This window comes from Leptidea sinapis, chromosome 2 (genome assembly GCF_905404315.1).
Source record: "Leptidea sinapis chromosome 2, ilLepSina1.1, whole genome shotgun sequence".
In the NCBI taxonomy this organism is placed as follows: Eukaryota; Metazoa; Arthropoda; class Insecta; order Lepidoptera; family Pieridae; genus Leptidea; species Leptidea sinapis.
The window spans coordinates 23,766,216-23,828,514 of NC_066266.1; the positions used below are offsets into that span (position 1 = coordinate 23,766,216).

Genomic DNA, 62,299 nt, shown 5'->3' on the forward strand with positions numbered 1-62,299 from the left:
AAGATTATCACTAAATAATTCAGAAATAGTATAATAGCATTTGTTTATGAGCAACTCATGAGAGAGTTCATGCGAGAATTGTTAAAAAACGTTTGTGTGGTAAAGGTTAATATAACATAAATGACTTTCTTAGTGACACCACAGACTAAGGCTTCTAAATAATAAATTTAATTGTTCGATTTTACATTATAACCATACTTTTATAAAAAAACAGAAGCCCGCAGACATCAGTGGGAGGCTCCTTTGCACAGGACAACATTACTGTGTTTCGTTCTGAAGGGCGCCCTAGCTAGTGAAGTTACTTGGCAAATGAGACTTAACATCTTATGTCTCAAGGTGACGAGCGCTATTGTAGTGCCGCTCAGAATTGTTATGGGCAAGGCGTATCAGTTATCATCTTGCGTCAGCTGAACGTCTTGATCGTCTCGTCCCAAGTTTGTTGCGCCGTTCTTCTCAGGTCTGAGGCATACCTTTTGGAATGGGTGGTAGTTTTTCACTTTCAATAAGTGATAATATATACGATTTTGAATAAAAATATTTATGCAAAAAAAGACTTTTGCGGCATATTTCTTGAAACATAATGCATGTTTAATAGCTTTACCAGTGGGAGGCTCATTTGCACAGGATGCCGGCTAGATTATGGGTATCACAACGGCGCCCATTTCTGCGGTAAAGCAGTAATGTGTGAGCATTACTGTGTTTCGGTCTGAAGGGCGCCGTAGCTAGTGAAATTACTGGGCAAATGAGACTTAACATCTTATGTCTCAAGGTGACGAGCGCAGATGTAGTAGGTACAACTCAGAAATTGTGGGTTTTCCAGAAATCCTGAGCGGCATTGCATTGTAATGGGTAGGGTGTATTAATTACCAACAGCTGAACGTGCTGCTCGTCTCGTCCCTTATTGCCAAAAAAACCTTTTTTCAAGTGTGAGCGGTTTAATGCTTTACGATAACGATACGCGCTAGTGGTATCATTTTAATTAATGTAACATCTTACTCGGACTAACTTTGAGTATTTTTGTTGCACCACTTTACATAATATATTGTTATACAAAAAAAAACGATTAAGCATTTATAAGAAGATGGATTTAAAAGAGACGCATTGAGTTTTGTCTTCTCGTTTTTAAGTACAACTTTTTGTAGTCAGAATAAGAATAATTTATTTAAATCGATCTTTTTACGAATGCATTGTCATTAAATTACATTAAAGTTAAATATTTTAGAAGCTTATACCATTGTGATAGTCATTGGATCGCCACACTAGTCCGAGAGATACAGTCTGGATGGTCGTGGGATCAAATAGAGCTATTGATTAAACAGTAAACCATTATCTTGGTAGTGATCATTGGCATTACTATGACAACTTTGAAGACACTATATACTGTTAAATAATAATTTAATTAAATAACTACAAATTTATCAATACTTAATTTAAAAGAAAGTCAATTAAAAATAAAGTATCAACATGCGTGTGTGTGCGTGTGTGTGTGTTATACATGTAGGTAGGAGAAGTTAAATACAAGGGATCAAAATATTTTCAGTTTTTTCGTAATCTAATTCTCCTAGGTTTACTGATTTTTATTTTCATATTTTTCGTACTTAAGTCTAATATACCATCATGTTTATGCATAAAATTATATAAATACTAGCTGACCCGGCAAACGTTGTTTTGCCATATAAAGTATAATTCACGCGATAGTTTTATAAGTAATAAAATATTGCCTATATTATAGCCTGTACATCATTTTGTTCTACTGTCAATAGTTTTTGCAGCGCACGCAAAAATAGGTTTTCGATTTTACACCTTGTGTTACAAAATAGCAATTTTATTACGGATCCCTAATTTTGAAAAATAAAACATAGCCTAGAGCCTTCCTCGATAAATGGACTACCCAACACTGAAAGAATCATTCAAATCGGACCAGTAGTACCAGAGATTAGCGCGTTCAAACAAACAAACAAACACTGCAGCTTTATAATATTAGTATAGATTTAGATTTATAATGTGTAAGATAATAAGTGTTTTCATAGTCATTAAATAGATTTCAAAGTTTGAGATAATTAATTTTAATATTGCATTTCAGTATCTCCGGAGTAAAAGAGGCAGTTGCACCAGTTAATATGAATAGAACAGAATCTGGGAGGTAACTAATAATAATAATTATATTGACACACTTTTACACAAATTATCTTGCCCCAAACTAGGCAAAGGCATAGCCTGTACTATGGGTACAAGACAACGATATATTCAATACAATATACTTACTTAAACATACATAAATACTTATAAACATCCATGACTCGGAAACAAACATCCACATTCATTATATAAATCTGTGCACCTACCGGGATTCGAACCCGGGACCTCTTGCTTAGTAGTCAGGGTGACTAACCATTCGGCTATATGGGTCGCCATATAAATATTCTATATAAATTTAAAATTATATTTTTATGACGTTGCGATATTTTTAATATTACTGTGTGCATCATTATTAAAATATAATTGAGAACCAGTAACAGTTTAGTATTAATAATAAGTAAGAATTTTGTAAAGTACCCTTTTTTTCATTATTTTTTCTATGGATAATGAGGACAAACGAGCGTACGGGTCACCTAGTGTTATCTTGCAGCACTAGAGGAATCACAGGAGTGTTGCCGCCATTTAAGAAAGGTGTACGCGGTTTGTTTCAAGGCACCCATGTCGTATCGTCCCGGAAATACCGCACAAGGAATCTCATTCCTCAGCTTTGTAGTACGTGGAAGAAAACTCCTCGAAAACCGCACTGTGGAGGAACCGTCACACATCTAGATGGTGGGGATAACGTAATTTGTGGGGTGTCCATCATTTGACAAATGAAATGTTTGACCAAACCTCCTCGTAGACGTGCCTTTGGCTAATTTAGGAGAGGCGTATTTTATGGCCCCTAACGATGTACATTTATGTTTAAAATGTTTTAATATTTCAGCGTTACTGCAGCAAAGGCTTGCGGTCCGAAATCGCCGAACAATAATGCCGCGCGCGATACAGCCGACGAGAAAACGAGAAATTGTGGTGAAAAGCCGGCGGAATCGAACAGTGGTATTGATAAACGGGTAAGCAATAGAACTGGATTTTATGGTCTAAGAGCCCGTGGACCCCAGAACCACTTAATCAGCTTTTATACTATGACGTAAGTAAAATTATAATTTCATGAACATTAACGACACATCTAAGGCAAGGGTTGCCACTATGTCAAGTGTCTGGCAATGAATAACGTGATTATAAATAATATTCTGAAGGTAATACCGAAAAATCGCACTTTATTATTTGATATGTATTTAGATCGGTAGTTTACACACTTTTAGTTACCTGCCAAAGCCACAGTAACCCAAACTCCATAATGGTCCATCATTCTTACCTGTGTTGGGAGCATGCGCTGACAAACTTTCAGCTTTTATAAAATAACGTAGGTCTGGGGTTCACGGGCTCTTGCTTTGTTATGTTGTACGTGAAAAGTTAATGTTAATTCCACGACTATAGTATTGTTACCATAACTAGTAATTATATAATCTATATAATATAAATATTATGTATAATAATAAAATGCGGAAACGAAACTTTAAAATCGCTTGATTTTATTGTTATTAGAACTAGTTTATTTCTAGGCAGTTTTTTTTCCGACGTGTTCACAGCTGTCCTATGTCTGTCTTGAGTTTAGACGTATTATAAATGATCTATGTTCTTGAAAATACAAAGCCACAGACTACAAATGCCAAATTTGCTTGCAAAGCTCAAAATCATTTGACCGCGCGCAACGTAGATTTAATCAAATTGGATATATGGATACAACAATTGGATGGACCTGTATCCAGCTAGAATTGGGAAGGCCCAGGCCCAAGGGTGTCGTAAGAGGCTACTAATTTAAAGTGATTATTATAATAATGAAGTTACCGTTCATGATTTACTATGTCGTGGTCTTCCAACGCATACATTACTATCTGCAGCTGATGTAGGTTTGACAACGAAATAATATTGATTTAAAATATCTACATATACTATTAATAATATAGAAAAAATTAAGCTATTTTACAAGATGGCTTTATTCTAGATAGCTACACTATTAGATAAAGAAGTCAACCCTAATGTCGTCAGAAGAGATAAGAGTCATGCGATAGATAGAGAGGCCACGTCTAGGTGAATAAAAATGTAGGTTCATAGCGCTGTGTGATCTGAATTGCGCCTTATTGTATGACCGTAAGAGTCCCTATTTCTTTAATTGATTGTGCGGAGTGAGCCTTCTGTACTGGTACTATTACATATTCTATGTCAATATATACAGATTCCGAGGAATACCACAACTCGGAGACCCATCATGTCGCCGTCTGTGAACATCCTGAGACGTCCCAAAATCAGGAACGGAGATTGCAGGGACGGTGAAAGTAAACAGAAGGTGCATAAACAGCAGCAGACAACCACGGAGAAACCCGTGGACAGGAAACCAGGTATATTTAAAGCTTTTAATTAATCTTATGTATACACTTTTATAATAAAGTCCCAGCCACTGCCATCACAGCTACCCATCAACTTTTCCTCATGCACTAAGACATCGACTTGTAAATCCGCTCCGCAATCCGTCATACGCGGACCTTCGTGACTCAGGACGGATGTCTCAAGGTGACGAGCGCAAATGTAGTGCCGCTCAGAATTTTTGGCATTTATAAGCATCCATACCACTACCACTATTATAAACTTTTAATAAGCGAAGCGATTCCGATGCAGTTCAGTTTAAGTAACTAAACTGAATCGCTAAAATTGGTACCATGAAGTGCCTTTTACTAAATGATCTTCGGATCGCTTATGAAGATTGAACAAATAAATTTGTCTGAGGTCCGCGGTGTAAGAAAGAGATGACGCTCTACAGTCGTTGCATAAGTTTTTCTCTCTTACTCGAACATATGCGTTGCGTTTCGAAACCTAAAATGATATGATTTTAGCGGTTTTTTTGCGTAGTAAATACTAAAAATACATTTTAAAATTTCGCTTTATAGCGTCAAATTATTATATAAATAAATATATTTCTTTGAATTACATATTTAATGTTTGATTAGGTGTTTTAGTAAAAATAACGAGTTATGAACGCACCTCCATTGATGTTTGATTTGACGGGAGCACAGAGTACATTTTTTTTAATTCGTTCTTGCCACCAGGCTATAGCCCGGGCCCTTACTGCCTGGTCTTTAGTATTTTCATTTTCAGTATATTGTTTTACACAAAAGTCCAAGAGAGTATACTCATCTCATCTTTCATCAATTAACAACACGATTCACTTTCCTCTAAGAAAGTAACAACTTTTTTCGAATCGGTCACTTTGACACATAAGCTATCCAGTTTAGGTTGAAATATTACCTCATGGTACGAATGAATGAACGAACTAAATCAATTTGCGATCAGTTTAATCAGTTGATTTGACGTCAACCTAAATTTGATAGCTCTAATCACGTCGTGGTACGAAATAGCAAAGTAGTTCATGTAAGATTGTCAATTGAATCGCAATAAGAGTTCATAGTAGGCCCGCTGTGCGGCACTGTGTTGTAATGGAAAGGGCGTATAAACTTCCATCAGCTGGACGTCATCATAATAATAATTCATTGCATTTCTACAATAAAACCGTCTCCAGTGCCAGCGGCGGTCCCGGTAACAAATAAGGAGCCTCAAACGCAAACGATGACCAATGGGATACCGCAGAGTGTAACAACGCCATCTGTTGACAAGGCTACTGTACCACAAACTCAAAGTGTGCCGCAAGAAAAGAAACCCATAGAACCAAAGGAGTAAGCATCTTTTTCTTTTATATTAGTTTATGTGAGCGTACATAATGAAATGCATTAAGCACGATTGCGGGCTTACAATAACATCACACCTAGAGTGTTTCAATGCCTAATTATGTACCCCATACCGCGACCTTCTCAAGAGAGGGCTCGAAAGAGGACACAAGAATTGAAAATAATGAATGCTATTTTTTTTAGCCATATGCTTATTTTAAAAGCTGATAATAATAACTATTTGTGCACATTTTCAGTTACTTAGTGTCCCAGCTAACCGTCGGTGAGACGGTGATTATGTGTCCAGAAAGCAAGTGCACAAACCAGCCGGGCTACGTGTGTCTGTGCTTGAACGACAAATTCGAGCAAGCATACAACGAGCTATGCTCCACGTTCTGTGAGATATGTAAACAGGACCCGCAGGTACTTACGTGAGTATATGCTTTGTTACCAAAAGTAATGTCGGAGCTATTTTATTTAGAAGTGAAAACTTTTTTAGCATCGTTGTGATTTGAAAGTCGATGAAACGAAAAAGCGACACTAAAAAGAGACACACATAAATTCATAAGATATAACGTGGGAGTAAATGAGATAGCAAACACTATACAGTGTTTTAGTACCAGGCAATCATAGTTGAAAAAGAGATTGTCTTATGTATGACGCGATGGCCTTAATATATTCTGACGTCATGCGTACAGCGTATTACTACATAGACACCAGGAGGACATTTATATGGTAGCGGTAATAGTAATGTCTTTCATAGCGGTTGAAATCATGTGTCATCCTAGCAACATGTACCAGGACTTCATATTCAGTTTAGAGGTTCATGCAGACCCGGCAAATGTTGCTTTATATGCAATATATACATATATATATATACAAATTTATTACAATGGGAAGACTACCACGACTAAGTCACAGTAGACATATGTAGCAGTACGGAAACTACCTACAAACGTTCGAAATGACACACAAACATGCGCATCGACGAGGCCCCTAAGCGGTTTTTGCGGTCAAAACGAGTCGAGTGAAAAGTAGTATAGTATATAGGAATGATTTATTGTTATATTATAATTATAATTAGTAGGTATTCTAATTATTATAAGTCTGAGATCGATTTTAATAAATTTGTGAACATAATTTACAATGTTAAACTAAGATGGCCGCTGCAATAGTTATTATTAAAATTATAAATACAAAATACAGTTATCACGTGTTCGTCATGGGTGTGGTTTTCATAGTTTTCTACAGTACTGAAATACATAGTACTGTCAAAATGTTAATCCAAGATTGTCAATTTTTGCATCATGGGTGTTGTTTTCATGGTTTTTGAGGGTGCTCAAACAGATAGTGCTGTCAAAATATAAATCCAAGATGGCGACTGCAAGAGAATGACAACATTTTCGTCATTGGTGTTGATTTCATAGTTTTTGAGGATTTTGAAACTGATAGTGTTGTGGATCTCGAAATGGGTGTGTCTTATTTGTAATTGACACTCCTGAGATTCTCGAAAATGATACCCAATTTGATTTTATTGTAAAAGTCACATCCGCCATCTTGGATCTCAAAATAGATGTCATATTCGTTATTGACACTCCCGAAAACCTCGAAAATGATACCTATCGATATTGATTTTATTAAAAAAGTCATATCCACTATTTTGTATTTCGAAATAGATGTTCTCAATTGACACTCACGAAAACAATAACTGCCCTGTCTAGATATTTTTATAAAGAGTTTCTTAAGACTGTGGTAGAAGCGAAACTTCAACGGACAATGTTTAAAAACACATATTTCAAATAAAATATTTCAACGAAAATTAGAAAATATATATTTTTCTAAGAAAAACATCTAATAAAATTTTGTTTAAAAATATTACATAACAGTCATCATATGTAGACTATAATATTACATTATACATACACTATACATAAAAATCTTACGCTTTTTACTTTTTTACACTCCGCAACGCCCCATAAGGAACTTCGTTCCAAAAATACAGTCGAATTGAGAATCTCCCCCTTTTTAATGTCGGTTAGAAAACTAACCTGACAACCCTATTTCTTAAATGGAGTGTACGCACATCTAGGTAAGTATTTTATCAACAAGTTTACATACTAGTACTACATATGTCTACTGTGACCAAGTACTAAGCTACAAAGTATATACAACTTTTCTAATGTGATTTATAGATAACAGTAGTGTGTGGCGTTATAATTATTATAAGTAAAGATTTTTTCACCTCTCCAGCACGAAAAGGGCGCTATTGCTACGTTTAATTTCGATCCCCACGTGACCGTACATACATACGGGAATTACTCTCGAGTTAAAAAAAAGTAAACAATGCGATCCGGTGCGTTCCGAAACTCATTTCAGCCTAGCGTATTATCTCATTGCCACAAAAATTTATTATCTTAATTGTTTCTCTTACCTATAACATTTTTCTCGTTAGTCGCGTTGAAAAGTTGTATGTTTGACACGAGTGCAAATTTATTGTGTTTGAAATAATATTATGAACGGTACTTGCAGTGTATCGCCGGGCGATATGTTCGCGGTACGGTTGGACGATGCGGAGGAGGCGTGGCTCCGCGCCCGTTGCTTGTCTCCGGGCCTGTGCGCGCTCTTCGACGTGGGCCGTATCGCCGAGTTCAATGCGGTGCAGTGCCGCACGGTGCCGCCCACCTACCGCACCTGTCCGGAGTGCACGTGCGTTGTGCGGACTGAGTGCGTCAAGGTATACAGAGTACAGAGAGCACTGACCTCTACTATATACAGGGGCGTGCATATCATATAGGCAATTAGGCAGTGCCTACCGCGTTATAAAACTAAATAAATATAGCACTAGTGTTAGAAAATTTATTGAATTCCTTAGTGTTAATTCCGCCAATATTTGTATTCGACACGTGTTTCGCCTACACGAGGCATCCGTCAGGACGTGTTGTCTCGCCAAAATCTGGCACGAGACTGTTTTAAAAACAAATATTGGCGGAATTAACACTAAAGAAAACTTAAATCATTTGTATACTAGTGTTAGAGTTAATTTACTAACTACGGCAGGCAGTCTACAGATTGCATATATGAAGCAAGTAGTCTTTTATACAACCTATGTCGTACTGTCAGACTAAAGCTCAACTACGACTAGTAAGATCTACAGTGCCTACCTTGTTATAAAACCAATGCACGCCACTGATTATATGCAACTGGATTGGCGGCTGTCTAACAGCTTTTCTGAAGAAACTTATTTCTTCTATCTTTTCTACTTTTGTTTTTATCAACTGACTGATTTGGTGGCGTAGTGATATTAGCGCTATGACTTCTACGTTAAGAATCGTGGATTCGATATCGCACAAATGTTGTAATCTGGTTATCAAAGCATATACAATCCTAGTTATCCCAAACTTCTTTGAACTTACCGGGTGCACTATATTTCCACATGAGGGAGTTGGTTTAAAGAGGAACAAAACACTACCAGAGAGACGCTCCTTTGCACAGGATGCCAGCTAGATTATGGGTACCACAACAGCGCTTATTTCTACCGTGAAGCAGTAATGTGTTAATATTACTGTGTTTCGGTCTGAAGGGCGCCGTAGCTAGCGAAATTAATACGCAAATGAGACTTGACATCTTATGTCTCAAGATGACGACCGCAATTGAAGTGCCGCTCTGAGTTTTTGGGTTTTTCGAAAATCCTGAGCGGCACTGCATTGTTTGCAAGTTTTGAAGTATGTATCTACTTAATTTATTTTTAAGATGGCATAACAATACTATTTTAGAATAAAAGTATTAATGTGGCATATTTACACATTAAACAAAATTTAATTGTTCAATGCTAATTATACATAATACAATAGAGAAATAAAGCTGTCATTAAATTTAAGCATTGCATCAATTATGAGATGTAAAATAACAGATAACAATACCTAAAGGCTGTGAGCCACGACACCACTGGACTGGTTGTCAAAGAGCTTTTGTGTATGGGGATCGGGTGTACTATATCCCCATATAAGGGAGTTGGTTTATAGAGACAAAACACTACCAGTTGGAGGTTCCTTAGCACAGTAAGCCGGCTAGATTATGAAATTCTAATCCAGAAGACATACAAAATGTCTGACAAAGATTTTTTTTTGTATTAACTAACTTGGTATAGGCGAAATCAACACTCAAGTAAGCTCATAACATTACTAAGATCATTTATAGAGACAGCTGTGAAACCGTTTAAAAAAATTGAGGTTGATTGTTAACCTATATTTAGACCAATGCACGCACACTAAAACAAAGTGACATACAAATCGCGAGAGTAAGACGTAGCTTGTCACACACACTAAAGTAGTAAACCTGGCCTGTTTTCTTCAGTTGCCTACCCGCAAGAGGCTCTACCTAAAAGTATAAAAATTATTTGAATTTGTAACGCAGTGATATTAATTTCAATAATATGATATTGGCAGATTGGCGAAAGACTCATAGGCACTATACTGTCTGTGAAAGGCGAAACGGCTCGAGTCAAGTTGGTGAATGTAGATACCGACCAGGAGTTGGGCGAGTGTGACGTCACGCGCTGGTCGCCTCCCATCGAATACCCTGCCACTCCAGCGTCGATCCCAGCAGGTATAGTTTTTTTTTGTAGTGATAACTTACACTTGTTTGTAGGGCATTTAAACCCTACACATAAATGATGGTAGGCTGTCGTGTAAATAGACAGTCCATACCGCGGTGGCGGTATAATAATTATGGCGACAACTTATGTAAGAACCAATCCAATAACCTGTATTGAATCTAGAGTTTCCTAAGGAGGAATTGTCTTGATTCTTGGCTTGTCGTTGTCGCATCAGAGCATCCACGGTATAGTCGGGAACTCGATTGATGTTACAAGCAAGTCTTCAAAACACATGCAGCGGACACGTGGCACACATAACACTTAAAATGTTATAGAATCAATTACGGCAGACAGACGACTCGAAGACAACTGTCTTAAGACTCTTCATAAGATACATAATAGCTTTAAGGGTAAATGTATACACTTCTATAATAAAGTCCCAGCCACTGTTCAGGCATTATCTATAAATAAATTTAAATGTTTTATTAAAAATGCCTCTGTCGTAAATCCTATTACTCCACAGCTGAATATCTTAGTAATCCGATAGCCTGGGACTAGATTGTGATTATTTTATAGCGATAGAAATGACAGTACAATATTGTATATTTTTATTGAAAAGAGAGCAAAAAAAGAATGATGGGAGAGTTTCTTGCGCCGCTTCTTCTCTCTCAGAGCGCCATTTGTTTACGAAGCGGTAATAGTATCTAGTAGTTATTAGAAATGACATCAAAAAGAATTCTAAAGAAATCGATTTTGAGAAATTAAATGCCTTTTATGCCTTACTGGTTTTTTGGCGCGCGAGTCGATTATTCGCACGTATTCAGCGCGCATGCGCGACCTAGCGCAATCTAGACCTTTCATGCGTAACTAAATACAATTTCAAGATAGCAGAAGGCCCCACGCATCAGACGCCGTCATAATTTATCCACATAAATCAAACATTAATATTTTTGTGAACAACAAGCTGCTTCACCACTTGTGACAGTGATGACTTGTGTAATTTATCTCAGAATTGAGGGTTATCACTTTAAAAACATAACATATTGTTTGGATTTGAAAGAGCGACATCTGATCCTAATATGCATATATCGGGGTATTTTTGTCATTACCTCATCAAACATTTGTGAAGGAATTGTTGGGGTGGTGTGTTATAAAAGAAAGAATTAAAATGCACAAATTGAAATTGAAAACAAAATTTATGAACGATGCGGGACTCAAACCCGCGATTTCTCGCGTTCCGTGCGAGCGCTCTTCCTCTGAGCCAACCTTTCGAGTGACATGTCGTTGATAAATCTTATGTGTCTTGTTAAGCTCTATTAATTATAGCAATTAATAATAAATTGTTTATATTTGAAAGAGCGACATCTTGAGTCAATTTCCTAATATGTAAATATCGGGGCTGAGCAGGTTATCAACTTTAAAGTACACTGTAGATGAAGCCACAACCTGAGAGTTGAACAAAGCATGCAAGATTTTATGAACGATACGTCACTTGAACGGTTAGCTCGGTTGGCAGAGACTGGCACGGAACGCCGGAGGTCGTGGGTTCGAGTCCCGCATCGTTCATAAAATTTTGTTTTCAAATTTTATTTGTGTATTAATCCTAAAAAAATCTATCATTTGCGACATTACTGTTAGCTCTGCTTACTGTCCTGCCCTGATTGGTCATTACATGGATACAATATTCATAATTAATTAATTCATAATAGCTATAGAAAAATGAAACAAATTAAAGAATTTAAAAGTAGTAAAATTGTGATGAATATGAAAAACATGTTTACTGACAATATGTATACAAAAAAAAATATAAATTAACAGCGCTTTCTGCCCTACGCATGCATAATTTGTGGCCGGACTATCGAGATGCTATGCGTTGCACGCGGTCAAATGGATCAAGCTGATACTGGGGTGCACCAGACCAGAGATGACAGCAATACTCCATGTGTGGCCGGACCTGCGCTTTGTAGAGCGCTAGTATGTGGGCCGGCTTGAAGTACTGCCGTGCTCTAGTCTTAGTCTTGGAAGACAAACACTCCGATTTTATTTATATGTATAGATAAACAATAATAATAATAACTTTTATTTCTAACCAACAACCAAAATTACAATAAAGCGAAATCTTAAAAATACAGGAGATACATAAGTTTTGGTCGTGGATCGCTGGTGCCTGTGATATGTAATTACTGGTCACCAGGATTCCACTTTTACACAGTGACTAAAAAGCTTGAAATTCCAAAGGATAGAGGTAAATGTGTGTGTGTGTGTGTGTGTGTGTGTGTGTGTGTGAGAGAGAGAGGTTGTATGTGCAAACATGCGTACGATAGGGAGTTCTCGGTGTATAGGTGTGCTAACTATCCAAGACCTCCAGAAGTGTCTCTGTGTGACAGTAGTCTTGCAAAAGGAGCCATTCGTGTGCAGTTGACCGACATTAGTACATGTTTAGACCGTACAAACATAATACCTTGTGTAGCTTATTATAAAGGTACGGTCCCAGAAACAGAAAGAATCTGCGGCTAAATGATGTCCTTACCTTTGTAGATACTGCCACAAGATGATTGCGGCGAGTAGACTCTGGCCTAAACTCTGTTAAAGGGTGCTGTTTGATAACAATCGCCAATATGAAGAGTTGCCTGACTGTCAGAACTTGGCAGTATTCATACAGTTTTGTTGTCGGATACAGGCGAGGCTTAAAACAACATACCTTCAAGGCAGCCCTCTGTGCACGGCCACCAAGAGAAGGTGAGATTTTGCAGCACCACCCCATGTCGTAATGCAATAATTCATAATAGTTTGGCATATCGCTAAATATACCATTTTCATGATGTTAGGATCGGCAGAGTGACGTAATCGCCGGAAGATATAAATAAGCTTACGTACTCCTTACTAACATAAATATTAAATATTAGACTAAAGCCTGACCGTATTCACTTCTCATCATTTCTTTTATTTTATCATTCGATTGTCTTCTCATCCGCGTCAATATTTAAATTTAAAATATAATCTAATTCTTTAGCTTGACGGCCAACCATAGAACAATGAGTTCTTACATATGCGGATAAGAACTCCTTGTTACAGTATGTAACAAAAAACTTTCCTGTTTAGTTCCAGCTAAAATCCCAGCGGTTCCGCGGCCGGTGGTGATGAACAACAGCAAGGTGATCATCATTGAAGCCAGTGAGGTCGACCAGGTGTTCGTGAGGTGCTCAGACCCTGAGACTGTGAAGAAATACAACAGTATACTGGAGGATGTACTAATGCTTGGCCTTGATGGTAATATGTGTTGCATTCAAATTTAATATTTCAAAATAGGATGTGACATCACTTATTGAAAGTCAAAAAAAAAACTACCACCCATTCCAAAATGAATGCCTCAGGCCTGAGAAGAACGGGCGCAAAAACTCAGCAGGCTTTTTTTTCATCAAAAAATATGTTTACAAAGTAACATTGTACAGTTAAACTTATTATTTACTAGCTGACCCGGCAAACGTTGTTTTGCCATATAAAGTATAATTCAGGCGATAGTTTTATAAGTAATAAAATATTGCCTATATTATAGCCTGTACATCATTTTGTTCTATTGTCAATAGTTTTTGCAGCGCACGCAAAAATAGGTTTTCGATTTTACACCTTGTGTTACAAAATAGCAATTTTATTACGGATCCCTAATTTTGAAAAGAAAAACATAGCCTATAGCCTTCCTCGATAAATGGACTACCCAACACTGAAATAATCATTCAAATCGGACCAGTAGTACCAGAGATTAGCGCGTTCAAACAAACAAACAAACACTGCAGCTTTATAATATACAGTTAAACTTATTATTTATTAGCCTGAGGGCGATCGCTTCATTCCCAATCTGTGGTATCATTAAGAAAGTCATTTATGTTATAGTAACCTTTACCACACAAACGTTTAATAACAATTGTTTTAAATAACGCCATACTTTTGTTTTGAACATTTTCTGGGTTCTTGTTGTAAAGGCATTATAAAACAGATTGTGTGTTTGACGTACGGTATTTTCTTATAGGGTCATGACCCTAATGCTGATGAACATAACCCTAGCAGCATGCTGCTAACATTGACATAGTGTTTGCTCTGCAAAAGAGAGCTGTTCGTGCTATATATCAGCTTGGTTATAGACAGTCACTCAAAGAAAAATTTAAAGAAATAAAAATGTTCATTATTAGTATTCCCTGTCTGAATAGTGTTTTTCATTATAACACTAGGAATATGGGATTGCTTGTAACTAATTCTAGTAGGCTTCATAAGATACATAATAGCTTTAAGGGTAAATGTTAACTCTTTTATAATAAAGTCCCAGCCACTGTTCAGGAATTATCTATAAATAAATTTAATCGATTTGTTAAAAAATGGCTCTGTCGTAAATCCTACTACTCCACAGCCGAATATCTAAATTCTAAGTGATCGGACAGCCTGCGACTAGATTATGATTATTTTATAGCAATAATAATCACGGTACAATACTGTATATTTTATTAAAAAGAGCGCAAAAAGAGAATGCAGGGAGAGTGTCTTGCGTCTCTACTTCTCTATCAGAGCGCCATTAGTTTCCGAAGCGGTAGTAGTGTTAGAAATAACATCAAAAATAAGAGAAAAACGACATAGCAAAGTTAATTTTCATGATATTTAATCACCACTTGTGTACGCTATTGTACAACAACAACAGTAAGTAAGGGTTAATAAAACACTGCTTAAAAGATTTGAAAACGAAATTATAAATCAACTTAGCCTTGATTTTAGGTGTTATTTGATTTATTAACACTACTCATTGTTTTGGGATCAAAAAATATAATTATAGATCGTATTTAGTAACAAATCACTGTAATAGTAGTATATTAAAACACTAGCGGCCCGCTCCGGCTTCGCACGGGTATAAGGTTTCAGTAGTTTTGATTTATTCATTACTGTACCCGTGGCCCGCACCGCGTTAAATTTAGAGCCCAGCCGGCCGGAACCGCCGCAAACGCTACGTCCCGCAATTTTAAATCAGTAATATCTTCGAAAATATTCATTTAAATCATATGCTGTAAAGGGCCGTATAGATCTATATTAAATCAACAATATATTTAAGGTAATTAATTAGGTAAGGATTAATGGTGTATTGGTTAAAATCACTTTGAAAATTAGGCATTATTTGTCGTTAAAAGTAAGTGACAAAAACTGCTATTGTGGGATATCCATAAGAGATAGACATATACCATAGCGGAGTTTTCTGTAGACCTTTTCAATGTGTACAATACTTAGTACATTATTTTGACAAATCTCGTAGGGTTCAGCCTGCGTTTGCAATGTAAGCGGAAAAAATGTAATTATTTACGACATCACATTAGAAACCTCAAAAATAAGAGTATTTCTCCACTATTTAATGGATGTTATTATACACATAAACCTTCCTCTTCAATCACTCTATCTATTAAACCGCATCAAAATCCGTTGCGTAGTTTTAAAGATTTAAGTATACATAGGGACAGAGAAAGCGACTTTGTTTTATACTATGTAGTGATATTCATCAATATTAAATTTAATTAGTTAATTGATTTCTTGCTGACGGACAAAGTTGTGGTGACGCTCAGGTTAGGAGCAAACTTACTCAATTTTACAGTTTTACATTTTCGGTTTTGAACTGAATAACTTCTTTAGCGGCGTTGAGATTTTTTTTGGATTGGATATGAAATGTTAAACTTGCGTCAGGACACGTGGCCTGATCGAAAATTATAAGACGCCCATTGCAATTACGAATGAAATTGATGAAAATGATTTTTCTGAGATAAAAATTTAAATTATATATACTTATATTCTAATAAATATATTACTTGACCTTACTATGTATAAAATTAAACACTTCAGAACTATTAGAATTATTTAACATTTTTTTTTATGTATATATATTTATATTATTATAATTTTATATATAGTAAAGTCAAAGTTCTTTATTTGCCAGAAACATTCACAGATATTTTAGTGGTTTCGCTTCACAATATTAGAAGCCTAATAATCAATAATTACGCCTACATTTAATTTGACCAACGTAAAACCATACCTAAATGACCCTATAATACACAATTACTTTTATTAGTATAAATTGTAATTTTTGAGTACCTACGATAGCGCAATAAATGAATATTATATTTAACCACATAACACAAACTTATTAAATACCATTCCAAAATATTAAAAAATGCAGAATATTAATGTTAATGTTTAAACTTCTGCTGGCACTCCCGGAGTGCAACCATTATTCTATATTTTTATGTATTATAAATGCAAACTACTAATTGAATGTATTGTTTCAGCGACACCATTGAAAGAGCCACCAGTGAAAGGTGATACAGTGATTGGCAAGTTCACCGATGGCAACTGCTACAGAGCGCTGGTCAAACGGTGCAATAGCAAGCAGAACAAGTATATGCTGGAGTATATTGAGTTTGGTGAGTGGGAGATCATGTCCTAACTCCGTTTGAGATTTATAACCAACTATTTACCAGTGGAAGACTCCTCGGCTGGATTATAGGTACCACAATGGTGACTATGTCTGCTATGAATCAGTAATGTGTAAGCATTGAAGGGCGCCGTAGCTAGTGAAATTACTGGGCAAATGATACTTAACATCTTATATCTCAAGATGACAAGCGCATTCGTAGAGCCACTCATAATTTTTGGATTTTTCAAGAATCCTGAGTGGTACTGCATTGTAATGGGCAGGGCGTATCAATCACCACCAGCTGAACGTCCTGCTCCTCTTGTTCCTAATTATAAAAATATAAACAAGCATCGTTGCCACAATACGTTGAACCATTGACTTTCGCCACGGAGCCCCCGGTTTGATCTTCACCCGTCATTTACTCAATGTCAATGTGTTCTCTAATTCATATGATCGTTTATTGTACGCTTTATAAGGTCGGCATCGCTCATGTGATTCCTCTGGTGTTACAACAGGGTATGGGCTGCGGTGATCACTCATCATCAGGTGACCTGTACAACTGTCTGTCCTCCTCTTTTACTGAGGACAACTTCAAATAAGGAAGAATCTCAATTAAATGTCACCTCCTTCTCTCAGCCTCCCACTGTATATTTGTATAGAGCGTCATTGATTTTATAATTCAACAGGCAACACTGAAATACAGAATTTGGACTCGTTATACCCGTGCCCGGAGACCATGAAGATAGAGAAGCGGCCGACCGTCGTGTCGAGAGTGAAGCTAGCGGGCGAAACGCTCACGTTCAACCAGCCGGCCAAGGAGTACTTGGAGAAGTTGCGAGACGCTGAGGTCGACCTTCTTCTAGTGAGTTGTTTTTAATGTCTTTGTTGGGATTTTGATACTTCAAATTCAAATATTGAACGTTAAAATAGGATTCAAAATCACTTATTGAACGTCTTTAACTACCACCCATTCAAAGGAGAGTGCCTCAGACCTGAGAAGAATGGGCGCAAGAAACTCAGAGGGCTTTTTTTATAAAAATATGGATAACAATTTGATATCGTACAATAAACATTTATAATTAAAGAGCCTGAGGGTGCTCACTTCATTCCCAGTCCGTGGTGTCATTAAGAAAATCGTTTCTGCTATATTAACCTTTCCCACCCAAACGTTTTTTAACAATTCTTTTAAATTTCGTATTACATTTGTTTTGTACATTTTCTAGGATCATGTTGTAGAAGCATATACATCGCCCAACAAAAGACTTACTACCTCGACCCAACCGAGTCGCAGACATAACAAGTTTGTTTGTTCATCGTGTTAACATTATGAATGTCAGTTTCTAGAAAATTCTTCAAAAGAACAGTCAGAAAGAAATAAACAAAATGTTTATTTCTTAATGATTCTTTACGAGCTAGGTTATAACTCGCGCGAATAGTCCTCTTCTGAAGCACAAAGATGAAACACTAAACATTTAACCTCTGATATGCCAAAATGTCCCGCGCGTCCGCAAAATCCACTTGCTAAGCTGTTTTAGCGCCAAACCCGGCGCAGCCACTCCACTTGTGTTTACAATTATAGTCGAGGTATCATTATGCGGTTAATGTTACGGTTGTAATTGTAAACATAAAAACGTGATTTATGATAGATTCGTGCTGTGATATCGCCGCTGTTTCAGAGTTGTACGAGAAATTGTGACTATTTTGCTAAACACGAACAAAAATCTTCACAAAATAATGTTCCCATTGTATGCTAGACAAAAACTTCTTTACTTCAAAAACGCCTCTGTTGTGAATTAATTGACAAAAAAAATTGTTGTAGAGACTGCCGATAGAAGTAAACTCTTACAACTTTTAGTATTAAAATTTGAAATTTCATAATGTTTTAAAATCAATTCATTTTTAAACTTATTTTTAATATAATAATCAAACAAAATCACTGTTTCAACAATGCACAGTATATACACATTGAACATTTCACTAAATCCATTCAATTTCACTTATAAGATATGCACAGCACTGATGTTGCACAATAAATCCGCTGTATAGCTACAGATACACTGCTATAACCATTCCAAATAAGTGTCTAACTATAAATATATCTTTTATTATTTATTTATCGCGTGCGCCAGTCATGGGCATGTCGGTGACGCTAACCCATAAGGTTTTTCAAATACCAAAAAGAAGCCCCAATGCGGCTAAAGAAGATTTCACTACTAAAATTTTGTTCCAGACTATAACAAATGGCAGCCAGACGTCAGACAGCGGTTGTGAAGTGACATTGATAGTGGAGAAGACGAGAGAGTCGGTGTACAACAAGCTGAAGGAGATGTGCGCGCCCGAGTGGAAGAAACTGGATCTGTCTGCAGTCGATATCCCCAGTGAGTGTCTTAATATTTACCAGTGGGAGGCTCATTTGCACAGGATGCCTAGATTATGGGTACCACAACGGTGCCTATCTCTGCCGTGAAGCAGTAATGTGTAAGCATTAGTGTGTTTCGGTCTGAAGGGCGCCGTAGCTAGTGAAATTACTGGGCAAATGTGACTTAACATCTTATGTCTCAAGGTAACACGCGCAGTGGTAGTGCCGCTCAGAATTTTTGATTTTTTCAAGAATCCTGAGCGGCACTGCATTGTAATGGGCAAGGCGTATTAATTACCATCAGCTGAACGTCCTGCTCGTCTCGTCCCTTATTTTCATAAAAATAATAATAATTATAAAACCATAGACAAAACGACGCGATTAGAAGGACTTTTTCTTAGACATCTCGAATTGATCGCATTTAACCATACGTATGGTGGTCAGTTAATTTGAGTCAGCATCCACATTTGTCAAGGTTTGCTAGAATTCATCTCTCAGCACCTTGGTAGTAGTATTTACAGCGAATGGCTTATTTTCAGAAGCTGGTAAAAGAAGCTTCTAAAGGAATCAATTTTCTCAAAATTGATTCCTTTAGAATTCTTTTTGATGTCACTACTACCGCTTCGGAAACGAATGGCGCTCTGAGAGAGGAGAAGCGGCGCACGAAACTCTTCCAGCATTTTGTTTGCGCTCTTTTTAATCAATATTTTATTGTCATTGCTATTGCTTTAAAATAATCATAATGGGACTATCCCAGGCTGTCGGATTACTAAGATATTCATCTGTGGAGTTATAGGATTTACGACAGAGGCATTTTTTAATAAAACATTTGAATTTATTTGTATATAATGCCTGAACAGTGGCTGGGGCTTTATTATAAAAGTGTATACATTTACCCTTAAAGCTAGTATGTATCTTATGAAGCCTACTACAATAAGTTAAGTTAAAATACCTAATGTAAGCTATGAAGAACGCTGCAAGCGCTTCCACCTTCTACCACTTAAAGCTCGTAGAGATATTTCTGATATAATCACCTTAATCAAAATACTAAGAAGTATGATTGACTGTTCTATATCACTGACCAAAGTCTGTCTGGCAGCCCCTAGTAGAATGTTAAGACAACAGCCTATCTTTGCTGTACCATTCTGTCGCACAAATTATAGAAGGAACACATTTATTTTAAGAGCTATGCAGTCATTCAATCATTTTTGTGACACGGATAATATTGATCTCTTTAACTCCAGTATTAATTCAATTAGAGCCCATTTGGTAAAATAATTTAGCAGTGATTAACAAATTAACATTAGGAATGAAATTACTCTTTTTTGATCATGCTCTCAACTGGCGATAGGAGTGCGAGAAGATTTTATTCAATAATTTTATGAAGTTTTATTTAATAATTTTTAATTATACTCGTGTTGTTTGTTTGTAATTAACATGTTAGATTAAATAATATTATACTTGTTCCTATGTACATGTGGAAGCCTATTATTAGCTCGAACGAATTATGTTTGTTAATTATATTAATGTATGTAAAACCAGCTGTTGGCTTTCTTAAAAATATTAAATAAATAAATAAATAAGTTACAAGCAATGCCTTATTTCTAGTGTTACAAGAACATCTGTCTCACTCGCTCCATAATAGGAGTTTATGTTTAAGTTTTTTGTCTACGAGTATGATTAGAGTAAATAGGTATATTCCTTGTTACTAATTAGCGTTTTATTTTTTATCATCATCCGTGACCCGTGTATACTGTAAAGTTTTACTGTGATAAAAGGTTGCTGTGTGATTTGTGTTTAAAATAGGTATTGGGTTTTAAAAATATACTTAATTAAAATAAAAATTGTTTCTTTTAATAGACCTTTAGTACTTTTACGAGTAGGTAATGTTCAATAATTGTTGAGATAATTATGTTGGTGAAAAATTACCGTTCATATAACTAATGTTATTGTAATCAAAACAAGTTACAGCCCGATAAAACCCGAATAATAAATAAACAGGTATAATGATATCTAGAAAAGCTAAAGGATAGTATTAAAATTATAATATGAAGTTTGAAGCCGACAGTGCTGTGCTATTTTGAGGTCATAAGTTTAAAAAATTATATAATTTGAGTCTTAATACAAAAGTGCTCTGTGATTTGACTTTAAAGTTCTTTTTCGAAGCCACCAACGTTTCAAAAAAAAATTCTTTAATTAGAGTATTCAATAATAATCTTATAGGAATTATTCAATATCATAAATGCATGTAGGTTTAATAGTAAGTGATTGCAGTATGGGTGTTTACCGCTAGATGGCGGTAAAAATGAAAATATGTGTAATCTTAGTTTTTTTAGAATTTTAATAACAAATTATTTTTGTTAATAAAACACGCAAGCTTAGCTATTGAGATCAAATACTACTGCCACGGTGCTGAGAGATTAATTCTAGCAAACCATGACAAATGTGGATGCTGACTCAAATTAACTGACCACCATATGTATGGTTAAATGGGATCAATTCGAGATGTCTTTAAGAAAAAGTCTATCTAATCGCGTCGTTTTGTCTATGGTTTTATAATTATTATTATTTTTATGAAAATAAGGGACGAGACGAGCAGGACGTTCATCTGATGGTTATTGATACGCCCTGCCCATTACAATGCAGTGCCGCTCAGGATTCTTGAAAAACTCAAAAATTCTGAGCGGAACCGCAATTGCGCTTGTCACCTTGAGACATAAGATGTTAAGTCTCATTTGCCCAGTAATTTCACTAGCTACGGCGCCCTTCAGACCGAAACACAGTAATGCTTACACATTACTGCTTCACGGCAGAAATAGGTGCCGTTGTGGTACCCATAATCTAGCCGGCATCCTGTGCAAAGGAGCCTCCCACCTTGAATACACTAAAATATTAGGTTGACTTATTATGGTCAACCTGGTACGGAAACTACATTCGAAACACAAACAACTTCAATATGTAGATCTCAAAACCCAGTACTGTCGGATTAAAGCGTAGTTCTACAAGTTAGATCTACAGTGCTTACCTTGCTAGAAATCCAATGGACGCCACTGTACAGATATAAATTTTAATACATTTGGCAATTTTAAAAAATACGCTTTTGAACCCTTATAATTTGGAGGTATAAACTTAGTAATAGTAAAACATAACATATTATAGAAGTATTACTTAACTTACCATTATAAATGAAGGCAACGCTGTGCATACCTATAAGTTAGATATATAAGTATTAAATATAATAAATTTTACATTATAAGTAGTCATAATATTAATTGTATATCTAGTTGACGGTAAGCCTTTTTTAATAAAAAAAAAATCCGATACAGAGTTGGAGACAGTGATGTTGGATGAGCTGAAATACAACGGGTTGCCAGAGGGAGAGTGCGAGCTGACACTGATTGAATTTAGTACGCTGGAGTCGGGCCTGGTGACGGGGCATCTGCGCGGCGACACTCGCGTCAATAACGTGTACAAAGAGTTCAAGGACAAGGTGACCGCAGCTTCACTAATTTAAAAAAAAAACAAAAAAAAGGCAACAGACTTCGAAAAAACTATTCCAAAACAATATAATAATATGCTCTATAAAGTACAAACAATTGTGTGTTCTTTTACAATTTAATAATGTAATTATTTTTAGAGTTCTCCTATGAAACGAAACATATTAGTCTACCTAAAAGTCATTCAAATTATTACGACACTATAATGTAGTTACAATCATTGTTATTTTTGGAATCGGTGTCCTCTCGCTTTGGCCCGCCCTTGCCTCTGGCATCGTCACGTCGCGCGTGCGACACAAGCCCATCTCACATATGTATGTAGTTACAAACCTACCTTGGACAACGACTCCAAAAATAACAATTGAAATAGGAGCACACGGGAAGTGCCGGCTTTCAAATAAAGAAAGAATCATCAAACATCGGTTCACCCATTCGAATGTTCTGAGGTAACAAACATACAAAATACAGTCCAATTGAAAACCTACTCCTTTTTTGAAGTCTGTTAGAAATCATATCTGATGAATTATTCTGTATATTTTTCTTTTCAAATACGACGTAATCAAGGAATTATTATTTATTTAAATTGTCATGATTGGATGGTAAGTCATCATTTACCTCATCGCCGCCCATTCCTCTTAACAGAATGGCATTAATATAGTCGTATATATGAAGCAGAAAGAACTTCCGTATCGATCTTCAAAAGAGTGATGTCACAATTGTTGACTCGCTGGTGATCTTATAATTGGATCAATGAAATAAAACTACTCGAGTATTAGATCAGGTACGTATATCCATGGGTAGCGAAACAACGTCCCAGAGGGGTCCGTACCGTACGACAGCTCGAGCACGAATGCCTCGAGTGTCGACTGTCGAGAGTGCGGCCGTATTTATAGGGCTCGGCGCACGGTGTTTTCGATTTATGTTTTGTAACAATAATTTTATGTTTAAGCCGAAAGGGGTTGAGGCTGAGAGGATACTCTAGCCTAACACACGCACACACGTCATCGTTTTATGCGCGCGGATGTTCCTTGACCAAACGCAAAGTGGGGATTGTGCGTTTTGTAGCCTCTCGTTTATAAATAATATTTTGCCCAGTGTGCTTTTAATCAAAAATTGAACTAAATTAATTACTGTAATTGCAGGTGGCTGAGTACTCCAACAGCCCTCTGGCTAAGGAACCCTACTTACCCCAGCAAGAAGAATTGTGCATCGCCCAATGTCCGCCTGGTAAGTTCTTTGATTTGTCTTGTACGGCCTTAGTTCAGTGGACTTCTTGTGGAAATGGACTGTATAAAAGGACTAGAAAACTAACCTGATGAAGCTTCATCGGTGGTGGCACTTATTCCGGTCCTTGATCGTAGTCCAAATGGTTCAAGCTGTTCTCCTCCTGTTCGCTGTTCGGTGTACTCCTCAACTAAGCTCTCTTCATATTAAAACTTCAGGATAGTACTCGAACTGAATTTATTATTAACTACTACTTGGTATACAAACTCTAAGACTGGTTAGCTTGTGAGTTGGCGTCCTTGAAAAAGGTGCGGGGCCACCGCGTGGCCGTGCAATGAAGTGGGGGAGACAGGGCGTGATAGGAGAAATTGATATATAGGGAGCGGCGTTAACAGATAGAGTAGTAGGAATTAATGACAATGCATCTAGAATTACAGATTCAGTCTTGATATTTCTAAAGCAGAGAAAATGAAGTTACTGTTAGAGCATGGCAATACTTCAAGCCAGCCCACATTCTATAGTGCTCTACAAAGCGCAGGTACGGCCATATATGGAGTATTGCTGTCATCTCTGGTCTGGTACACCTCAGTATCTGCTCGATACATTCGACCGCAGGGAGCTAGTGCTCTGTGAACGGCGGGATCACTTGACGTTGTGTAGAGACGTCGCTTCATTGTGTGTCTTCTACCGCATTTATCACGGGGAGTGTTCTGAAGAGCTGTTTTACCTGATTTCTGCTGCTGATTCCATCATCGCACGACACGCCATAAATTAGGATATCATGCCCACCATCTGGATGTGTGGTGGTCCTCCACATTGCGGTTTACAAGGAGCAGTGGAAGAAACCACTTCCTTGTGCGGTGTTTCCGGGACGGTACGACATGTGTCGTGGGACTCCAGGTAGGAACGAAGTTCCTTCGGCTAATGTAGAATCGAAACAAATTGCAAAAAAAATTGTTCTAATATTGCTATAATCGTTATCATATATTAATATAATAATATTGATAATATATACACTACTCGCTTGTGTATGCGACTGTCGCGCCTGCGCACGTCTCATTTAACGGTTTTATTCCACGCACTTTTTTCCACGGATTTTTTCTTACGGTTTTACTATCACATTTTTTTCAGTTCGGTCGCGCAGCAAAATCCCTATCCCCTCCAAGCCTGCCGTAAGGAACTTCGTTCCAAAAACGCGTACTGTTTCCTTAAAGGCCGGCTTAGCTCCTGTGATTCCTCTGGTGGTAAAGAAAATGTGGGCGGCGGGGATCACTTTACACCAGGTGAATCGTACGCTCGTTTTTTGCCCCGCCTCGCCCACCTGCACAATTCTACTTGAAGCTCAAAAGATTGTTAATGCCGAGTGGTATTCTACCATTTGTTTATCCAGGATGTTACGACCAAAAAGCCGGGTTCTAATACATCATGACAACGATTCTTCACACACAACCAATAAAACTAAATCATTTTTAGCTTCCGAAAAAGTACAACTCGTCAGTCATCAACATAGCCCCGACCTAGCACCCTGTGATTTCTGTATTTTCCCCAAAATCAAAGATTTGATGAGAGGTTTCTCGTTTACCAATAGCACGTAAACAGAATTGCTCTCTCCTGTTTTAAAAAATGGTTCGATCGCATGAAAAAATGTTTAAAATGTAAAGGAGAGCATTTTGAAAAGCATTAAACATAATATTTTGGTTATAACATGTTGTTTTTTTTTAGTTACGCAAAACTTTTAGTGTAACCTTCGTAAGTGCGTTGTGATTGTCGACAGACATGGAGTGGAGGCGTGCAGTGGTGTGCTACCACGAGCCGGGCGCGAACACTGCCGAGCTGTGCTTCGTTGACTACGGTCTGGTGGCGGTCGTGCCTGTGAATACCATCCGCAAGATATTACCGGAGTTCGTGCGCGGCGTGCCGGTAGCCGTCTCCACGGTGCAGATACGAGGTATCATAACTATTATAATTACTAGCCATTAACTAAACTCTGCCTACTAGACGCGTAGGCAGAGTTTGGTTTCAGACAATTTTAGAGCGTGATCGTGAGTCCAGTTCTTTATTGTACGTTAATGTTTTTTTTTTAGTAAATACGACGACGAGCCATTCTCTTCAAATACCCAGTTTTATAACAGAAGAGTACCTAATTATGAAGCGTGGGTAAAGTTTATATTGTAGGCAAAGCACAAGCTTATAGCATTTGCAGCAATTAAACAAAACAGCGACATATGATAGAAAAACCTCGTCAAAGCGGTTTCTAATAAAACTATAGTAATACCGCTGATGACCCGACAAACGTTCTATACATAATTAATAAAAAACTATGAAATAAATTAAACAATAAAAAAAATAAGGAGCAATAAACCATCTAGGATAAATTTCGCATCGAATGGTGGTAGTTTCATGTCGATACGATCAGTTGCAGTGGTTTAGGCGTGATTAATCTCAAACAAAGACCATTTTCATTATATCTATATATATATAAGCAATTAGCAAATTAGATTTATCTCTTTTTCGCTTGCGATAGTAATAATATCATGCTATGCTTCTTTCAGATGTAATCGTAATCTAATGTGCTATTGCAATTTTAAATTATTGCCCCATTATTCATAATGGTCCGCTAACTTTAAACAGCCGCTAAAGAGTGTTTTTCTCATTCTGACTTAGGTCAATAGAAGAAGACAGAAGTGAGAATTAGCTATGCTTTAAGTTAGCAGACTATTATGAATAAGGAGGTCGAATTTAATCTAGGTATCCTATCTATACTTTTAAATATCATTGCTTTGACACTAAATATCTACAGTAAATCATATGATGAGTATATAGCGCTGCCCGTTAGTACGCAGAAGTCAAAAGTAAGGTAATAATGAAAGTAAGGGACCAGAAGCGCATTACGTTCAGCTGATGGTAATTGATATGCCCTGCCCATTACAATGCATAGCCGCTCATGATTATTGAAAAACCCAAAAATTCTGAGCGGCACTACAACTGCGTCACCTCGAGACATAAGATGTCAAGTCTCATTTGCCCAGTAATTTAACTAAGTACGGCATTCAGGCGCCCTTCAGATCGAAACACAGTAATGTTTACACATTACTTCTTCACGGCAGAAATAGGCGCTGTTGTGGTACCCATAATCTAACCGACATCCGGTGCAAAGGATCTTCCCACTGGTAAATAAAATAAAGTATCTGCGGGGGGCTAGAGGGATGAAGGGCGAGCTTGCGTAGTGCCGATTGGCACGCCAGTCGTATTCCGTCCCCCGCACCGACACCCGGACACTTCCAGTGTACAGTCACGCTCTGAATTGTATCGTTATTTGCTGTTATTTTTGTTAAGTTTGATTTGGTCTGTTAAATACACACACACTTGCACACACACTCACATGCACACCCTACACACACATGAACATTATATCGTTGAAAATTTTTTTGTTGACTTTGGCACGTAATGAACTTTGTACAGAAGTACTTAACACTTTAATATTAAAATATTTTTTAAAGTATAATATTTGCGTTCGCGACAGTACCGCAGCTATTTCGCTCTGCGCCAGACTAACTATTTGTAATTACATTAAAATAATATCATTAATATTATTGTACTATTGATTAATTAAAGTTATATAAGACACTAAATATCTACAGTGTGCGCGACAGTACCCATGCGCAGCTACGTTTACGTCTACGTTTCCTTCAGCGCTAGATTTACGTGCTGCCACATATGCTCACGATATATATTTTATCAATTTGATGCCGATATTTCGATCCAATTGCAATTTAAAAAAACATCCTGAGAATTTTAATAGCGAGGAGGTTTTAGGCTAGAGCAAATATGGAATCCCGTGGTCTCTCTCTGCAGTACAAATGCAACAAAAAAATCCGAAAGTACGGACGTCGTTAGTAGTGTTCGTCGTGAATTAGGGAATCGAAGTCCAAAATGAACTAGGCGCCACGTGGACAGATTGATGTACTATTATTAGTGTCAAGTGTCAAATGTGTCAAGAGATACTCGCCGTGAGCACGATTCATGCAATTGGATCGAAATATCTGCTTCAATGAGCATGTGCCAGAGAATCGTTTAAAACGTAAACGTAAGTCTCATTTGCCCAGTAATTTCACTAGCTACCGCGCCCTTCAGACCGAAACAGTAATGCTTACGCATTACTGCTTCACGGCAGAAATAGGCGCCGTTATGGTTCCCATAATCTAGGCGTCATCCTGTGCAAAGGAGCCTCCCACTGGTACTATATGTTTAAAATTCTTGTTTCTGTGACTCTATTGTCTAGGCTATGTCTTGCAATACTCATTAATTAAGCAAAATGGCGACTACTTTTGACACGTATATTGATGTGAAACAACTATTTATCTTATGATACCCGCATTCTGGACTCGCGAAGGTCGTAAAGTGATGTTTAGCAAAGCAATTATTTTATCGCATCCTTGTTTATTCCTGGAATGGTTACTGTGTAATCATAATCTTGACATAAAATTGAGTTAGGTAAAATGGCGCCGCCTTTTTTTGTATCTTTGCGGTATTCCTTGTATTTTTTGAACTGAAGGCCTACAATCAACTATTAATAATGGATTCAATTCCGATGCAGTTCAGTTTAGGTACCTAAATTGAATCGCTTAGATTAGTACCATATAGTGCTTATAACTGAATGGCGTTTGAATCGCTTATGGAAGAATGAACTAACGAATTTTCCCTGTGGTCCGTGGTGTGACAAAGAGATGACGCTCTTCAGTTGCATAAGTTTGTCTCTCTTACTCGAACCATATGCGTTGCGTTTCGTTTACCTAAAATGAAATGATTTTAGCGGTCTTTTTCGCGTAGAAGGACTAACGGCTGTTCCCAATATACTATCTAAGTCATTCTAATCGCCTTATATTGGGATGCGTTAATTGAAATTTCCATACAAACTTCTATCGCTAGTAACCTATACGTAGTCCCATTGACAGACAGCGTGTACGGATAAGGTGAGTTACCGTCGATAAGTCAACGATAGTTACGATTTTTATCACAAGTGAGAGATAGACTGAATATTGGGAACGGCCGTATGACAACTTTGGACGCCAGGAGAATTTTGCCACGTTGGAGGGAATACTACCAAGCCCCAAGCTCTCGGCTGCTCAACCTTTTAGGGGTACTTATATATTGATTAAAAGGGCATACCCAAGGCTAGGACAATACAAAATGGTAATATTATTTTCACATGCAAATGCCTAACTTTTATCCTAATTGAATATAATAGGTACGTGTTACATCATTGCACAACTGATATCCATAATTGACGACCTGTATAGCCGAGTGGCTAGCGATCCTACCTACTAAGCTAGAGGTCCCGGGTTCGAATCCCGGTAGGTGCAAGCATTTGTATGATGAATATGGATGTTTGTTTCCGAGTCATGGATGTTTGTATGAATTTATGTATTTTTAAGTAAGTATATTGTATTAAATATATCGTTGTCTTCCAACCCATAACACAGGCTATATATGCCTAATTTGGGGCAAGATAATTTGTGTAAACAATGTGTCATTATTATTATTTAAAAAATAAATATAATTATGGGTTTCCTCAAAATAACGCCTGTGTCAATATTTTTTAATGTAGGTGTACAAGACTTGGCCGACTCTGTAATTTGTCCTTTGTTTCTAGATTTCCCGAAAGAAGTGACTGCAGAGATGATAAATAGAGCGGTCAAGCATCTGCAGGTAGACGAGCAGGGGCGAGGGTCGCTGACGATCACCAACTGCAAGCAGGATGAAGTGGGATTCTATCAGGCTGACGCACCCGCCCTACTGGCGGCCATGGGACGCAGTACGTACCACATAACATACACTCGTAATACACACACACACCAATAACACTAGAGGGACAACATTTGAGGGTATTTTTAGTTTACTAACGGCTTTTTATTGTTATCGTGGACTTTTCTGTCCCAATAAACTTATCGACGGTAACTCACCTTATCCGTACACGCTGTCTTTCAATGGGATGACGTATAGCTTACCAGCGATAGAAGTTTGTATGGAAATTGCAACATTGAACTGGCGATAAGAATGACTTATTGGGTATATTGGGGGAGCTTCAGATTATTGACAGCTAATTACTGACTGTAGAAGGTAGAAATTTATCGATATCTGTAGATATATTGGGAACGGCCGCTAACGAGCAGTTATTGTATTGTTGTAGATATATCTATAAAAAACAAAAGTTTTGTTTCTCTACATCTATATATATGAAAGAGAATGTATGTTTTTATGTTCCCTAATAACTCCTAAACTATTCGACCGATTTCAATGAAATCTTTTGTAATAGATTCGTTGAAGCTCAGGGAATGTTAACATATATAATTTATATGACAAAACAACGTTTGCCAGGTCAGATAGTTTAAAATAATCTGTTAAATAATTCTAGGCATAACCTGTACTTAAAAGAAACGACACTTAATGCTAGTGTATAGCTGATGTCGATTCTTTATGGAGATAAATTTATAATAACTTTATTTTACAATATTCACTAAATTAACTAATGACCTTTAAAGTTTAAATTGCTAATCACCAAGTCCCATTGACATTTGTCAGTGTCATATTGACACTGACTTATAACAAAGAGAAGTGTATTCTCTTTACATTTGTATGATGAAAGCTGAACTTGTTGGTGTAATTATGACAAAAAACAGCGGAATATGAAGTTTTATTAGGTTATTATATAATTAGGAAATAATATCAAATAGGTTTAAGCTTCTAAGAATAAATTTCAAACAACACAATGACTAATATTCGAATAGAAATCGGACAGAATAACGTCCTAACTAGTCAACGGTTGCAGCGAAAATGTGTCGACGCTATTTTTTTTTTTTTTGCGCTCAAGCAAGGGAATGGGCTACCCTCCGGGATAACGACGGGAGGGAGGTGGTGAATGCTCATGCATACCAACGCAGCCTAAGTCTGCGTTGGTTATGTGGGACTCACGTGAAACCTAGGTGCCTACCCACTAAACACCACCTGCAGTTGGCTTTGGGCAGGTGCCCTCTAAGCCTACATCGAAGGCGACCTTCTCTTGGGGAGAGAGAGGCGCAAGCGGCACTCCCTATGGAGTTTCCGCTGGGATTGTCGACGCTAGTGAGATGTCGCCTTTTATAGACGTCTTCACCCTGTCACTGTCAACACAATTTAAATAATTGCTCACTACAAACAATCAATACGAAAACGGACAGAGTTTCGGTGAGATGTCCACAGTCCGACGACAAACGAAGTAATGTTCACCAACTGTTCTGCTACCGCTTATATAGCGGTCTGTCGGCTGCAAGTGGGTAGAGGTGACGACACATCTTGAAAATTTTTTTGTGTTTCTAAGAATATCTTATATAAACCCGGAAGTTTTATTAGGTCATTATACCTTTAAAATCATTTGACTTCAATCTCGCTGTTTAAATTCACAATAATTGGTTAATACACCTTCAACAGTGTTTGACTTAAACCCAGTGGCTTAGCGTGCCTTGGGGAGGCCCCGTATAAAAATTTGCTTGCATAAAATAAAAAGAAATATTTGTTCATGCCACAAACATCACATCTTAAGGAATTCGTGTATAATCTTTGATAAATATTTGTGTATTCCATACATGTTGGTTCGGCTATTAAGTCATGATATCATTTAAACAGTGACAGTAGAGCTGCTATTTTTGTCAGTCCGTTAATATATTTCACGTGACCAGTTTTTTGTTCTCAATTTCGACACGATTGTGGTTTGGAACGTTTTTCTGGAATTACGTCCAATTATTAATCTGTCACTTTTTTCCAAAATTTTACAAGTAATTCTAATTAAATATACACTCCCCTTGCCTTTTTTTTCGGCAAGCAGCAAATGTTATTATTAATTTTTGCTTAGGCACGTCGGGGGAGATTTTAGGTTAATATACCTTCAAAAGTGTTTGACTTAACATTAAACTTTTATAAGGTTATCTCACTCTAACGTTCTTATATGAATCAATACCCCAGATCCAAAGAGTAACAATTCAGAAAAGGTTTGCAAAATAAGACAAGTTGAATCGTTACTGTTTGAAACGAAAATATTCAAAACTTATGAAGAAATATTGGAAGTAACAAATGAACTGAATTTAGGTACTTATCGACTTGTTTATCTTTGGTAATGGTGGGTTGTCGTTTAAGGTACAATTTCCCATACTTATCTCAAACTTACTGAATATCGAAATAATAATTTTTTATGATCTCTTTACAGGTACATCTCTTTACTCGTGACATCGATTTAGAATGACACGAAAAAACTGCAGACTATTCAATGTAGGATTTAATTAAGTATTTTTATAGTTTAAGAGACAATTATTGTAAAAACAGGTAGTCCGGTCTTGATCAAAATAAATAGCAGGTGCTCTTTTGTTTTCAATTACGTCTAGCACTACGAATTTGCGCTCTTTGTACGCGGCCTGTCAAGGCGGGGGGCGTGACCGCGAACTTACTACACTTACAGTCGATACAAACACCGATGAACCGCGAGTAACGCAGATTTAAATAAGTAAAAATAAATTATGTATCAAGAAACTTTTAATAATTAATCAGCTAAGTTCTTATTTAGATTTCCATGGACGAGGCTTAGGGCTATATTTCACTGGGACACCATGGCGGCGCAACCAGTCACCGCTACTAACAAAACGTATACAGCTCTAAAGAGATCTACTTACTTGGCCCGTTTGGTGTCGCCACCAGCTTAAGCGTCTTGACTGGTGTCTGTATTGTGTCTCGTTTTGGTATAGCTTACGGGACACCACGGTGGCTCGCCTGGTTACCTGGCTACCGTGGCGTCCCGGTGAAATTAAGTCCTTAAGTTTAGTTTATAACACATAATATTACAATTGACCTTTCCGTTCCGGGAAACTGATCGCGCGGTATGCCTCAAATCGGCATGATTTTGGCACTCGCGCAGCGTTCTGTCAATGTATGTAATATTTTATATGTATTAATTGCCTGCTTATAGTTGGACGTAGTTAAGCAGAAAGGACACTTTATACAAATAAAATTTATAAAAAAAAAATTAGGAACGTTGCGGGATTCGAAACTGCTCCTTTCGGGTTCCGTTCGAGCGCTCTTACTAACTGAGCCAACCGTTCGAGTGACGCATTTACAGAAAATCTTGGTATGTCTTGTTCATATCTCTTTGTTGTGTCATTTGAGGGATATCACTCAAAAAATATCAAACTGTTTGTAATTGATTTAATTTTTTATCGTGCTCTTTAAAAATTCGTCTGACTACCTGTTTTGCAAATACTCGGGGTAGTTCACGTTCTGGACTTCATATTTTTTTTTTCGGATAAATTTTTGTTTCAAGTTAAATGAATAGGGGAGTTGATTTTGGTATTACTATACATTTAAGCATCATATTATTCATGTTGTGAATTACGATCTAAATCGATTGAAAATACATCGATACTATATCTTTAAGATTTACATACATCTTAAAAACTTTAGAAATAAACTTGGCATAAAATTAGACCTGATAATATACTACGAATGTTAACCGCCTTATTCATGATGAAACGCTTATCGAACGTATAAACCTATTTTAGTTGAAACGTGTTTTAAGCCTATAATAGAACGTTCGATAAAATTCCTTATTCATAATCGATTGTTAAACCTCCGATAACTAATACGTCTCTACAGTACCTAATGTTAGAGGTGGGCTAAACTGTTATAATTTTTCAATGAATAATTATACTGTTGTGTTATATTTTTCTAACTGTTTTGTAAACTGTTATACCTAATATATATTATATGTTATATATTTTAATCGAAATTATTTACGCTGATAGTTGTTGTTGCGGTTGAAGTTATTTAGTGTTATAATATAACATATTTGAAGAGGAATATTTACTTTAACTTTAAGTAGGTACTAGGTAGATGGTATTTTTTTTGTTGTGCTTTTTAGAAAGCTTTTTTTACTTGTGTACCAACACAGAACAATCTTATCGACTAATGAGTTAAAGAAACTATTAACTAGACGTATATTTACACTATTCACAAAACTTTTATTTTTACACTAACACTTGTTTATTTACATAAAAAAATAAAAATAACTCAAGACGTATTATATATTACACATATCCATTTAATTAATTACTATTCATACTATAGTTTTTGCAAACATTTTGCTTTAAAAATGATAATAATAATTTTCAAAACACAACTAGCAGTTTGTCAATTTAAAAACTCAAATAAAATAAGAAAAACAAAATTTTATGAACGATGCGGGAATCGAACCCGCGACCTCCGGCGTTCCATGCCGGTGCTCTAATCAACTGAGCTAACCGTTCGAGTACCGCCCCGTTATAAAATTCTGTTTGCTTTGTTCAACTCTTAATCAATTTAAAAACTCGCAAATAATGATTCTCATTGGAAATATAATGAATGAAAGTGTTGTTTTATCCAAAATGTTATTTATCTTAGTCTCATCGCAATTAGAAATAGCTCTAATGTTTATAGCAAGAGTGTTTACAATACTTTTCACCAGTGTTATAATTTATATATTTGGTCGTCGCAAGTAAAAATAGCTTTAATTGTGATATGCGAAGTGTTCACATTACTTTGAATACTAAGCACTTACTAAAGCGAATTAGAAAAAGGGCCATCTGTTAAAAAACATTAAATTTACAAAAATTTTAATAAAAGAAACGCACCACTTTCCGCTCGTGTACATAGATGGCGCTGTACTTAAATTTAGAACTAATTATAATAGTACGGAAACAATTTATATAATTATGTTATAACAGTCTAGTGGCAAATTTTATAATGTGTTATACTGTTGTAAAAATATATTGTAATATATAATGTGTTGTGTGTTATGACGCCCACCTCTACCTACTATAAGTCACATCATATTTACCGAAGAAATAATGGGCGTATTGGCTCTAATGTACGATTACGTATAGTGTCTATTATTGATGTTTTAAACGATCATCTATACATATAAATAAAACTGGAGTGTCTGTTTGTAATATTGAAATCACCGTTTTGTACTGCATGTAAATGAATATATTATATACGGTACATATACCAAAATAACATTTTTTTACAATTTTTGTCTGTCCGTCTGTTTGTTCCGGCTAATCTCTGAAATGGCTGGACCTATTTTGACGGGGCTTTTATTGGCAGGTAGCTGATGTTATAAGGAGTAACTTAGGCTATGTTTGTTTTATAAAAAATCTTTTATTGTAGAAAAATAAAGTAATGTTGCAATATCCAAGAAACGGTCTAACTCTGAAAATAATTTATATGATAAAACAATGTTTGCCGGGTCAGCTAGTTATGAATAAGACCGTAAATGTTTACTGCTAATATACTTTTTGTTTACAATTGGTTTATACGGACGTATAACATTTCCCGCGTTTATTTGCAAGGCTGCTTGACATTTGGAAAACTTCAGAATTATAATTGTATTGACAGTGTTGTCAGTGATATAGTCAACGTTTTGCATATTCTTGGTTTATACTCAGGTATAATTTTATCAAAAATCAAGTTTATTTGTAAGGCCGCTTAGAGTAATTGAGATGAAAATCTTGTTGTTAATGTAAAGTAATTTTTGATTATTTAGTTTAAGTTTTTGTTTTGTTAACATAAATGACATATAGATTAAGTATTTTGTAACTTTGCTTTTGTGATTGGTGCTGACTATATATTCACATGTAGTAGTAGTATTAGTTTTTAAGGAAAGGGATAGGTAAATGTCTACTCAGACCCGGCGCAAAAGAGAAGTGTCTCAAATCGTCGTGTTTCGTTGGTAAAAAAAATTTGTAATACTTGTTCAATATCAGGGGCTATATACTATATGAATATCTCTAATAGAAAAATATTAAATCAAATTACAGCATCGTTGGCATTATACTTTTACCAGTGGGAGGCTCCTTTGCACAGGATGCCGGTTAGATTGTGAGTAGCAACGGCGCCTGTTACTTTTTTTTATGGAATAGGACAAACGATCGTACGGGTCACCTGGTGTTGAGTGATCACCGCCGCCCACAATCTCTTGCAATACCAGAGAAATCACAGGAGCGTTGCCGCCCTTTAAGGAAGGAGTATGCGCTGTTTTTTTCTGCCGTGAAGCAGCAGTGTGTAATCATTATTGTGTTTCGGTATGAAGGGCGTAGCTAGTGAAATAAATGCAAATGAGACTTAACATTTTATGTCTTAAGGTGACGAGCGCAGTTGTTGTGCCGCTCAGAATTTTTGGGGTATTTCAAGAATCCTGAGCGGCACTTCATTGTAATGGGCAGGGCGTATCAATTACCATCAGCTGAACGTCCTGCTCGTCTCGTCTGTTATTTTCATAAAAAAAAATAATAAGAATTAACTTGACTTTAAACAGATTGGAATGCGAAAATAAATAAATGGGAGCTTGTCAATATAAAAATGCATTCAAATCGCTAACAATGTAGTTAAGACTCCGCTATTTTCTTTATGGCACAATTTTGCCCATTCAGTATCACCCATGAAGTCTGTTTACTCCTTATTATAATTCGCTGTTTATGATCCAGGCCACAGATTAACTGGCGATACAGCCTTTTATGGCAACCCATCAACCCATGGTCTGGGTGGTATGGAGAGAGTCGCAAAAACCGAGACCGAGTTCACCCATACTTTTATAGAATAGAATAGAAATATATTTTTGAAGTTATACTTCTTTAGGTGCGCTATGAAAAAAATATGAGTGAAATTATAAGATGCGTTTCTTCGTCCATTATTGGGACAGGCAAAGGGTTCAAGCCCATACAGCCATATTCACTATTTAATAATTAATTGTCAAAGCCATTTTTACAAAATTGTTCTTTCTAATAACAGTAGAATAGCACGAGGAATGAATCGTTTTAATGATTTTTGCTTCATTAGGCCAAAGAAGTATAACTTCTTGCGTGCATACATTAGTACACACACAGTTTTTTTTACTATTGCGAGTGACAATAACATAACATATTGCAAGAACACTCAAACGTTATGAAGCTACATCAGTTCGTAAAAGGGCTTAGATATGGGGAGAAAAAGTGTTGAAAAACTAGAGATGAAACGGATAGCAGTTTGGCCGGATACCGGATATTCGGCCAACCATGTGGCCGAATAGCCGAATATCCGGCCGCCGGATCTTAGCCGTTTGGTGTATCGCACACACAAACACAGACTTGCGTAGGCGGCGCGCGAACGATCGAGTAGACTCGGTTAGATTCGGTTGAGAGAAGCGAAACCGCTTGCTACCTCTCAATGCAGAGAAATTAGTATTTATCCACCATAATTTGCCTTTAGTGCAGTATGAGTACTAATTAATTAATTTTTTTCTATTGCATTCATTTACTATGGTGTGATTAAAAAATTACAGATGCAGATTTTTTTTAATTCGACCTGATGCCTATCCGGCCGAATAGTAGGTAGTTATCCGGTATTCGGCCAGATAGTATTAAAGCCGCCGGATAGGCCGGATACCGGATAGTTACCGGATATCCGTTTCATCTCTATGAAAATCTCCCGGCCCATCTTCTCAGTGAGTCGTAGTTTACTGTCTGGCAATTTAAGATTTAATCAAAATATTTGAAGGTGCCTTATCATTGTTGAATTTCTTGTATTTAGTTTTTCTTTGAGTAACGCGAGTGCTAATATGATGATTTATATCAACCATCCCAGCATCTACTACTTCCTGGTATAGATTTATTAGAAATATTTGGGTATTTTTTATACTCGAACCCATTTCTCTTAATTTTTTATAATTCGCTTTGTCATCTGGCTCAGGCCGGCATCTATAAAGCGAACTTTGCACAGACTTTACTTACAAGGAACTTAGGTGATTGTGAGCTTAGCGCAGTTTTTTATTTCTTTTTTGTAGTCATTTGACGACTAAAATTATGCCGTGCTTAATGCTAAAGTCAAGTTCGCGTTTTATAACACCCAGCTAAGTTTATAGATCTCAGTCTTAGTCGCAGAAACTGGTCTCGGTTTCTGCGTGGTCAATCTAAACTCCTTGACATTTTGATGTAAGGTTTTTAAGAATTCTATAGAACAGAATCAACTTTCGTTTCACAAATCATATTGACAATTGGATGTAGTTACTGAAAAACGTTCCAAGCCACAAACATTTTAAGGTATTCGTGTTTAAAGTTTAATAAATATTAGTGTATTCTATCCATGAGGGTTGGGCTACAAAGTCACTTAAAGAGTGACAGTAGGGCTGCCATTTTTTTTTTCAGTCCGTTAATATGAATCACGTGACCAGTTTTGTGCTCTTAACTCGATTTCGACATGATTGTGGTTTGGAACGTTTTCCTGGAATTACGTCCAATTATTTATTGCAAATATCTAAAAAAAACCGAATGTTTCCGCTTGTTTTCTGGTTTCCTCCTCCACTAGGAAAATTTTGTTGTTTCTCAACAGTGGGCACATCTTTATTGATGACATTCTGTTTTACCGTGTTTGTGGAATGTCCATTTACCGTCTGTTTTGGCGATTGTTTTTCTCTGACCATGTTGGTATGAATGGAATATTACAGTTTCTGCGGTATGTTCACTAGATGCCTTTTTTTATCTTCTTGGACGATTCTGATATGCACTTTTTGCACTACCGTTTGAGTGGTATAAACGTTTGCCATGTATCTTGTAGGCTTTTCGGGTATAGATTGTTCATTTGAGTGGGAAATGTAATTCGAGATAAAAAAAGTAAACAAACAAATGTCATTGTCAAAATGAAAATTCAAAGATTACCAACATTTTTCTAGGTAGTCTAATTATAAATTTATTTTGATTCAAAATAGACGTTTTGTGTGGTTCGTCCATTTATGTAATGATCGTGTTTTTTTTTTATCAGAGTATGTTGGTATGGATAATATTGAAACTTTTTGCTTCAGTTGATGACTGTTTCTCTGTGTTTGATATTATACCAACCTGATATATTACAGTACCTACATTTTGCATTACTGTTTTGCTGGTCTTTTCTTAGTCGAAGCAGATATTATGATCATATTGTGTGGTAGTATCACTATATTCGTGATTTTGTGTTTTTATTACTTCAGCCATATTGGTATCGATATTATTTGGCTGTTTGTGTGGGCCGACTGGACACGGCACACATTGTGCCATGTCCTGTCGAATACAGGAGTGCATTGTTTATGTGCCTCCACGCTTACTAGTGGAAGGCTGCTTTGTACAGGATGCCGGCTAGATCATGGGTACCAGAACGGCGCTTTTTACTGCTGTGAAGCAGTAATGTGTAAGCATTATTGTGTTTCGGTCTGAAGGGCGCGGTAGCTAGTGAAATTACTGGGCAAATGAGACTTTGTCTCAAGTTGACGAGCGCAATTGTAGCGCCGCTCAGAATTTTTGGGTCTTTCAAGAATCCTGAGCGGGACAGCCTTGTAATGGGCAGGGCGTATCAATTACCATCAGCTGAACTTCCTGCTCGTCTCGTCGTACTTCTGTCTTAAAAGTGCAATTACTGTTGTAAAAGTGCAATTTTACTCAACTATTAAGTCTTAATCTTGTCCATTCCGTGCCTTGATAACCGTTACTTCCCGAAAATATTTTGTAATTTGTAAGAATATTATATAAATAATACATAGTTATAGATAACGCCTGAACAACAGCTAGTTTTGTTATAAAAGTGTATACATATTTACCCCAAGGCTTTATTTATGTATGTAATAAAGTATTTTTGTTACCTATAAGCAATACCTTTTTTCTCGTGTTATAATAATTATTAAAAAACTTTACTAATAATGTAAGCTACCATGACTCTATAGGAAAGTAAAGGACGTTAAGGCGCGGTCATACCTCAATATCATTAAAAATTGGTTTCTTAGGGAGTCGATTACAACATAACGCAATGAAAATATTCCGACGCAAGAAATACAGTGAACAAAGAAGGATTTAATGATAATTTTTAACCGAATAGAATATTTATATATAATTTGAAATATCCAATAAAAAATTTGGAAGTTGTGCCCAAAAATAAACTTTGGAGTCAAAAATCTCTGAATTTTAAGCGACAATAATATTCTTTTTTTATAGAATTGAATAGAATTAGTACTTTTCTTAAACTTAAACCGAACAATTTTTCAAGTTATTATGTAAATTTTGAATAAACAAAAGAAAACCATTAAAATAAATGCCCATTTGCTTAGCTTAGCCACATGACCAACACAAATAATGTAGGGTTGGTTGTAGCGTTGACAATCCTAGTCAGTCCGCGCCTTAATATTTCTGATAGTATCGTGGAGATGAGAAATTTGTTCCTGAACGCCTTTTGTATCTTATGTAGCCTTTTAGAATAAGTTGTTAATTAGTGATGTAGAATTCACTATTCTAAGCAATAAGCGAATCGTTCGACATATTTTTATGTACCTCTCGGACTAGTAGATAAATAAGTACTCCGTGTTACATTATATAACACTGTAATACCAAAACAAGCCGATTAACGTGTAAATACATAGCCCCACGCACACACACTACTACAAGCCGATAGGCGGCCATTATGAGAATTGTCATCGTCTGCGACGGATCAGTTTGCGTCTCAATAAAATGTTTTAAAAATGCCGTCGTGCGTTGTGAAAAAGTGTAAAAACAGTACTATATAAGTATTTGTGGCCATACTAGTATCCCCCGTAACCGCACACACACTAGCATAACGGTGCTTCACTTGCTAATCCTTTTTTTACTCGTCCGTGATGTACCTACTTTTATAGTTGACATAATTATAAAGGGGAATAAATCAACTTAATTAAATAAATTTTTGGTGTTTCTTTTATTTATTTCTCGAACGTTCACTATCTAGCACTGTGGAATTTATTATTATAGTTGGTAGTTAACCTTGTTCAATGATTATGGAATTTATAATGGACTGTACGTTGTGGTATTAAGTTAAGGCGTGAACGAAAGGATGGATTAAAGGAACAAGCGCCCTTATCTGGAAATATCACAGATCGCTGATGGTAAGCTCATGCGCAGATGCAGGGGCGTGCATATCATATAGGCAATTAGGCAGTGCCTATCGCGTTATGAACATAAATAAACATATCACTAGCGTTAAAATTAATTTGGTTCCGTTCCGTCCAATCTTTGCTTATTCCAAAGCTCAACTACGACTAGTTAGATCCACAGTGCCTACCTTGCTAAATAACCAATGCACGCTCCTGGTAGGCACTGTGGATCTAACTAGTCTTAGTTGAGCTCTGGAATATGAAAAGATTGCTTACCGCAGGTGTTTAGTATCTAAAGTACGGAAAAAATTATGAGTGGGTTGTAGTTTGATTATAAAATAACGGAACCAAATTAAACTAAATTAACTTTAACACTAGTGCTATATTTATATAGGTTCTTAACGAGGTGGGCACTGGCTAATTGCCTCTATGATATGCACGCCGCTGCGCAGATGAAGTCTCAATCGTCTCTTGTCTAGCAACTGTTCACCGCACTTCACAATTTACCAGTGGGAGGCTCTTTAGCGCTGGATGCTGGCTAGATTATGGGTACCACAACGGCGCTTATTTCTGCCGTGAAGCACTAATGTGTAAGCATTACTGTGTTTCGGTCTGAAGGGCGCCGTAGCTAGTGAAATTACTGGGCAAATGAGACTTAACATCTCATGTCTGAAGGTGAAGCGCAGTTGTAGTGCCACTCAGAATTGTTGGGGTTTTTTCAAGAATCCTGAGCGGCACTGCATTGTAATTACCATCAGCTGAACGTCCTGCTCGTCTCGTACCTTTGTCTCATAAAAAAAAGTTAACTGTCGCGAACAATAGTGTCACTAGCATCCGAGCGGACGAAATGCTTGTGAAGCAATATAGGTCCCCGGTCAGATTATCTCTGGACCTTACGTCGATGACGTCATATCGTCGCTTGGTACGGTGTGCAAAACAAGCAGCACTAGGATATTATTAATAAATAAACAACGATTTATATTGTCAGTGTTATAGATTGATGTAAAGCTGCTGTTTTGTGATGCTGATTATTTTAATAATGAAAAAATCAATGAATGAATCTGGGTTAAGGTGCAAAAAGTAAATATCTATTTAGAACTGCGGAAGTATTAACAAGAAAAATTAAAACGTTACAATGAAAATATTTAAAACAAAGCTGTGATAGAATGAAAATAGATCGGCATGTACCTAACGGTAATGGGGCTGCAGACCGTACTGACGCAACAGGACGAGCTCCAGGGGGTGAAAGGGGCACGGGAGGGGGCTTCACATATCAGTGAGGTTTTGTGATAATTTAGCCGTGCTGGATTTATCTTTTAGATTTTTTTTTTATGGAATAGGAGGACAAACGAGCGTACGTACCTGTTGTTAAGTGATCACCGCCGCCCACAATCTCTTGCCACACCAGAGGAATCACAGGAGTGTTGCCGGCCTTTAAGGAAGGTGTACGCGCTTTTTTTAAAGGTACCCATGTCGTATCGTCCCGGAAACACCGCACAAGGAAGCTCATTCCACAGCTTTGTAGCACGTGGAAGAAAGCTCCTTGAATTGTGCACTGCGGAGGACCGCCACACATCCAGATGGTGAGGATGATAACCTAACTTGTGGCGTGTCGTGCGAAGGTGGAATTACGGCGGCAGGAATCAGGTTAAACAGCTCTTCGGAACACTCCCCGTGATAAATGCGTTAGAAGACTCACAATGAAGCGACGTCTACGTATAAATTATAAATAAATTGCCTACGTATTGATGTGACAACTGGAACGAAAGTTGAAAATTGTATGACAATCCATTCCTATTGTGTTTTCAATTTTTTTTACATTGTTTTCGATAGCTGTACTGAACAGTTACAAAAACTAACAATATGCCTTTGAAAAAGAAATTAAATCTTAATAAATTAATTCAAGAGTCGCTGTGCTTTCCATTTAAAATGTATTATCCGGACAACCGAGCCTTGCTCGGAATTTTAAGAATGTACGAGACTTGAACAAAAAAAAACTAATAGGACATCTGGATTCCAACCGGGGTCTTCTGCTTTCCGGATCACCCAATGTCCCATCTGAGCTATTATAGTCTTGTATATAGTGGCGAATTTTAACGTTCTATTCAAATGTTAGTAGCTGTTTCTCATTAAAACACGATAAATAAATACATTTTTAAAATTGAAACCTAGCTAGATTGATTTCTCGCCCTCGAAACTACCTGTATACTAAATTTCATGAAAATCGTTGGAGCCGTTTCCGAGATTCAGATTATATATATAAGAATTGCTCGTTAAAAGGTATAAGATTACCCCCTTATTCATAATAGTCTGCTAACTTAAAGCATTGCTAATTCTCACTCTGTCTTCTTCTATTGACCTAAGTCAGAAAAAACACTCCTATGCGGCTGTTTAAAGTTAGCGGACCATTATGAATAAGGGGGTAAAAGTTTTCTTTCTAGTAGGTGCAGTATAAAAAGCACTATGTCACTTATTCGTCGGAAGATAGTAGGAATCCTCTTAGTTAATGAGCATAGTGGTAAAGTCATCAATGGCTTATCGGGTCTTCCTATATTGTTTGTTTATCAAAAGTTTTTTTTTAAGATTTTGTTTATACGATGTGATATGGATAGTTGCAATTCGGTTGATTTTAGGTTAAGTGTAATTGTTACTTGAATAAAAATTAAAGTATTTAGTTATAAATGAGTATTATAATTTTCCAATTTTAAGAACCGCGGGAAATTGTTTCAGATTGGCGGGTACACATAATATGAAAAAGGCGGCGATACATTTACAATTCCAATGGGTACCACAACGGCGCCTATATGTAGCAATAATGTGTAAGCATTAATATCTTTCGGTCTGAAGAGTGCCGTAGCTAGTGAAATTACTGGGCAAATGAGACTTAGAATCTTATGTCTCAAGGTGTCGAGCGCAATTGTAGTACCGCTGAGAATTGTTGAGATTTTTCAAGAATCCTAAACGCCACTGCATTGTAATACGCAGGGCCTATAAATTACCATCAGCTGAACGTACTGCTCGTCTCGTCCCTTATTGTTATAGAAAAAAAACAATTACTACCTACTTGAGTGAACCTACATAAAAATAGTAAGTACTGATGACATTACTCAATGTCAAAATAATTTGTGAGAATACAGATAATTTGCAGGAAACGCGTAGCATCAGTACTGTACTGATGCTACGCGTTTCCTGCCTATTATCCTACAGTACTACAGTAAGTAAGTATATATTTATTTGGAACAAACACTACAAATACAGGAAAACATTTACAAAATATAATAACAAACTAAATGAAAAACATATCTAAATAATCTATGTATATAAAAATGAATTGCTGTTCGTTAGTCTCGCTAATACTCGAGAACGGCTGGACCGATTTCCCAAATTTAGGTCTTGAATTATTTGTCGAAGTCCAGAGAAGGTTTAAAAGGTGAATAAATAGGAAAATGCTGCTAAATTAAATAAAAACAACAAATTTGTTTCTCCTTTGATGTGTCCATACATAATTTCTATGAGAGAATATATTGACGCACGGTTTGACAGTTCTGCTGTGAAACAATTTCATTACGACAGCAGGGTGCATATTTTACGAAGTAATTGTTGGTGTTATGATATATTATTGACAAATTCATATAAAAACATTAATTTATTTATTATATACAGAACAACGGGTCAGCTAGTTACGAATATAATATAACTGCCTAATCTACTTAAAACTAACATACATTAACAATCAAGCAAAAAAAAACTAAAGTAAGGCTTATTCTATATCAACATAATAAGGTGGTGTTTGCAGTGTTTTGTGCCAAAAAGGTTTGCTACTCAGCATATTAGTTATAACGCAACACCGATTTTCAGTAGCTTCCTCCAAGATGGCGGCCGTTTCGATTACAGCCACAAGTGCTTGGACTATTCAATATAACAAGTATTTTGAAATAATAATACTCAAAAACATAAGGTAAAAATAATATTGTTGTAGATGGCTTGTATCTGACAATTATTACTTGGATATATTATATTGATTATCTATACAAATAAATAGTAATCTAGTGTCTCTTTGTAATATTGATGAATATATACACATACACCAAAATAACATTTTTCACTATTTTTGTCTGTCTATCGGTCTGTCTGTCAATCTGTTTCTTGCGGCTAATGTCTGAAATGGCTGGACCGATTTTGACGGGACTTTTATTGGCAGCTAGCTGATGTAATAAAGAGTAACTTAGGCTACTCTTATTTTAGAAAAATAAAGTAATGTTGGAATGTCCAAGAAACGGTCTTACTCAAAAAATAATTTATATGGCAAGACAACGGCCGGGTCAGCTAGTCTAATTAATATATAAACTTCTCGTGTCGCGGTGTTTGTTACCAAACTCCTCCGAAACGGCTGTACTGATTTGTATGTAATTTTGTGTGCATATCGGGTAGGTCTGAGAATCGGCCAACATCTATTTTATAGTCCAGTAATAGAACAGTATATTAACTTCATACGCCGGATCGACGCACCAACACAAACATACGATTTAATATAATACACATAATTTATAGAGAAAATCAAACAATTTATAATTTAACTTTTTTTTATTAATCGTTGTCGAACCTTTATTCTTCCTGTATATCTCTCATCCATATTGTTATAGACGAGTTCTGGAGTTCGGGGTCTGTCCAAATATCGCTGCAAAACATTATCTTTTAGGGATGTTTTTGTAATGGCCGTCAGAGTTGTGTCAACCCACGCTTCGTAATATGGTTTTGTATCTGTGGTAATGCACTGTGGCGCCCATTTTGCGACTTCCGTTGTCACACAACAAGAACTTTTTCTATCAGGCGAAACCTCTTTTCTGTTGCGTCGGATTTTTGTGTTGCTTTTAACTTTTTCTTTGACAGTCGTCTCAATTTCCGGTGGTTTTAAAATGCTTGGTTTCAATTCTTTTTCTTTTTGTTTAAGCGGCGTTTGACTTGGTATGTTTATTTGAATCGGTGTCACCTCTCTGTTATCTGTGAATGTAACCGCTTTATAGACTTTGCTGTTGTCATTTTTGGCAGTGATTGTTGTTATTACCGGTTTACGGTTCGGTTTCGCCGATTTTTCCTTAGCGACGATATCGTGATTTATATTCGTAATATGTGTTTTTATTTCCTGTATGTCTTCTCCAGCTTCATGGCAAGCTTTTTTCAAGCGATCTGTGAATTTTTTTATTTTGTTTAGCTAACGACGCTTACAATAATAACTACTTATATGATAATTAGCTAGTAGAATTATGAATTTTTATGCATGAACAGCCGTATTTTATTGAAAATAAAAAGAGATCTAGAGATCCCTACTGAATATTTTTTTAAATAGGAAAGTATCGTTGCCAATTTTGATTTGACAACACCAACATCTAAGATTAAGGATTGGTCTCCGCTGTGCTCCAACTAGATACCGCAGACGTAGATGCAAAGTGCGGCAATTAATATTACGCCCAAGTACTCGCGTACGATGTACTCGAGCCAGTCTCGAACAATGTGTGACTGCGTTGATGTGTCACATGTTCTGTTAAACTTTGCTTATAATTGAAACTAAAATGCCGGGTTTCGAAAATAAAACTAGAAATAGTACTACAAGAAATAAGAAAGACACTGGGATCACATACCACCAGTAAGTATTTTTTATTTTATTAATTTCATTGTAAAATAACACGAGTCGTATGTTAAAAATTTTGAAAGACGCCATTGAATTTCAAGATGTCACGCACACGAGCATCTAATAGTTATCGTAATAAATAAGCAATTGTTCTTAGGTACTGCGGTATCTAGTTGGAGCGCAGCGGAGACCAAACCTCGATCTAAGCTCTACGGTTATTACGTATAGACACGGACTAGTAAAAAAATTAGGACTCCGTGTCACCTTATATAACAGTGAGGCACCATAACAAGCCGGTAAACGTATAAATACATAGCTCCACGCATACACTTACACTAATACAAGCCGATCGGCCGCCATTATGAGATTTGCCATCGTTTGTGACAGATCAGTTTGCGTCGCAATAAAATATTTTAAAAATTCCGTCGTGCGTTATGCAAAAGTGTAAAGACAATACTATAAAAGCATTTGTGGACATATGATTATTAAAGGGAGAAAAAATTGTGTAAGTGGTATTCCCCGTAACCGCACACACACTAGCATAAAGGTGCTTCACTTGCTAATATCACGGCGCGGAGTCCTTCTATTTTTTACTAGTCCGTGCGTATAAATAGATTTATTCACCTACCGTAATCATTTGAAGATGCCTCGCTTAAGTAATTTTTATTTCGTATTGTATACTTTTCCCTCAAAATTTTCCTCTCCTTGGCGTCTCGCAATCGGGTCTTTACTATATCATTTTTTATATTCAACAAATCTTTATTTCTAACTTTAATTGGGTCACCATTGTCTTTTACAAAAGGATCTCTAGAAATTATTTCTGTTACACCAATACAGTCTCCTTCATTCAGTATACCATTTTTAATTTTTTTCTCGACTTCACTACGCCTGGAAGATTTCCTCTCCATTTAAAATCTGAACCGCAAATTCACTGGAAATTTTTCTATCGAACCAAATTTGTTGTGTCTCGTATATAATATATTCGACTTTGACAGCTGCAAACTCTAGTTGGCTATTAATTTGAAATATATGTACAGAAGTTTACGGCCAAAAAGACTCTATGGGCGTGAAGATATATCTATAAGATTACATTATCAGAGACAGTGGGTCAGCTTCTCTTGTTATTTCACACTATGGCCTATCGCAGGCGACAGTCTATCCGTGACGCACTTTTTAGTCTGAGATAATAAAACATATAGAATTATATACAGTACTACGACGACACACTAAAAGTCTAACACACAAACTTTAGTCTGTCATCTGCACTTGCTGATCTGATTAATAATCGTTCTGATAGAGTAGGATGAACCCAAAATTCTCTATTTCTTCTTTTTTATATCTCAAGTACGAAATAATACCTACACCGCAATCTCTGTACTTCCATTGCGTGTAACCCTACAGTTCTACCGACAAAATGAGCTAAAGCTTACATCGTGTGCATTGAGTCTGTGAATTATCTGCCCAAGACATTTTGCGCGCAATGCAGATTTTTTGTGTACCGCGGACTCGATAGCACAAAAAGTGTATCATCTGCGATAGGCCTAAATGTAAAAACAAAACTTATTTCAATGATTCAAAACTCTGTTTTAACTGTGACAAAAGTCTGCTCTCCTCTCCGAGCCGGCTTGTGTGTACGGACACTTATTATAAACCCTTGTGCCTCTGAGCAAGTTCGAAACGTTGAAGTGTTTGACTGGAAAAAACAAATCACTTGGTCTGTACTGTCTTTGTCTATTAACGTTTGACATTTTGTCTCTTGCGAGACTTTTATCAAATCCTCCGTCAAATAAAAAAAATCTAAATTAAAAATCCAAAAACATGTTGTAAAAATTTCATAAATATTCATAAAAAAAATGGTCCAAAAATCAGCTCTGGTTAAGTCAAAGTCATCGGGAATAGCTTCAACGGCTAAAGAGAAACCAAAAAAGATAACAAAAAGTGATGTTCAATTCCAGCCTAAGGAAATGAAGAAACGGGGAGTATATGTTGAGAAGAAAGAAAGAGAGATGCCGGCTAACGGTGAGAAAAATAATCCGCTTTGATTAACTAAATATAATTTCAAAGCGGAGAGGAGATGTATTTTAATAATCAATCAGATTTCGTTATCTCCACATCTCTCTGTTTCGGTGAAAATGGAACAAGAGGAGATGTCTCATTTATCTATAGAATTTTGCGCCACGTCGAGCGATTAAGCGGCGCGGCAGAGCGGCGATGCGTATAGGATAGGCTTCGCCTGCGCGCCCCTTATCTAAACATTTTCCGCTGTCCCTTCGTAGACATCACTCACAGCTCCCATCCCCGCTATGCACAGCTCACATCTCCTCTCCGCTTTGGTGGAAATAACCTTACAGCCTCTCGCCTTATCTCCTCTCGTCTCCGCTGTGGATACCGGACCTTAGAAGCCATGTTTAATCAAGTCTTTTCATATTTGCCCTTTACTGCAGAAAACATAGATCGCAATTATATGATCTGCCCCTAGCTTGTGCCCCTATCCAAAAAAATTAAAATAAAGTAATAATTTCCTCTCTCTACGACATTAAGTGCTAAATATCTTAATTTTACAGAGCCAAATGAAGAGCAGCCGAAAAGAAAACCCCCACCACGACCTAAGCCAGGACAGAAGAGATTCTTATCATCTGTGCTTAACATCCTATCACAATCCACAACAGGTACCCAATATCCTGATGTTGAGGAGCTACCTAAATCATTGTCAAAATCCATAAGTAAAGTTAAGAGAATTACCAAAGAATACGAAGAAATAGATGAACAATTTATGATGGACATAAAAGAAAACGATGCTGAACAGAAGAAGAGCAAACCTAAATATAAATCGAGAATATTGAATTCCGTCGTGAGCACGCATGATAACTTTATAATTCTACAATCAAGAAAGGACCTTACACATACACCATCAAATTATTCAGAAAAAGGAAAAGATCTTTCGCGACCGGAGTTAGTAAATCCAATCCGAGAACTTCTTGAAAATAATATCTATAGCGGTGTAGCTGAAGGCTTAGCCAAAGAAATATTGGAAGCACATTCATCTAAAAAGATAATCAAAATTCAAGATGAACCAAATACATTAGTCTCTGAAGTTCCATATGAAGATGATAAGTTTCTTTACGATATTTTCAAAGATTTACTTGAGACAACATATGATGTTTATAATGTGGAAACAAAGTTGGATACTAAAGTGAAAAAGCCAGAAACTGCAATGGAAATAGACGAATTTGTTGCAAAACGATTAAATTTTAAAGATGATATTGAATCAAAGACTCCCGAAAACGAACATTTAAACTTTTGCGTTAGAGATAAAATATTGAAACACACCAATAGTGAGGATCAGATGAAACAAGTCAAAAATGTAAGAAAGCCACAAATAAAAAAGTTAAAATTTGGATCATTCATGCAACAGAAACTGAATATTATTGGTAATACAACGGCGAACACAGTTAATAGAAAGCCGTTATCGAAGAAAGCTAGGAAACGAGACCTGTTAAACATATTTAAGGAAGAATTGAAAATGGATTACAATACTTACGAAGAACCCAAGAACTTATATCAAGCATTACGTGAAATGGCGCTTTATAAACGTAAATGCAGACAGAAAAGGCAGATACATTTCGATTCGGATGATAAGAGGTTCAGCAATGAGTGTTTATTGACAACTCGTAAAATTTTCCAGGTAACGAAATCAAGGAAAATGAACAACAAGAAAAAAAATGATAAAATCAAAACTAAGGATTATCCAGAAATTCACAATCCGCAAATAAGGGCTTCGATTAAAAAGTTGGATAGATTTGAATCTAATCATTCGTTAGAAGTGTATGGTCTTGATTATGAGTGCACAAAAGGAGAGTTGTGCAGGAAAACATTCACGCCATTTTCAGCTGCCTCCAGTGAACTAGAATTAGATGCTTTTACCACTATGGGAAACTCTGACAGTTATTTTAGCATTCGAGGGAGTTTTTAGTATTATACCTATGCATTAGGACAAACACTTAAAGACGTACTACCAACGTAATAATTGCAATACCTATTACTTATTTATTGTTTTTTATTACTTCTCCCTTATAGCATTGTCATTTGTACCTTTCAGAAGTTGGAAAATAAGGCTACAATACAGACATTATAGGTTGAGGAAGAATTTGCTTCGAATTTCACATGAAAACACAAGACAATTTTTTTAAAGTTTATTTACATTTAATAACAGTACATAATATGTACCATTTTCTAGTATGATATACTTATCTATTGCCGGATAATGTTGTAATCTTGTAGTTTCCATTACTGCAGAAAATGAAGGCTCAGAAGTACCAGAGTACTTAGAAAATTACGATAAGTAGTTTTGGCAGTCTTCTCTTTATGTTAACTTGACACTGCCTAAATAATTCTGAAGATACCGAGACATGTGGAGATCTGAATGTTCAACGTCAGTAATGTATGACGGAAGCAATAACAACTTTGGCTAAGGATTCCTTCCAATTTCTCTTAACTTCTTGCTTTGATTTCGTCAGATATTGGCAGTAGAGCCTGTCGATGATTCTGCACCAATACCACACAGTATAATGCGAATTAACCCGTGTTTTGCCACAAGCTGTGAACTCTGAGTGACCTATGTCCACAACCTTGTCGTACGTGATCCACTGTTTACACATTACTGCTTCACGACAAAAATAGGCGCCGTTGGTACCCATAATCTAGCCGGCATCCTGTGCAAAGGAGCCTCGGACATTAGTGACATTATTTTAATGTTATGACAAATAGTTAGTCTAGCGCAGAGCGAAATATCTGCGTATGGGGTAGGTACTGTCGCAAACACAAATATTATACTTTGATAAATATTTAATGTTAAAGTGTTAAGTACTTATGTACAAAGTTAATTACGTGTCAGAGTCGTCAAAAAAATTCTCATCAATATAACGTTTGTGTGTGTATTTAACAGACCAACTCAAACATAACAATGTCAACTCCTGTCATCTCCAGTCTGGCGCACCCCAGTATCAGGTCGACCCATTTGACCGCGTGCAACGTAGAGCAGCTCGAATTGTCGGGACCCAGTGCTCTGTGAACGGCTGGATCACTTGGCGTTGCGTAGAGATGTCGCTTCATTGTGTGTCTTCTACCGCATTTATCACGGGGAGTGTCCCGAAGAGCTGTTTAACCTGATTCCTGCCGCCGAATTCCACCTTCGCACGACACGCCACAAGTTAGGATATCATCCCCTCCATCTAGATGTGTGGCGGTTCTCCACAGTGCGGTTTTCAACGAGCTTTCTTCCGCGTATAACAAAGCTGTGGAATGAGCTTCCTTATGCGGTGTTTCCGCGACGATACGACGTGGGTACCTTAAAAAAAACGCATACTCCTTCCAAGGCCGGCATCGCTCCTGTGACTCCTCTGGTGTTGCAAGAGATTGTGGGCGGCGGTGATCACTTAACACCAGGTGACCCGTACGCTCGTTTGTCCTCCGATTCCATAAAAAAAAACAAAACAATAAATAACAAAGAAAATAACAGCAAATAACAATACAATTCAGAACGTGACTGTACACTGGAAGTGCTCGGGGTGCCGTATCGGTACGGGGGCGGAATACGAATGGCGATCCAATCTGCACTATGCAAGCTCAAGCCTTCATCCCGCTAGCCCCTCGCAGATACCTTACTTTTGACTTCTGCGCTAGACTTACGTGCCCCAACTTATACTCGAGTTTTATGCATATGCCAATGTTGACTCGAGTCCAGAACTCTACTATGGAAATTCCAGGAATAACTTAAAACAACATGTATGTTTAATAATATATTGACACAATCTTATTAAATCAAACATTAATAAATTTAATGAAAAAAACAAGAAATGGTAACAGCATATTGACAAATAAAAAGACTTTGAAACAAAAAGTTGCACGTTCAGACTTGTATTATTTGGCGCAACTCATTATACTTAACTGTTACAGAATAATCACTTCGCCACACTTAACAATTACACAATATATAAGGTGGACGTCTCTTACAATATTCTTAGATCACACACTGTACATCTTCATGCAGTAATACAGCTGGTGCTTCAATCTACAGACAGACTGTGGCTGAAAGTCACTTTAACGACTGCTGCAGGCATTCCTACCATTACTGAGTGTCCATCTTCCTCTTCTATCACATCAATCTCTAGGATACAACACATAGACGGTCTCCATTCATCAATTTCTTCTTTCATATCATATTTCTTAACAGGTGTAGAATTTAACAGGTCTAACTCATTGTTTGTATAAGGGTTATAATAGATCTGTAAAATTCCAAAAGTAGATCCTACAAATAGAATGTTAGAATATGTCCTTATTACTGATATATCTTTGAATGGCACTTTTGGCACCGAGTGCTCCATCATGTCCATGACGTAGTTGTTTCCCCATTCCATTTGTTCCAACAAATTGTATTTGTGAAATTCATGAAGCACATTTGACTGTGATGACAGAGTGCATTGCAGTTCAGCACTATTATTAATAATAGAATAAATGTCTCCAGCATATGTTATTACATTTATATGCTCAGTAAATCCAAAAGACATAAAATTCAAAGGGCAGTAAAAATATAGTTCAGTTTTAGGTTTATCACCATCAAGGCTGAATACATATATTTCATTAACCATTGTCATATAGTACAATTTTTTATCATTTAAAATGAAGTAAGAAACATTTCCGAATAGGGCAAGAGTGTTCCGATCTGGACTATTATCACTTCTCTTTCTATAAACACATAAGTGGTGACTAGGCACCAACAAAATAATATAGTCCTCACTTTCTTTGTATCTCAAGATGCCTCTACCATTCACAGGTGTATGATTTGAGTGTTCCAAGCTGCATATATCATAGTAATCAATACAAGCGTTAGTAAGAACAGCTACAATACCATCTTTAAGGACTTGGATATAATGTACTTCCGTTGAATGAGGTAATTGAAGTTTGGAAATATTCTCATGCGCGTACTGCAACCTAGACCAGAGAGATAAGGAATGGTATAATTTCTCCCAAGTGATATTTTGCTTTGCTGTGTATTTTGCGTGCATATAATCGTTCGGGAAATCAGATTTACAATATCTGAGCCAAAACGTTTCATGTTCGAATATAAAGTCAACATTCTGTTTCCACGTTGAGCAAACTTCCCTACATAAAGCAAGCTGTTTCGGTCGCAAGAAGCTGAAAATCAATTGTGTAACTTCGGTTGGAATATTATTAAAATATTGCATATTTTCAGTAGGTAAAAACTAATAATCTATGTACAATAAACTGCCTCCTGGGCTCCTAAGAGTCCTAAGCCGGTGAGCACAAATTACAGTTTACAATGCAAATTATTAGCTTAACTACTAACTACCTACTTAATACAGAACACTTTACTCTAACGAGCAGCTACATACGCCGTACAAATTACAATCAAATCAAATCAACATGGTCAATAACTTATCACTTATGACACTTGACAGCTACAATTATGCGATGGCTACAGAACAGCTGACAGACTTTGAGCTGACAGCAGTAACTTGCAGACGATTGCAGTCAAAGAGAATTTAAGCACTACATTCAGTTGCAGTGTTCTCGAAGCCGGGTCTGCTGTGCCGTGTACATATTAGGTCTACTGTGGCCCTGTTTTGTGTTTTCGTGTTTGTAAACACAATAAAATGTTGTATAAACTGATTAAAGGCTTAACAGTTTTGTTAAATAAAACAGCTTAACATATACCTAGACTGATTTCCAATTACAGCACTAGAGTGCATTATGCTCAACGTTGAGTGTTCCAACTACAGAAACGCTTCGCAAAATCGAGCACTCTCAAAACTACAGCTTTCGCGTGATTCGTACAATAGATACCAACTCAATGGCATTGGTCCAAATTTTATTTACTATCGGTAGTAATATAGTTAATTGTTAAAAAAAAATGAAAGCTTTCGTTTAGAAATTGTAAAACTTAATTCAGACTGTGTTAAAAAAATGTAAGTATGTATAAAGGTACAAATTTACCGAAAAATGATTTAAATATTCTTCGTTTATTGTATTTTGGTTTGAGCTGATGGTCTTGTTACCAATGCTCTAAATAAATAAAACTAAAATTAATGAAGGAACGTAGTGTTTAAATTTTCTTTGGTACAAACATTGACTATTTAATTTTATATACCACATTTAAAATGTGAATACAATTTCATTTTAGAATTCTAAAGTATACACAAATTTATTGAACAGAAATATACTTTTGTCAATATTGCAATGGCTTGATCGAATCATTTAATGAAGCAGACATCATAAAATATGTTTTCATGGAAATGAACATATTTATCAAAATGAAGAAGACAACACCTTATTTTCTTATTACATTACAACTCTATGCATATTTTTTTCAACACTGAACTCTAACACACGCACTCTGCTGCTGCATTTTAAAACTAATTCATGTTCCAATAAAACATCAGCACAAATCGGCATTGTGCAGCACTGATCGCATAATGGTCTGTAATTGGAAAACTTTTACAGCGAGAAATGGATAACATCACCCGCGTTCGCCTGCGGGGAGGGAAATCATAATATGCTAGCGTTCACTAAATGAAGTCGTATCTATCATTCGTAGCTAGCAATAAATATAATTGATTTGTTTGTGATGGAGTGGAATTCAAATTCAAATATTTTTATTCAAAATAGGATGTGACATCACTTATTGAAAGTCAAAACTACCACCCATTCCAAAATAAATTCCTCACACCTATGAAGAACGGCCGCAACAAACTCAGCGGGCTTATTTTTTCATCGAAAAAATATTGTTTACAAAGTAATATTGTACAATTAAACTTATTATTTAATAGCCTGAGGGCGGTCACTCCATTCCCAATCTGTGATATCATTAAGAAAGTCATTTATGATATAGTAACCTTTACCACACAAACGTTTTTTAACAATTCTTTTGAATAACTTAATACTTTTTTTCAACATTTTCTGGGATCTTGATGAAGAAGCATATACATCGCCCCACAAAAGACTTACTAAGTCCACTTAGCCGAGTAGTAGGCATTATAAGTTTATGTCTGTTCCTGGCGTTAACAGTTTCAAAAAAAATCACTTATGTGCCTATGAACAATAGTCAAGATGTTAATTTCTTTGAATTTTGCAAAAATTGGTAAGCACCGGTGTATTATAAGCATTAGCGATGTGTCATCAGCAAACAACACAATATGATATTTAGCCTTTGCAATAAAAGGGAGATAATTTGTATTAAAAAAGAATAGAAAAGGTCCTAAATAGAGCCATGTAGAACCCCCATTTTAACTACTGATCCAGAGGACCGCTTTCCATTGACATCCACCTTTAGTAGTCTACAATTTAAAAAGGATGTCATTAAGTCCGATGCTTTATTTCTAATATCGTAATGGTGAAGTTTTCTGACTAATGTTTCATGTGTTCAACACAAACGAATGCCTTGGATAACGGCATCCACTTTTTAAAAAATTTCTTCGCCCAGAAAAAAACGCATCCAAGAAAAAAAAAAATATTTTGGATGAATTTGATCTGTGTGCAGTCCGAAATAAAATACTTGAAATGTATACAGTCAGAAAGGAGGTACCGACTTTGGGGAAACTCATAGCAGAGTTAAGAATTGATATAAATTATCGTTGAGGTCGCACTACATTATGGAAAATTATACCTACCTACGAGAAAATCACAAAATACGCCAAGCACATCGCGATACTCTTCCCAGGCTTCAAATATATTATACAGGTATTAAGTCAAAACCATCGGCATCGGTAGTTGAACGACCCCGGAAAACATAAGTACATATTAGTAGACGTAAGTAAATATCCACTTCGACACTACTGTATATATTGTATGCTTATAAAAAGGTAAAAAACTTTACCTTATAGGTATAAGGTCATCGGTGCATCTTATAAAAATAGCTCAGTTTTTGATCTATCATATAAAGTGGTATATTATCGTAATTTTAAATTATTATTATTTAACCTACATTAATTGCAGATGTATGTATGTGTTGGAAGACCACGATATAGTCAACATTGTTCATTTTATACTTCAAAAAGTAGGAATTATTTAGATAGGTAGATAGGAGAGGTAGTTCGTTACACACGAGGTTAAATATAACGCGAGCTAGACTTACTTACGTCATGTGCTCTTAGGCATATATTAACAATATCAAACAACTTTTCTGCGGTGGGCTCTTGCTCTAAGTACGAAGTTGGTACACAACCGCTTAACCTACTTTAGATATATTTATAAACGTATTCTTATTATGTAGATATTTTTATTAATTAATTGATAAGTGCTCACGAAATCAAATGGAACTAAAGAAGTTTTTATTTGAAATGTGTATTATTTATTAAAAAAAAATAAACAGAAATGTTAAGAGTAGGTATCACATATTGTAGGAGACCTATTCAAAATCCGTAGAGACCAGAGAGCATAATATAATTTTCGAGGACTTTAATATTACCAAGTCGGTGTTTTATTAAAATATATACATAGGTATTTTTAAATTTAAACTACAGACATAGTTTAAACACATCGAACTGTCACGGCAACTTGACCTACCAGCTTTATTATTTAAAAAAACTTAACAAAGGCTCAAATGCTCATCGTGCGGAGCCAATAAACCAAGAAGAAAAAAATAAGAAGTCAACAGTTTACCAACTTTTTAAATTGGTGTTAAAATTTTGATCTTAATTTTTGCGTTGTTTATTGTACGCTTTTTATTTGATTGATTATGATAGCAAGTAACTAGAATTAACTATTACAAAATGTCTGGGTTTAAAGCACTTCGTGATGTAAGCAATGACTTAAGGAGTGATTTAAGACTACTTGCTACAAGATTATTCAGAGCCTCTGTTCCCATAAGTTTTGAAGATTCTTGTGTAAAGAAAATTAAAGACATTTCACTTCTCACATCAAAATTGCGACTGGTAAATGCGAAAGTCCATGCAGGTATTTATATAATTAAAATTATTTGTTCAATGTATTACCTCTACTCAGTTATTATGTGCAAATGAAACCTTTTTTTTTATCTTAGCACCGATCACTACCGAAAAAACTTTGAAAACACAGACTCAAAGTTTGGTAGTCTTATGTAAACTAACGTGACTTTGGCTAAATAGTGTTATGTCTTCCACAGTAGGGAGCATAGAATGAAAATTCTCTTTATGTATTTACAGTTGTTAACTTACTAAAATAATAACAAGTAATCTTATTGAACATCCTTTAAATAAATCATACAATGTATAATAATATATATTCTGCACAAGTGTAGCATAGGCCAGGCAGATGTTGAGTAACAAATTCTTTGATTAAATTGTTACAGCGTACAAAAGTATAGAGCATACATATCTAATATATAAAATTCTTGTGTCATGGTGTTAAGCTTTGAACTCCTCTGAAATTGCTTTACCGATTCTCATGAAATTTTGAGTGCATATTGGGTAGGTCTGAGAATCGGACAACATCTATTTTTCATCCCCCTAAATGTTAAGGTGGTCCACATGAAACATTCTTTTTTTGATTTTTTTTTTAAATTTGTTAGATTATGAGTCAGCATTAAATAATACATACACCTTCAATTTTTCACCCATCTACGATCAACAGTTACTTTTGTATCGCGATTTTAATATCGGCAATACAATGTTTGCTGGGACAGCTAATATATAGATCTACCACTCTTCTTGACAGTATTAAATTAAGTGTTTGTAACAATTTTAATCTAGTATTTTATCTGTTAGGACTTTTAATTGGCTTAGCACTATTAGACTCATTTAAATTTATTGTTAGCTGTTGGTCTTCTTATACGATATAATAAATAAATACACATTGTATATTAATATATCATATATACATCCGAGTCATCAGAAACAAACATTCATATTCAACATTTATATGTTGAATCCGAGTCATGTATGTTTAAGTAAGTATATTGTATTAAATATATCATTGCTTTTACCCATAGTACAAGCTATGCCTTATATAAGTTTGGGGCAAGATAATTTGTGTATAAGTGTGTCAATAATAATATTATTATTATTATATACATTGTATGGTATTGGTATTAACTGGAAAGCCAAGTGCAGGCAGCTCTTTTGGCCAACAGATCAATCTAATCATCCAACACCAAAATGCCGTCAGTTCATGGAGCAGTTCCACATAGCAATAATTTTTACTGCACAAATGATTTTGTAATGTATTATAAGGCTCCTTTGCACAGGACGCTGGCTAGATTATGGATACCACAACGGCGACAATTTCTGCCATAAAGAAAAGTCTGAAGTAGCTAGTAAAATTACTGGTAAAGACCCATGTCCGCAAGCCAAATATTGGTCTATACCAAAAAATAATCTATACTAATATTATAAAGCTGCAGTGTTTGTTTGTTTGTTTGAACGTGCTAATCTCTGGTACTACTGGTCCGATTTGAATGATTCTTTCAGTGTTGGGTAGTCCATTTATCGATGAAGGCTATAATAGGCTATGTTTTTTTTTCAAAATTAGGGATCCGTAATAAAATTGCTATTTTGTAACACAAGGTGTAAAATCGAAAACCTATTTTTGCGTGCGCTGCAAAAACTATTGACAATAGAACAAAATGATGTACAGGCTATAATATAGGCAATATTTTATTACTTATAAAACTATCGCGTGAATTATACTTTATATGGCAAAACAACGTTTGCTGGGTCAGCTAGTAATAAATAAAATTACTAACAACACAGCGCACAATGGAGAGGAGCGTCCTTAATATAAGAAAAACCCATAAAAAATAAATGAAACTATTCTTAACATGTGCTGGCACTAAAATCACCATAACTTTATTTATTATATTACTAGTAAAATATCTTAGAAAATAAAGCTTTTATTATTATTAATACAATATGTTATATGGGATGTTACTGTAATAGAATTGCAGAGATTGCCATGCACATGGGTTTGAAGCTTTTTGATCATTTTCAAGACACTTCACAAAAGCTAGATGTCAATTGTATGTTAAAATCCTCTGTTTGGCAGTCTGCTGTCAATGCCTAGTATCCAGTGGGAGGCTTCTTTGCACAGGCTGCCGGCTAGATTATTGGTACGACAATGGCAATTTTGTGAAGCAGTAATGTGTAAGCATTAATCTGTTTCTATTTTAAGGGTGCCATAGCTACTGTAAATACTGGGCAAATGAGACTTAATATCTGGACACATCACCTCGAGTATTTCTCCAGATGATGTGCACACTTGTAGTGCCACTCAGAATTAATGGGTTTTTCAAGAATCCTGAGTGGCACTGCATTGTAATGGGAAGTGCGTATCAATTACCATCAGATGAACATCCTGCTCGTCTTGTAACTTACTGTCACAAAAAAATAAGCCTTTATAAATTTGGCATATAGGCCTGCCCATTCAAACTAATTACATTAATCCAATTGAATAAAGAAATGTTGAATTTCATCGTAATTTCAGAGACACCAGAGATCAGAAGCCTGGCTAAGGATGAGTTCTCAACAATGAATAATTATACAGACACGGTTGTGTGGAAGCTGATTGAACAGCAATCGGTTAAGGTCCTTCTTCAGTCTCATTCAGTAAAGTTATTGGTGACAACCCCTGACTCACAGCTGCATCCACAGCTTGTAGAAAGGAAAGAGTAAGTTAACTCATCAGTTGAAGTAAAATAGGCAGCTGTAGATAATGCCGATAGAAGTAAAAGTTACCTCTTAGTATTAAAGTTTTATACTGTTTAAAAACAAGCAAATTATTAATTTAATTTATTTTCAATAATATATCGCAAATAATACAACACGAATTGAAAACACGTGCACGTGCACCGAGCCTCATAAATACGGCCGCATTTCAAAACACGTGGAGTAGCACGTGCGCCGGGTCCTATAAATACAGCCGCACGGTCGACACTCGAGTCAGTCGTGCTCGGGCTGTCGTACGGTACGGACCTCTCTGGGACGTCGTAACGCTGCCCGTTGAATAAACGAAAGTAATAAAATACTTACTCGTGTAGTTTTCTTTGGAAGAACCAATGAGTGATCTTCAGCAATTGTGATGTCAACAGTAATGACGTCACACCTTTTAAAAACAATACAGAGGTTCTTTCTTCGTTATATATTAATAAAAAAAAACACTATTTCAACAATGCACAGTATATACACATTGAACATTTCACTAAATCCATTCAATTTTGCTTATAAAATATACACAGCTAATGTTGCACAATATGTCAGCTGTGTAGCTACAGATATACTGCTATAAGCATTTCGATGACGAGAACTCACCAGGTTTCATCCATCCAAAAAGTGTCTAACTATATGTGTTTAAATATATATTTATCATGTCATTTATTTAGACTTAACCAAGTCGGTGACGCGAACCTATAGAATGTTCCCCCATCATATTATGTGCCCAACGCGGTTAAAAAAGTATTCGCTTCAAAAAGTCTTTAAAGCAAGAAATAACGGACAAAATGAAAGCCTATAATACAAGAATTTCGCACCATCCAAATGTACTTGCAAGGCACTTCCTGAGTGTTACCATAACAAGAAGGTTAAAAAGGAAAAACCCACAGGATCTTCTACTGTAGATTGATTTTAATGAAGCGGACTTGTCGTATCTCACAAGCTCGATATATATAAATTCATGACCTATTGATGAATGTCGTCCTAGACAGATTGCAATATATTATTTATATAAAAAAAAAATAGGTTGGATTTACAGTAGGTATTTCTTCAAAAGTGTATTCACTGAAACATCTGTGCATATTACCCTTTATTCTGTGAATATGCTTATACTTAAGCGTACCTACATAATTATTTAGTTTTAAATAATTTGATAAAAATTTCAGAAAAATTATCAAACAGGCAATCGAGTACAGTCAAAAAGAGATAAAACTGGATGAACTTAACAAGATACTAAATCAGAAAGAGATGGAGCTAGTGGCGGTAAGACAAGAGTGGGACAAGACTATTGTACGACTTAGGGATAGCAAAAATGTGCCACGAAGCGAAGAGAGGTCTATGGGACCCCTTTATAAGTAAGTTTACTTATAAGATTTACTGAAATGTATACCGGATGTAATTGTTAAGTGTATATAGACGATTATTTCGTTAACTACTAACTATTTTAATAATAATGATTTCTTTATTTAAGGCTAGAAGGCCCATAAAATAAATACCTTATAGTCTAACATACATATGATATATAACTTAAATCTACGTCACATTTTCGCGGCGATGTGAGGCGCGGGCTCGGTACCTTCCGGCGGTCGGACCGCGATACTTGCGGAACACGACCCCCTTCGGCCACAGCTTCACGTACAGGAAGGTCGATGTATGTTCTGTCGGGACACGAACAACAAAAGAGTTGAAATCTACTGCGTGACGTGTCACCAACTTTTCGACCCACAATCGGAACCTTCTTGTCTTCTCCACCAAGTACTGAACAATGTCGGAGGCCTTGGTAGTGTGAAAGCGAGAGACGTAGATATACGTCGCTGGGATTACGGGACGCAGGAGCTGGTTCTGTCCTATCGGTGCTGTGCCACATTGCCACTATTACGAGTATATAAACTCTTTAAACTGACATCGCAGGTACATTACCTTATCAGTAATACGACATCAACTTTTTTGCACACCTCTAACGTGAAGCGGCGAGGTTGTGCTTTATAACCGACCACACAACCGGTCACACGATTTCCACTCTTTAAACTGCATTTTTTTTTCTATTACTCTTACACATTATAAAAAGGAGCTTTCTTCCTCGTACTACAAAGCTGTGG

General features: G+C 36.3%; 3 protein-coding genes across 3 annotated transcripts; 2 read left to right on the forward strand and 1 right to left on the reverse strand.

The window, feature by feature from the left end:
• Positions 1 to 45,421: 45,421 nt before the first annotated feature.
• On the reverse strand, positions 45,422 to 47,504 carry LOC126973855 (uncharacterized). Its single transcript, XM_050821206.1, has 2 exons — positions 47,132 to 47,504; positions 45,422 to 46,061 (listed from the first exon to the last, which is right to left on the reverse strand). Exons 1-2 carry the CDS (start codon positions 47,409 to 47,411, stop codon positions 45,448 to 45,450), a joined length of 894 nt encoding a protein of 297 aa, XP_050677163.1. The 5' UTR covers positions 47,412 to 47,504; the 3' UTR covers positions 45,422 to 45,447.
• Positions 47,505 to 48,509: 1,005 nt separating this feature from the next.
• On the forward strand, positions 48,510 to 50,565 carry LOC126973863 (uncharacterized). Its single transcript, XM_050821218.1, has 2 exons — positions 48,510 to 48,522; positions 49,068 to 50,565. Exons 1-2 carry the CDS (start codon positions 48,510 to 48,512, stop codon positions 50,474 to 50,476), a joined length of 1,422 nt encoding a protein of 473 aa, XP_050677175.1. The 3' UTR covers positions 50,477 to 50,565.
• A 6,588-nt stretch (positions 50,566 to 57,153) lies between these two features.
• LOC126973873 (uncharacterized) lies at positions 57,154 to 60,164 on the forward strand. The gene is made up of 2 exons (XM_050821230.1): positions 57,154 to 57,474; positions 59,977 to 60,164. Exons 1-2 carry the CDS (start codon positions 57,291 to 57,293, stop codon positions 60,162 to 60,164), a joined length of 372 nt encoding a protein of 123 aa, XP_050677187.1. The 5' UTR covers positions 57,154 to 57,290.
• The last annotated feature ends 2,135 nt before the right edge of the window (positions 60,165 to 62,299 follow it).

What these genes read in the sequence shown, in the direction of transcription:
- LOC126973873 (XM_050821230.1), top strand. Translation starts at nt 57,291, where the DNA reads ATGTCTGGGTTTAAAGCACTTCGTGATGTAAGCAATGACTTAAGGAGT. An exon ending in AAATGCGAAAGTCCATGCAG is followed by an intron (nt 57,475 to 59,976) that starts GTATTTATATAA and finishes TCGTAATTTCAG; the next exon opens with AGACACCAGAGATCAGAAGC.
- LOC126973855 (XM_050821206.1), bottom strand. Translation starts at nt 47,411, where the DNA reads ATGGAGAGGAAATCTTCCAGGCGTAGTGAAGTCGAGAAAAAAATTAAA. An exon ending in GGCATCTTCAAATGATTACG is followed by an intron (nt 46,062 to 47,131) that starts GTAGGTGAATAA and finishes AAAAATTCACAG; the next exon opens with ATCGCTTGAAAAAAGCTTGC.